This window comes from Nansenia antarctica (genome assembly GCF_963989245.1).
Source record: "Nansenia antarctica genome assembly, chromosome: 4".
Taxonomy (NCBI): domain Eukaryota; kingdom Metazoa; phylum Chordata; class Actinopteri; order Argentiniformes; family Microstomatidae; genus Nansenia; species Nansenia antarctica.
In genome coordinates this window covers 16,435,081-16,490,080 of record NC_137689.1, presented here as the reverse complement: position 1 = coordinate 16,490,080, position 55,000 = coordinate 16,435,081, and the positions used below count along the sequence as shown (strand labels likewise).

Below are 55,000 nucleotides of genomic sequence, written 5' to 3'. Positions count from 1 at the left end.
GAGCAAAGCCCAAAGCACTTACCTTCGAGCCATTGCTCTGGAAAAGTAACGGAATCCACAGTCTAATTACATTCCAAATCATATTATTATTATGATCGTGGATTGAATTAACAGATATAATTTTGTTTGGATTCCTAGATACAATGTGGGCAATTAGGTGTAAAGAAGTCCGATCAGGAGAAGCGAAGCGCAGGTACAAATTCTCGACCGCCACAAATGTGATTGTAATAATGAGCGTATAATCAGTCTTGTGTTTGTCTTCGTGATGGGATGAGATGAATCCTGCAGGCAGGCTACAGTATGTGGGCATTGGCTTACTAGGAAGGGAGTTCTGTGGCCTTATAGGCATATCACAAACACACACACACACACACAAACATACACACACACACATCACACATACACTCTCTTAGGGACATCTGGATGCACAACACCACACTGATTTAGTGCCAACCCTTCTCTCCCCACTCGAGGAACCCCATTCATTACACAAGCCAGTGTCTAAATCCTCACGCTATCCTTCACAGACAGGGCTGTCGGCTGATCGATACAGCTGGAATAAATCAATCGATGCTCCCGCCACTCAACCTGACTCTCTCTGCCCACACCCTGTCCCAATACTTACAACCATCCTTGTTGTTGTTTCAGTCCCAACCTCCACAGCTCTGGCGCTGACCCCTCCTCTACCTCTTTGTCATTTAGCCTTTCGAGTCAATCTTACCTCTCGAGGCTCCACTGCTTTCAATCATATGCTATATATACTATAACACTATCCTTTTAACCTTCCCTCCTCCTCTTTCTGAGATTCATGTGTTTGCCCTATTATCGATTAACACTTCATCACACACCACATCAAATTCCATGTCATTTGCCCATTTCTAGGTGTTTTTTTCCCTGTCTAGGACATGGTACAGGCATATATCACATTTGCTACCGCCATTCTTATCACTTGTTTGGGTGTTGCTCTCCCTTTTTTTTGGGTGTTGCTCTCCCTCTCATTTTTCTCTCATTGCTGTCGCCTCTTCTGCAGGCAATCTAGCTGTGCAGTGAGCTGTGAAAGACTCTCTCTCTTTCCCTCACTCACAAACACTCACACATACATCCATATACCCACACACTCACATTCTACATACATTGCACACCTACACAGATGTACCATATCCATATATATTATCATGCTTACACATGATACATGGCAAACACGACATGGCACCAGAACTGTTACTGCATTGAACTGTGATGTTACCTAAGCACACGCACACATTCACACAGTTCCATTGGTTTTTGATGTCATCATCATCGTCATCCCTCCTTAAACACACATCACACATTATATATAGTTATGGTCATTAGTTAATATGACTTGAGTTAATATTTGTTAATTTTGAACTAATAAATATTGCTGGCAAAACCAGCAGAGCTGGTTGTTGAGCTCCTGCTGCCACCTGCTGCTATAGAGGGGTAACTGCAACTAAGCAAGGAAGGCAACTTGCAGTACCATAAGGATCCAAAGGTGACACGAGACCAGCACTGGTACTGCATTGAACTGTGATGTTAAGTATGTGTGCGCGCACACACACACACACACACACACACACACGCACACGCACACACACACACACACACACACACACACACACACACACACACATTCTGTGAAATTATAAATTCATAATAACTTTCATAATAGGCTCATGAACATGTTGTCCTCGAATCCAATGTTTTGTTTAGACATTTATGTCTATCCAGAGGCATCAGACTCAAACAGAATAGGTTACATATTAGCCACTCTGCCTGTAATATTGATAGGCACTGGGGCAATTCAAGACTTCTGCTGCCAATAAGCAGTTTGAGAGAAAAGCTACCAGTTCAATCAGGGAGCTGTAGGGCTGCAGTGGTCTCTCACATGGCTTGGCAATTATAATCACCTTGTGATTATGGAAGGGGAATGACGCCATAAATAGTACAGGGGAACATTGACCAGTGATGGAAATGGGGGGAACTTACGAGAACCGGGACCCAGGATGAAACAGGTGAGTGGAAATATACTATAATATCAGCACTCACTGTAGATCCCATTCCTCCGCTGGCTCAGTGCCATTGCATGGTTTATCCTTGCAGTCAGTTACGGAAGCTAAGATGCTGGACAAGCTGGACTCTAAAAAGCCAGTGGGGTTGGATGGTCTCTAGACCCATTTTTCTTGCAGCCTCGGTTATTGCAGCCCCTATCTCACACCTTTTTACCTCTCAATACATGCTGCAGAACTTCAGAATGGGGGGGTCAAGCTGATTCTAACTGTTATAAGCCCATCTCTATGGTACCATAACTGACCAACTTTTTAAATACAGTGGTGTTCTTTCAAGTATGCAATCTGTTTTTCGTTCTGGTCATGGATGTATTACAGCAACACTAAAGGTTCTCAAAAACATTACCACAGCTCTTGATAATGAGCAATAATCTGCTGCTGTCTTCATAGACTTAACAAAGCCCTTTGACACCGTGGACAATTCTATTATTGTCGGTAGATTACAAAATATTGGTTCATTGAACAATCTTTTGCCTGCTTTGTTCTGTCTCTGGAAGTTCAGTGTGTGAAGTCTGATGATGTACTGTCTCCACATTTGTCTGTCACTAATTAATAATAATTAATTTAATAATTTTGCCATTTAGCAGACGCTTTTATCCAAAGCGACTTACAATTACGAATTACAGGGACATTCCCCCTGGAGTAACTGAGGGCTAAGTGCCTTACCCAAGGGCACACTAGTAGTGGTGTGGCTTCAGGCGGGATTTGAACTCACAACCTTCCGATCCCAAGTCCAACTCACTATCCACTAGGGGAGTACCTCAAGGTTCCATACTAGGCCTCACACTATTCTCCATCTCAACAACATAGCTAGAGTGGTAGGAAGTGTACATATTCATTTCAGTTGACACAGTTCTGTACACAGTTGGACTGTAATAGAAGACCTTCAGAAAATTGATTGTAAATTGATTGAAAATTGATTGTAAGTCGCTTTGGAATAAGGCGTCTGCTAAATGCCAAAAATTTAAAAATGTAAATGTAGAAAAGCTTCCTTGACATCTAGCAGGTGTTCTCTGTCCTTAACCTGGTTCATAACACCAAGTAAAAACAAGTTCATGCTTTTTGGTAGAAAGAGCCCTGATTTGCACACGTAAGATCCCCACCTAGGATGGGTCAGAGCGGGAGATGGTTACCTGTTACAAGTACTTAGGTAGGTATATGGCTGGAAGGTGCTCTATCCTTTTCAAAGCACATTTATAAGTCACAGCCAGGCCAAGGTCAACAGGACCTTTCACCCCCTCTGCCCGGTTGACACTAGTATAGATGACCACTCTCCCCATGCTTGACTCTGGGGACATCACCTACAGGTCAGCATGTAACAGAGCCATAGAGAAGCTAGATGTGCTTTATCATTCTGCCATCAGGTAAGGTTTGTCACCAGTGTCCCTTATAAGAATAATCACTGCACTATAATCTGTTTACTGGCCTTCATTACAAACTAGGTGCAACATCCATTGGTCCATGTTCACTTACAAAACCCTCCTATGTCCAACTCACCTATACATGACATCCCTGGTACACTGCTACTCACCTCTACATGACATCCCTGGTTTGCCCCTCACATTCAGTTAAAGATTCCTAAAACTCTTACACTGTTGGGTCGCTCCTTTTTTTCAGTTGGCTGCAGCCAGTGATGAGCTGCCTTTAAGAATTAAATCACAATCTCTGATACCTGTACTTGTTAATCTCATGAATTATGTCATCATGGTCATTTTCACTGACACAAACATGTACTCATTTTTCTTATAGGTACTGTACCTGATATCCTACATGTTACTCTACCGAATTAAATCAATGATGGACTTATAGGTACTGTACCTGATATCCAATAAAAGTATTGCTGACTGTCTACTGTCTATGCTGACTGTTTTTTACTAAATGTTGCGTTGTTACCACTGTGTTGAGACATCTGTTTGTCTTGTGGTTTAACTGTTCTGTATTGACTTTTGTGTTTGTCATGTGTCCCTGTGTTGTGATGTCTGTCCATCTTATTGCACTGCACTTTCTAGTTGTAAAATAAAGGCAAAAAATAAATAATTCCAATAATAAAAGGACTCTGTCCCACTCCAGGCTTTTTGGTGGTGTAAGCACTGGTGCTATTTTTGGGGAAATTGTGTTTCCATCAACCTGGGGGATTCTGAGGACTGCGTGCAGGGAAGATCAAACTTCTGAGTCCCAAAAATATCCCCTTGACTCCAAGTCAGGGTAAGTCCATCATGTTATAAGACATTCCTACAGTTTGGAACTGAACATGCAGAATATTCCATGTCACTATAAAGATAATATAGTATAGCCTTCAAAAGCACATATACAATCAACTACTGGATGCCTATTGATGACTGTACATATGAAAACGTACACCGTATAATATATATAAGTACTTAAATTATATTTACCAGCTAAATCATGGATCCACGGAATGAACTAGAAGCAACTGGATGATAACGGTAATTCAACCATTACTTCGACGCTTGTGTTTTACTCAGCGCACTCTACGCGAATATGCTCTTGATTCGCTGAGACGTATTCAATGACGTCAACTAAACCAATGATATATCAATGCGGTGAGAATATACATTGAGGAAGTTCAAGATTTGCGTGATTTCCCAGGTTGCCATTCAAGTAAAGATAGGGCTTTAGCTTTTTTTTCTTCAATGTTACGCATTGCCTGTTAATCTTTATAAATACATACTGCATACAATATATCGGAAGGAACATTTCAGCGAACACAACAACATACTTTAACCTATCTGATCTTCGTTCTTGGTTTACGATTATCGACTTTCTTATACACAATCTGGCAACCTTTCTCAATATTGTTCAAGGGGCGGCGCTCAGCCTGTGTCGTTTCACAGTAGTTTCTGGAACCTCATGGTCATACCATGGAGAAAGTGAGTAGCAACTGTCACCAGTAGTGTGCTAATCAAAATCATTATATCTCTCTTAAATAATTACTTTATTAGCACAATGTCTGTGTTTTGGTGGTGACGATAACATTTTTGACCATTAACAGGAAGCAATAGTTGGCTAGCTTTATGCATTCATATTAGTCAGTGTTTCGGGCTTCATTGTTAGCTAGCTAGCTACTAGCCGGTTAGCGAGTTTCATTTAGCCAGGAAATGGTGTGTTGCGTTTTTATGTATCTACGAGCACTTCTTTTGTGTCAGAACCGGTTATCTATCACACCGCAAGACTAGCTGGCTTAGTTAGCAACACGCCAACTTCAACTAACTTAGATAATCGGTTATAGCTGTGTCAAGCTAGCCTATTAACCTGGCCTGTCCGTTCATACAACCGTGATAACTAGCTAGCTAACTGCACTGCAGACACGGTGGATGGAGCTGGTTGTCAGTTCAGCTCTGACTCAGCTCCATAACTAGTTGTGAACAGCGATCTGAATTCACACCCGTGAGTTAAACGTTACTATCTTTATTAACTGTCCACTGATTGCAAATCACAGTCACGCTTAGCAGGATACATGTTAGTTAACCGCAATACTGCAATCCATGGTCTTCCAATCACCTTGAAAATCAATGATCGATTGGTAACTGTGTTTGACTTGTATCGGAACACATGACAGTAATGTCTTCTAGTGGCTAGCTAATGTCATGTTCCCATGTCCTTAATGTCAGGAACAGCTGATTTTGGTATGGCTCTACACAGACGTTATTGATGTTCCTGCTCTAGTACAGTACTCGGATTTGCAATTCATCCCACAATATATGTATTTATTTCCATTAATTGCATTTAATGTAGAGAGTACACACTATGTAGTTAAACTAGTTCTTATTTAATCATGCCAAGAAGGGTTGGTGTAGGAATGAAGGGGGGGTTTAACTGCTGCGGCTATAGTCAAGGTGTTGCATTTGGCATGTATGATTCCACAGGGCATTATTATTGTCACAGTGAATTTAATCAGGTCCCTCATTTCCCTGCATAGGTGGCACAGTTAAAAGACCAGGGCAACAAGGCACTTAGTGCCGGGAAGATCGAAGAGGCCGTTCGCTGCTACACCGAAGCGTTGGCCCTCGACCCCTCAAACCATGTCCTCTTCAGCAACCGCTCGGCTGCCTACGCCAAGAAGGGCGACTACGAGAATGCCCTGCAGGACGCCTGTCAGACCATCAAGATCAAATCTGACTGGGGCAAGGTGAGATGATGTCACCAACCATACAGTTGTTTGTGTACTTTTGTGGTCAGGAAGTTAGAATGATGAATTTTGCTTGCATAGGGCTACTCACGAAAAGCTGCAGCCCTTGAGTTCCTTGGACGGCTTGATGATGCCAAACTGACATACCAAGAGGGATTAAGAGAAGAGCCCAGCAATCAACAGCTGAAGGAGGGCCTGCAAAACATAGAGGCCCGGCTAGCAGGTAGAGATTGTGGTCACAACTGCACATATCCGATTGCTTTCTTAATGTATCTGTGATGTAATGCGGTTGTGGCGGCCTGTGTGTGGACCACTGATGTAGGCATAGTAACAGATGTCAGGAATGATGGTGTTTAAAAAGCAACGCATAACAACATCGTGCATGCTGTTATACGGTGTCCTGCATAATAATTTGGACACCGAGCAGTTTTTTCTTCTTTTGGAACTACTCCAAAAGTTTGCATTTGAAATCAAAACATTAATGTGAAAAGAACAAGATAAAGAACAGGTTGCCTGCTTTTATTTGAGGATATTTGTGTAAATATTGATTTCACCATATAGTAAACAACATCCTGAGTTGTGATTCTTATCCCACCTTGCCCCACCAGAAAAAAAGATGATGAACCCCTTTTCCATGCCCAACATGTTTGAGAAGCTTGAGAGTGATCCTCGGACTCATGCCCTGATGTCAGATCCGGGGTACAGAGAGCTCCTGGAGCAGCTCAGGGACAAGCCGTCTGAACTGGGCACGTGAGTGTGATTCCATGGATACCGCTTGTCTGCACCTCGTAAAGTGCTCTGTGTATTTTTCTGGGTTCGCAGTTGCTTGACTAACATAAAACACAATCAATATAGACTGTGTGGACACACATCTCTATCATCTGACTGTAGTCATAAGGACAATGCAATTCCTTATGACATTTCTGAGAACATTCTATGGTTTGAGTCCAACACCCCTGTCTCACTGTCTGTAGGAAGCTGCAGGACCCTAGAGTAATGACCACTCTCTCTGTGCTGCTGGGGTTAGACCTGGCTGGGATGGACGAAGAGGAGGAGCCCACTCCACCCCCCAAACCTAAACCGAAACAGCCGCCCCCTCCCAAAGAGGCGGACCTACCTGAGAATAAGAGACAAGTAAACCAAACCAGATTAAGTTACTTCAAAGTCTCATAGTAAGGGTGATGACAGAATTGTGTTGATGTGCATGCTTCTCCCCCTAGCATTCAGAGATGGGTGCTGTGTCTATTGATATCAGCATTTTTTCCTAAACCCATTGAATCTCCATTGTACTTTCTCAGGCTCTGAAGGAGAAGGAGCTTGGCAACGATGCATATAAAAAGAAGGACTTTGCCACAGCACTGAAACATTATGAAGAGGCCGTCAAGCATGACCCCACCAACATGGCTTATATTTCGAATTCAGCAGGTATCAAATTGCTATTGTGCTGCGGGACAAACAAGCAGAGGACAAATTGTGTGCTTAAATGATTTTAAATATATGAACTCTTGAAGTCTTTTGTTTAGTCCAATAACACAGTTTGGGCTTCAGCAACTTTTCCCATATTTATCTGCCCAGTGTCTCATTCATCTGCGCTTTATATGAAGAAATAATCTTGAAATGTAATCTGTAGAATTAATTGGCTGTGGAACTAATTCCCCTGATCTGAGTCTTGTATGGATAAGTGAGCAAACTTGTTTGATCAAGGGCATATTTTAGTATCTCAACAATACTAATTCTCCTTTAGGGGGGACTCATATTTAGGAAAATACTACTCGGCTACAAAGATTTTCTTCAATTCAAGAGAATACATTTATGATCTGTACAGTCAGATGTGTCGGAAATGACTCATAAGCCTGTCTTTCTTTCTCCCCTGTTTCTGTTCCAGCTGTGTACTTTGAGAAGGGGGAGTATGATAAGTGCAGGGAGTTGTGTGAGAAGGCTATTGATGTGGGCAGAGAGAACCGGGAGGACTACAGACAAATTGCCAAGTGAGTTCAGCCTCAATCATGTATCACTCACTGACACAATGCTACATGGAAGCTAAGTGAGTCACCCACTAGGGTTCCAGCTGTGGTGGATCCGGAACAGTGCACACTGGATCCATCAAGGAGGACTGTCTAAACCTTGTTAGATGAGGTCTCCTGAACAAAAAGCCAATTAGACTGTCACAGTCACCATTTTCCATCAGGTCACATTTGGATAGTTCTGTGCTCTGCTTTTAAACGGAAACTGGAGTGATGTCAGAGCACGTCACCCAGATTTCTAATTTAAGTGCATACGCCCGATGCTTACTGTTTCTCCATCACTCTCGTTGTCTCTCAGGGCGTTGGCCAGGATTGGTAACTCGTACTTCAAGCAGGAGAAGTACTCTGAGGCAGTCCAGTTCCTCAACAAGAGTCTGACGGAGCATCGCGTCCCTGATGTTCTGAAGAAGTGCCAGCAGGTACCGTGTGTGTTGTTGGCCCAGACTAACAGAAGCGTGTCAAGATGATGTCAGATTATGCTGGGCTCCATATATTTACTGATACTTGTCTCATGTTACCTTTTTTTCCTTTTCTTTCTGTAGGCAGAGAAGATATTGAAGGAGCAGGACAAACTGGCCTACATTAACCCAGAGGTAGCCCTGCAAGAGAAGAACAAGGGCAATGAGTTCTTCCAGAAAGGTGTGTGTTGGTCAAATGAGGATCAACATTTTATAAGGAGGCCTCATGGCATGGAGATTTGACTAATTCTCTGCATAGAAGTTATGATATTAACAGGCATAAGCAGGCATCTGGATAATCTGACATGCTGTATCTACCCTCTGTTCCTCAGGAGACTACCCTGGAGCCATGAAACATTACTCTGAGGCCATCAAGAGGAACCCCAATGATGCCAAGCTCTTCAGCAACAGAGCTGCCTGCTACACAAAGCTGCTGGAGTTCCAGCTTGCCCTCAAGGTACAGTACACCACGTAGCCATGCATGTACACAAACTTCATCCGTGTCACCATTAACAGATATACACAAACTTGGTTTATAGTCACTGTTATATAAATGACTGACAGATTCCCCCTCCCTTCTTCCTCTATCGTGTAGGATTGCGAGGACTGCATCAAACTTGACCCTGCATTCAGTACGTATCGAACATTGAATAACTGTTGTGTATTTCTCAAAAAAAATTACTGTCAGAGGACCCCTCCCTGACCTCACCTTATTTGATGCGTCTCTCCAAAGTTAAAGGCTACACACGCAAAGCGGCTGCCTTGGAGGCCATGAAGGATTTCACCAAAGCTATGGATGCATACCAGAAGGCGCTGGAGCTTGACTCTACCTCCAAGGTACAGTATAAGTTTTATATATATAAATGATTTACTATTTTTCACTTTCCTTTTAGATTTCATGCTTAGTATTTCAGATGAAACCAATTTTCAGTTGCTTTTCACCTTCTTGTTGGCATCATTGAGAGGCTGTTTGTGTGTGGCAAATGGTTGACGTGACATCTGTCTTGCTGTCCATCCACCGCCCTCCTCCTTACGTTTCCTCTTCCCGGTGCAGGAGGCCACAGAGGGCATTCAGCGCTGCATGATGAGCCAGGCTAGTGTGCGCAACGACAGCCCAGAGGACGTGAAGAGGAGGGCCATGGGTGACCCTGAGGTGCAGCAGATCATGAGTGACCCAGCCATGCGCATGATCCTGGAGCAGATGCAGAAGGACCCACAGGCGCTCAGCGAGTAAGCAGGCCAGATCTCTACACGCACTCATCAACACAGTTACTATGTCATCACACACTGTCATGGATGCAATGATTGTGGTGTTAAATGGTCATATATTTTGTCTCTCTCTTCCTCTCTTTTCCCTGTCTTCTCTCAGTCACTTAAAGAATCCAGTCATTGCTCAGAAGATCCAGAAACTAATAGATGTGGGACTGATAGCCATCCGGTGATGAGAGAGGAGAGGAACGGGCCCAAACCCATGAAGAAACAGCAGGACCACAAAGGATCAAGATGCCATTCCCTCCAAATATAACCGTCCCCCACCTCTTCCACCCTCAGATTTATATTCTACTCCATTTTGCTCAAAATCAGACCTGCAAATAATTTATTCTCAAATAATGGCCTTCATGAGTCTTTACTTAAAATGAAAAGCACCAAGTCTCTTCCTCATCTGCAAATGTAAAAGGCACCCTGGAACTGTCAGAATTTGAATTATATTGGAAAACTCATATAATCCCAGTAATTGTCAAACACCTATTACAGAGTTAGCAGACTACATCAGCGTCTCGCTTAGCCTGACATGGTCGTTTTATTCAGCAGTTAAGGACCTCTAACTGTAATGTTGTTTCAGTGGCGTCTGTTGGATGTTGAATGATGACCTCAAGGTGCAATACGGTTGCTTCATTTTCACCTTCTTGGCGCACTTTAAAACCTGCTAGGGTTTTTGCAAGGGATCACGTTACACGCTCAATATTTATATAAGGAGCCTGACCACGATGATATTTTGTTTCATTCAGGAGTCTGACATCATTCATTACAGGTCAATGCAGTTGTGCTGGTGTAATAGAGATTGAGAGAGACTGCCTTCCAAGCTCAAATGACTATTTTCCAGGTTGTTAGAAATAGATGCTGTCCTGTCATATGATTTTGTTGCAGTATGAATATCGCTGGTCCTGGGATCAGCTGGGCATGCTTTGTGTGGATGTTAAACACTCCTTTCACACTTCACGTCTTTTCATCTCAATACAAACCGTTGCCTGGTATCAATTTAGAGCAGGAAGATAACATCCAGGCTATTTGGTGCTATTGATCATGACCCCAGGGCACAAATGGCCTGCAATATCATATTTTGGAATGTTTGGTCTGGTTTCTTAATGGGGGAAGGGGAGGGGGAGGATTCTGTGAAACATATGTACTGGTTCCTTCAAGCCTAATTTCTGCATTTCACTATAGCCTTGGTCTGCTAGAGTTCTTTATGACACGGTGCCACATCAATTCAGTCAAAAATAAATATGGGAGATATTTGATCACACAAGTCCCAAGATAACACAGCCTGTCCAGTATCAAAAGTGGCACCCTCACACATGATGTTCTGTTAAACAAAAGCCCCAGATGTGTAATGTACAAGTGAAATTAATCCTGTTCTGCAAAATATATCTGAATGTATTTCTAAGTTCATCAGTGTCTTGTGTGCTTGTGTCCTTCCAACTGTTTTTCAGAAAAAAACATTTTAAACACTGTTAAGCATGGATTTTGAGTTGCAATCTACATGATTAAAAAAGCCCACATACATCTATTATTCTTCACATTATATTCTAAAGAAGGGTGCTAATAAATTCAGTGCAATGATTCATTTTAAAGGAGCCATCTAATTGGTATTTCTGTTTATGAACTTTTAATGAGAATGATATATAGGCATTGATTCTTGAAGGATATAATAATGATAATAATAAACTATATTTATATAGTGCTTTTCAGGGGCTCAAAGACGTTGACAATATGGGAAAAACAAACACAGAAACAACAAGCAACAGATAACATGAGCACATAGAACAGAGAGTTAACGAACAGGCACAGGGAACAATTAACACAGCAATGTCTGGGAGGGGGGGGGGGGTGGCAGGGTTAGGGGAGATGGTTAAGGGTAGGGAAGGTTATATGCATGGGACAACAGGAAGCTTCTGAGATGGGATTTCAAAGTGGAGAGTGAGGATGAGTCTCTGAGTGCCTGAGGGGCAGCTTATGAAAAAGCACTTCAATATCTAACTGTCTTACCTCATCAGAAGCCAAAATAGAGGCTTGTTTTACTCCATGCAATTGTAAACAAACACTATAGCTTTTTTTTCCATAGCTTGGTCTATGTAATTGGGAGCGGTTACATTTCTCCAGAACCATCCCTCAGCTGTTTACTAAACTGGAGTTGTTGTTTGAATTACAGACTGCACCTTTACACCTTTAAAACAAGATTTATTTCTATTTTCATTCAACTACTGTATGTTAGACCACTAGAGGTCGTAACTCACCAGTCCCTCAAAAGTGCCCATACTCAACATTCACCCCAATTTACCCGTCACTAAGTTATTTTGCTGTTTGCTAACAGTTTGTGTAGTTCATTTGGAAATAAGAACACACTTTGTGCATATTACAAAATGCATACAACTGACCATTATCTATTCTTATGTGTTGGTATTTGAGTTTTAGTATGGTAGATCAAACTACCACAAAAGTTGCTCTGACATCTGTCTTACCAGTTTTAAGATACTGTGACTCCCGCTTACAAACCACATACTGCCCTAGTTATGAATGTCAAAGCAGAACATTAATTTCATACTTGACATTTGCTCTCACACAGGATGAGACCGCCGTCTCTAAGACAGAAAGAGGAAGACAAAAGGAAGTGGCTGACTCATTTCACAAGCAGCAGAGAGGCAGCCAGACAGTGGTAGAGAGGAGTGCACCTGTTGTTAAACTCTGAAGAAAGAAACTCTGACTTCAGAATAGGTAAGGCAGTTAATTGTTCTCAATGGTAGGGAGTAGAGACGCTTAAGTTGGCATAGTTGCCATGCGTGCAGAACAGTAAAAAAAAAATCTACCTTCTGAATAGCAGTGGCTTAATGATGTCACAGATTTGATCATGCCTATTATATAATACTATACTGTGAAAGTGGTCCATTTACGCTTAGTTTAGGTCCATTTAGGCCATATCTGACTAAAGCAAAAGATTTGTTGCTACTCGTGTAAGGCTTGGACAGGGACCCAGGGGGGCATTGAGCAGATGATTGATGGGTAAAGGGATGTTCATTTAGAGGAAGTCATTTGGTTTTGGTCACTCAGCAAATTCTTTCGTGTGCTTAAGTTCTACAGTGTAGAGTACATTATTGCAACTCTAATAGTTATGTTGGGAACAGCTAAGAGGGCGAAGACATTACTTGTAATTGGCCTCACTACAATACAATACCATATTTCACAGATATTGAAAGAAAGTCAATATTCTTTGTAACTATCTATCTATAATCTAATAACCATAAATAGTCGAGCAGAGTTTCTCATGGGTAAATAAATGAGTAATACTTAAATAACAGTACTGATCAAGTGGTTCTATCTTCTCTTTGTAAGTATGGCTGCTTGGGATCTATCAGTGACAGTGGAGGAGCTTGGCCCAGAGGCCCCACCGCTCAACGTTAGTGTGTCCTCTGACCTGCATATTGGTGGCGTCATTCTCAAAATTGTGGAGAAGACACGTAAGTTCCCTACCAATGTACACCACAACTTCAATCCGTGGAATTAATCTTTAAGATAGAGTACATTTTCAGAACACATCTGTTCTTTTTTGTAGCATGTTGGGGTTTTGAACATGATGTCTTGTCATCACATACAGTTAGGTCCAGACATATTTGGACAGTGCCACAATTTTTATAATTTTGGCTCTGTACGCCACCACAATGGATTTTAAATGAAACAATCGAGATGCAATTGAAGTGCAGACTTTCAGTTTTAATTCAAGGTGTTGAACAAAAATATTGTATTTGAACCTTTAGGAATTTCAACCATTTTTATACACAGTCACATATTTTCAGGGGCTCAAATGTAATTGGACAAATTAACATAATCATAAATAAAATGTTCTTACTTTGTCGAGAATCCTTTGCAGGCAATGACTGCCTGAAGTCTAGAACCCATGGACATCACCACATGCTGGGTTTCCTCCTTTGTGATGCTTTGCCAGGCCTCTACTGCAGCTGTCTTCAGTTGTTGTTTGTTCGTGGGCCTTTCTGCCTTTAGTTTTGTCTTCAACAAGTGAAATGCATGCTCGTTTGGGTTGAGATCAGGTGACTGACTCGGCTATTGCAGAATATTCCACTTCTTTGCCTTAAAAACCTCCTGGGTTGCTTACACAGTATGTTTTGGGTCATTGTCCATCTGTAGTGTGAAGTGCCGTCCAATAACCTTTGCTGAATTTTGCTGAAATTTGAGCAGACAGAATATCCCTAAACACTTCAGAATTCATCCGTCTTCTTCTCTGAGATTCTTTTGAATGAAAAGTGCAATACAAATAAAATGCATTATTATTATTATTATTATTATTATTATTATTATTATTCTGTCTTCTGTCACATCATCAATAAACACTAGTGACCCAGTGCCATTGGAAGCCATGCATGCCCATGCCATCATGCTGCCTCCACCGTGTTTTACAGATGATGTGGTATGCTTCAGATCATGAGCATTGACCGTTCCAAGCCTTCTCCATCCCTTTTTTCTTCTTCCCATCATTATTGTGCAGGTTAATCTTAGTTTCATGGCCAAGTCTAATCTGGCCTTTCTATTCTTGAGGTTTATGAATGGCTTTCACCTTGTGGTGAACCCTCTGTATTTCCTCTCGTGAAGTCTTCTCTTTATGGTAGACTTGGATAATTGTGGTGTAGAGCTTACCAGTGTGTTCTTCTTTTCTCAGAATGTAACAAACTGTTGATTGGGCCACTCCTAATGTTCCCGCTATCTCTCTGATGGATTTATTTAGTTTTTGCAGCCTAAGGATGGCCTGTTTCACTTGCATTGAGAGCTCTGTTGACCACATGTTGTGTGTGAAACAGCTTCCAAATGCAAAAGCCACACTTGGAATCAACTCAGACCTGCTTAATTGATAAAAAACATAAAGAAGGAATACACACAGATCCATGAAACAGCTTTTGAGTCAATTGTCCAATTACTTTTGGTCCCTTGTAAAATAGGGAGCTACATATTAAAGATCTGTAATTCCTAAACCCTTCCTCCAATTTGGATGTGAATACCCTCAAATTAAAGCTGAGAGTCCGCAGTTTAAGCCCATATTCATTATATTGAATAAAAAAAAGAAAAAGAAAAACTGTAACTTGAATAAAATAACATTCTGCCAGAGTCCAAATATATATGGACCTACCTGTATTCTGGGTACTTGACATCATAACATTAATACTAAAATGATATATAAAAAAATAAATAAAAACATGAATGATATTGAAAACAACATATTTGACAGAGAGTCCATCACCAGATACCCCCTCCTTCTGTCTACCAAAGAGATCAAGAAGGACTGGTCGGACCATGCCCTCTGGTGGGAGCAGAAGCAGAAGTGGCTGCTCCAGCCATCCTGGACCCTTGATAAGTGTGGGATCCATGCGGATGCTCGTCTGAGCCTCACACCCCAGCACAAACCCCTGAGACTGGGCCTGCCCAATGGGGAGACCCTTAGGCTTCCCGCCTGCTTCTCTAGTCCAGTCTTCCAAACCGTCATGGGAATTTGTCGCTTGCTGAGTGAGTAAATAGATGGGACATGAGGTACATGGCTGTTATATCATAATCATATCATGAGAGAGTGGAGGTATTCTCATTTCAAGAGGGAGGCATTGATTATCAGAGGAAAAGATCATTGTTATTGTTGCTGATGTGAATCAGTACATGGCTAGCAGGTAGCTAGCTCCTCAGGCTGGAGTGTACGTGACTTTCAGGCAACCCGTAAATGTTGTTTCCTCTGGTCATTCTCAGATGTACGTCACCCAGAGGAGCTTTCCTTGTTGCGGTCAGTGGAAGTGAAGAAAAAGAAAGGAGAGAAAGAGTCAGAAGAGAATGTATATGATATCACAAATCTTCAGTTAACATCAGGTAATTTGACTGAATTTCAGAATCAGCATACTTATTATGGACAGTAGGGTTTCAGTTCTGATGTCATTTATTATAATAAATGTGATTATTCTAAAAACAATCCCATTATTCTGAGGTGTGCAAAATCATCGTCATACCGAAACTCATATAATCATGTTACAAGTATACCTCATGTGTAATGACAGGTCCAGTCCTCGCCCTGTCCAATGGCATGCCTGTGCACTTTGCGGACTCACCCCAGTTTGAGGCTGCGTATAAGATGTTGTCTGTCAGCTTACCTGCACCTGCTCCTGAGACAATCACTAAGATGCACTGCTCTACCAGCCTTATGGACAAAGCACAAGTTCACAACAGGTGGTAGTATGTGTGTATGTGTGTGAGTGAGTGAGTGCGTGTGTGAAAATGAAATCGGTGTGATCTTGTATGGATCTAATGATGTTTTTCGTTTTTTATTATTATTTTTTTTGATGAAATTAGTACATTGTTATGACACGATGTGTAAATGGCTGTTTGTTCTCTTCAGATGGCTGGACTCGTCCCGTTCTCTCCTCCAGCAGGGAGTGCAGGAGAATGACAGACTGCTGCTGCGCTTCAAGTACTACTGCTTCCATGACCTGGTGCCCAAGGTAGATGCCCACACAAACAGTCTCTCTGAAGAGCTTTTGATTCGGTCATGAATTGGGCAGTGTGTCATCTGTCTGCATTGTCCTCTACCGTCTTCACAGTATGATGCAGTCCGTCTGACCCAGCTGTATGAACAGGCTCGCTGGGCCATCTTGCTGGAAGACATTGATTGCACAGAGGAAGAGATGATGCTTTTTGCCGGCCTTCAGGTACATAATAAGGGCATAACTGATTGTTATATCTAGGTCTTGTGTGTGTGTGTGTGTGTGTGTGTGTGTGTGTGTGTGTGTGTGTGTGTGTGTTCAAGTCAGGTTTCAAGTTTACTGTTACGTCACATTACACAAGTGTAAAAGTGTAAAATTATTAGGCTTCGGTTCCTGACATTGCATTGCAGCACAAGACATAAGGGAATAATAATTCAAGCATAATTCATGATAAAAAGTGACAGTAGAACAGGACATAAGTTCCAAAAAATAATAGACTGGGACTGCTGATGCAATTTAGCTACCCAGCTAATTCAGGGAGAGTCAATGACTGTCCATTGTCCCTTTTAAATAAACGAAGACAAAAAAAAGATAAAGGTGATGATAGTACAGATAAGACAGGATACACTAGTGGTGCTGTCATGCCAAAACCTGGCAGCTGCCAAAGCCACTAGTGATAATACAGTGGGGTGCAAAAATGTGGGCACCCCTAGTCAAAATGCCTTTTACAATGAATATCTAAGTGAAAAGAAGCAAACCTAACCTCTAAATGGTACAAAGTTAAACATGACACATTTCATCACATTTGTACAAAAGTTTGGGAACCCTGTCAGCTAGTACTTTGTAACTCCTCTTCAGGCAACTATAACAGCTTGCTTCCTGTAGCCAGCTGAGTCTTTTCAGTTCTTGTTCTTGGAATTTTTCCCCATTCTTTCTGGCAGAACACCTCTAGCTCAGAAATATTCTTCAGCCTTCTTGCATGCACGGCATGTTTGAGATCTCTCCACAGATTTTCAATAATATTCAAGTCTGGGGACTGTGATGGCCATTCCAAAACCTTCATCCGTCTTTTCTGTAGATACTTCATGGTTGATTTTGAGGTATGCTTCGGGTCATTGTCTTGCTGGAATACCCAACTTCTCTTCAACTTCAATTTCTGGACTGACCTTCGAACCTCTGACCTTAGCCTCTAGATTCTAATGTCTTGATATTTGCACAATATTGCCTGTGCCCCCAGCTGCTACACAACCCCAAAGCATAATGGAGTTACTTCAGAATATATAGTTCAACCCTGGAATTATATTCACCTGACTCATTGAAGCCCTAATGAGTAAATCACCTTGGTCTGGGCCTTAGTAATCATCTTCTCAAAAGGTAACAAAGAATAATCCAAAGGGGTTCCCAAACTTGGGGCACAGGGCCCTTTTCCTTTTTTTATCATTTAAAAACTGTACATTTTAAATAAAAAGAAACCTTGCTTTAAAATTTGCAGAAAGGTGCCATGTTTAACTTTGTAGCATTTAGTGTTCAGGTTTGCTTTCAATCACTTTTGGGTGATTAGAGGAGATTTAGAGGAGATTCATTGTAACAGACATTTAAACCAGGGGTGCCCACATTTTTCACCCCACTGTAGATAGTTCAGTAGCAATAGTAGTAAGTGACTGTGTGTGTGTTTATGTGTGCAATATTCTCAGTACCACATTGGTAAGGTGTCTCTGTCGGAGCCCCAGTTGATGACATCATGTCCTATGATGGATGACCTTGACTCTGCCCTGAAGTGTTTAGAGGTGAAGATGGAGGCGGATATCAGCACTGAAGACATGCTGGTATGTTCATGGCAGATTTTTAAGGCAGAAGAGAGAAACTGAGTTGAAATTTGGGCATGGCATACATGATTTTATATCTTCACAGGAAACAATGGCAATAGCACCAGAGCTCCATGATTACCTGAAAATGTTCAGGTAAGCAGGGGTTGACAACATAAATCAATTCAGGCTGACTGAGGCACACATCCATCTCTCTACCGGTAGCAGCTTTTCCCTCCTGGGACTTTAAATTGGATATCGACCACACAAGATAGATGCCATTTTTTTGTAGTTTGGATGAGTTTTTAGGACATAGATACTCACACACATGCACAAACACACACACACACACACACACACACACACACACACACACACTCTCTCTCACCTGCTGTGAACTTGTGCTTTGTCATTGACATTTCTGTGCACTTTATCTCACTCTCTCCTAGACCAAAGAGACTGACTCTAAAAGGCTATAAGCAGTTCTGGTTCTCATTCAAGGACACATCTATCTCCTACTACAAGAGCAAAGAGGAGAGTTTCAAGGAGCCCATACAGCAGATGAACCTCAAAGGTTAACTATACTAAAACACACTGTAAACATGCACACACACATACACATACTGTCACACAATGAGACACATGTATTGTTTACATTCACAGATCCAAAGATACTACAACATCTAAGATAATATCTATACAGTAGCTTAATATAGTGCATATGTGAATAATATAGCAGTAGCTGTATAAATATATAAATAAAGACAATGTTGTGCCTTTACATATTACTCAGATTAGCTAAATGAGTCAATACTGGTCCTGTAACATATACATTTTCTCCTCAGGCTGTGAGGTGTCACCAGACGTGAGTGTGGCTGGTCAGAAGTTCTGCATCAGGCTCCTCATCCCTGGGCCGGAGGGAATGAATGAGGTCTACCTGCGTTGTGACAATGTAAAAAAAAAATATCGATCTCAGCCTATTCTCTTCAGAGAACACTCCCCCAACCTAACAGTTACAGTATTAGTTAACCATTTCAATGTCATTCTATGTTTCAGTGTACTGTTATGGAATGGCTGATTTGACATGCCTACTGGGTGAGCTCATTCTCACAGATAGCCATGCTTCTCCTCTCAGGAACTGCAGTACAGCAGGTGGATGGCAGCTTGCCGTTTAGCCTCCATGGGGAAGACACTAGCAGACAGTTCCTTCTCCAGTGAGGTGCAGAATATCCAGTCCTTTCTTGCCATGCAGCGAACCACTGCAGGGGCTAATACTGCTCAGACGGATGAGAGCATCAACACACACAGCCTTGTATCCACACGCTACCAGAAAAAGTATAAAGCCAAACAGGTAACAACCACAGTGACTTTTGAAATAGAGAAACCTAGGAATATTGGACAATGTAGGAAGCAAATATAACATTTACGCTCCAGTGATTCCAACAATTTCTCTGCCCTGTCAGCTGACACCTCGCATCCTGGAAGCCTATCAGAATGTGGCCCACCTCTGTCTAACAGATGCCCTCCTCAAGTTTCTTCAGATCTGGCAGGCGCTACCTGATTTTGGGGTCTCTTATTTTGTGGTGAAGTAAGAGAATTTTGAATGTTGTATGCTTTTGTTCACATCGCAGCACAGTGCTTTTGTTGCACAAAATCTAACTTCAAATGACCCACCAATGTTATGTATTCACTGCATTAACACACACAGGTTTAAGGGATGCCGTAGAGACGAGGTCCTTGGCGTTGCCAACAATCGTCTTATCCGCATTGACCTCAGCATAGGAGATGTGGTAAAGACCTGGAGGTATAACACCATGAAGCAGTGGAATGTCAACTGGGATATTCAACAGGTAGGCTGTCTCACCGCCCTCCTATCACTGCATTAGTTTATCTGTCTACTGTACAGGTACCTGAGGTACGTAATGCTGTTAAATCTTATTTTCTTTAATCCAGGTGGCCATCGAGTTCAATGGCAATGTGAACATTGCCTTTAGCTGTGTGAGTGCTACCTGCAAGATCGTGCATGAGTACATCGGGGGCTACATCTTCATGTACACGCGCAGCAAAGAGCAAACTGAGACGTTAAACCAGGAGCTGTTTTACAAACTGACGGGTGGTCATGAGGCCCTTTAAACATCCATGCGAGAGACGTTGGAAACTCAGATTGCACAACAATACTGTCTTTATGTTTTGGTATGCTACTGACTGACATATCTGAACCAATCAAATAGCTTGTACGAGCTACATCTTCTTTTTTTTTTTTTCAATCAATGTCTGAGCACTATCAATGGTCAGTTCAACCGTGTGAACCAAGTCCACAGATCTGAAAGTAAGACATTTACTAAATACTTTACAATGCAGTAATAAAGTTCAAACAAAAGAAAACCTCAATGTAGTTGTTCATGTCTGTGTAATAATGTATAGTTCATTGTAGGCTATTAAAGAATAAGTACTATTCAACGTGAGAGCATTATTGTGTGTGTGTGTGTGTGTGTGTGTGTGTGTGTGTGTGTGTGTGTGTGTGTGTGCGTGTGTGTGTGTGTGTGTGTGTGTGTGTGTGTGTGTGTGTGTGTGTGTGCGTGCGTGTGTGTGTGTGTGTGTTTTTTATTTATATTTAAGCCTGATTCAATATTCTATATTCATTATGCAAGTCTATTGTACAAAAAACTGCTGTGGTATGTAGGGCCTATACACTATAGCTACTTAGGCCTACTGCCTAATATGGCGCATGATGTTGCAACGTTTGTGTACGCAATATCGTGAGCTTAGAATTATAAGGTTCTATCTCCGTTTAGGGTAGTTCAGAGATATTGAGCGTCAAAGTGTTTACATTCCATTATGTTATGTGAGATGGAACCTTTGTATTTTATGAATTACTAACTCAAAAATGTCAACATTTTAAAAATAACACCACACAAGCATTAATAAACACCTAATGGATCAGATTATGTAAAAAACTCAATTTTGACAAAAATTGAGATAGAACCTTATAATTCTAACGTCACGATATGGTGGCTAGTGTAGATGTTTATATGGTTTAGACAGGGGAATAAATCAGTCACAGGTGTGTGATGTGATTCTATACGGTTGCCACTGTAGCGCACAGGATCAATAGCGACGCTGCGACGAATTGGACTCCCTCGAACACGTCCACAAACGTAGAGCGCAGCGCAGACTTTCCCATAACTCCCTACTCCTCCGCCTTCACAGAGATGACCAAAATGGCGGATTCGTCGGTGGGTACTCAATATCCCCCCATTCTTGTTCTATCATTGACACGATTGCATGCGTATTCGTGCCCTCGGTTCTCAATAAAATATATGATCAATGTCTTGTCTTTCGGCAGGTTGATGTTGTCGAGGGCTGTCGGCTCCCTGTTCTCCGGAAAAATCAGGAAAACGAAGACGAGTGGCGTGAGTATCTCCCATCGGCGCTAGGCTAGCTAGCATAGGCGAGCTGCATAATAACACAACTGTCATGGCTGAATGTTTTGACACACTAGCGGCCCCTGAGTGTGACATCTTGTAAACAAAGACCTTAGTGGTGTTTACCATATTTATTTTGCTAGCCCTGTTATATCACTGTTCATTACAGTACTTGAGCAACCAAGGAAATGATGTGTTATATGGCCAATGATTTTTTTAACACCATTATAAGTTACTTGTCACAGCTTAAGTTATTATGTTATGACTGAGTAAATGTTGAGCGAAATGCACTTGCAAGGTTATTGCCTATAACGGCAAGTGTACACTGTTACATTAACTAGCTCGTAATACAGTTCCCCAAGACCTGTCATGTAAATATGTATCTGTTACACAGTCTAAAAAGGTAGTTGTATCACTGGCAGACTTAGCTGGCTAGTATTATAGCTACACTGTTAGATCGAATTACATTGTCTCTCCGTGGCTTTCATGAGACGTTTTCCCTCACAGCTTTGGCAGAAATTCTCAGTGTAAAAGAGATCGTTGGGAGAAAGCTCTACTATGTCCACTACATTGACTGTGAGTATGCACCACATAATGGGCCGGTTTCAAAGACACAGCTTAAGCCTAGTCCTGGACTAAATCACACTTTATATGTAAAATCTCCATTGAAGATGCTTTTTTAGTCTGAGTTTAGGCTTAAGCCTTGTCTGTGAAACTGGCCCTATGTTATTCAGTGTTATTTAGAATATAATATTTTAATACATAACATGTATGATGTAACTAAATGGATATTCACTAAGATGGCATGTGTTATGTGCAAAAAAAGAAAGGAAAAAAAAGTGATGTTTGACCAGTTGAGAAAGGCGTGTGTACAAATGTTTGTCTGCTTTTATTTTAAGTCAACAAGCGTCTTGATGAGTGGGTTACGCCGGACAGGCTTGACATAAAAAAGCTCCAGCTCCCTAAGAAGGAAGCGAAAACACCCACTAAGAATGGTCTTCCGGGGTCCCGGCCCAGCTCCCCAGAGAGAGAAGTGGTTAGAGCGGCCGGAGCTGGCCCACAACATCCCGGCAGCAGGCCTTCCCAGCCGGGGACCCAGCAGAAGTCCTTACCGACCAAGACCTCCCTCCCAGACTTCCAAGTGCTGCAACAACAAGCTCAGGTTCGGCAGTAATGTCTTAAGCCTAGTTCTGGGAATGTTGTTTTTATGTTAACCAAATTGCTTCCTTTGATCTGCAGTTGTGCTTGATTCTGAAGCTTAGTGTCCTTGTTAAACCACCCTACGACAGAACATCTCCATTGTAAACACGACCAATGGGTAGAACCAGGGGTTTTTATTATAGTAGGCCTAGTAAAATTACTCCCATAAACAGTATTGTGGAATTCTTTCTAGGCCTTGCATTTGTCTATAAAATGAGATTCATTAATTCCAATGGCTTACAGAAAGAAAGTCTCTGGTCTTGTCTTTGTGATGAGACAGGAATACTAAATAAGAGGGACGTTTATCTTCTTTCATCCATCTGGAATTTAGGATTGTTTGCAGCTCAGATTAATTGCAGAAGTAAAAACATGTTTGCATACAGAGAATAGCCGTAAGACCTTTTTTATTTTTAGTAGTGGTGGTCTAGTGGATAGTGAGTTGGACTTGGGATCGGAAGGTTGTGAGTTCAAATCCCGCCTGAAACCACACCACTACTAGTGTGCCCTTGGGTAAGGCACTTAGCCCTCAGTTACTCCAGGGGGAATGTCCCTGTAATTCGTAATTGTAAGTCGCTTTGGATAAAAGCGTCTGCTAAATGGCAAAATTAATTAATTAAAATTAATTAATTTTTTATTTTTATTTTAAGATATGCCGCACAATATGCCGCCCCTGAGTGTGCAAAAAGAAATATACATTTAAATATGTACTGAAATTGATTTGACCCCAACCATGGTTAAAACGGCATGGTTTTGATCTGGAACTTTTCTCATGATCAGTTCACAAATCTAAATCAAATACATTTAGTTTTGTAGCTCAATGGTATGAGAATAACAGTTTGTTAAACTTCAGCCTGCATTTTTGAAAGACTGAAAACTCACAGAGGTAGTTCTGAGTTAGTCCTCTGTTTGAATCAAGGTTGGGTAGTTTTGACTGGTTTTATATATGGAACACAATTATAATTATTCTAGAAATCACTCTTACAAACTTTGTTAGATTTTGTTCAGTCGAGTTGCATGATTATGGCAGTTGAATGGTGAATGGATTGTGTCAAAATAACTCAGCACAAATGAATCATGCTTTTGGATGTTTTAGTGTGAATGTCAGTTAAACTCCTCTTCCTATCTTTTCAAATTCAGAGGAAAGGTCTAGATCTCAACCTTCAAACTGCAACAGCTCCTTCCAGAGGCAAAACCCTACCGACAACGGTACAGCGTCAACTTAATAATTCTTTTTTTTTTTTACTTTAAATTGTTATTATCATTTTCTTTGCAGTCAAACAATATTTCACAACATATTGATGTCACATAAAGGTGTCACGGGTAAGTCGCAAAAGAATAACTGTCCATGAATATCTTTCTTAAAAATAAATAATAACAATAAAGTAAAAGAAGAAAAAACAAACAACAACAACAAAAATAATCCCTAATGTCCTCGCTGGCATTAACAACCACAACAGCCAATAAACATAATCATTATCACCATTATCAACAACAACAGCAGTGTGACAACAGTAACAATAACAACAACCAACCATGGTAAGAGAAAAGAAAGGGAAAAAATAAATAAAAAAAATAAATAAATAAAAACATCTGCATATCAGTCAGATCAAATGAAAATGTAGTGCAATGGATGACCATCTATTAAGGAATGTGTCTAATTTTAATTTCAATAGTGCTGTTGTACGTTCCATGTTGTAGACTTGTTGGATTCTTTACCTCCATTGTATAACTGTTGGGCGGTGTGGCTTCAGCCAGGAGGTTGTGATTGCCTTGTTAGCTATTAAGAGAAGGATTCTCAGTTGGTATGTTTGGCTGTTTTCTTCAAGATCAGCTGGGAGTATCCCTAATATGAAATGTGATGGTTTCAACTTACCAATTCTACACAGAGAGCATTGACTTACAGTTGTTTGGCCACAAGTCATGACAGATGTGGATTTAAAGCAAAGTCTGAATAGCGATGACAAACAAACACTCACGCTTGTAATGAAAACTTTAAATCCTGATTTGTCCATTTGTTTAATGGTTCAAATGGCAGGGAGAAACCTCTTGCATATGGATTTCTTAAAATGACATGGATTAAGCAGTGTTTCCTCCAGGAATTTTTACCATGGTGGCGGGTAGTGCTGACCGCGCACGCGCTCGCGCGCGATTTTTTCGCGTGCACGCGCATGAAACGCGCACGCGCGCTCAAAACAACGACGTCATTTCAGCCAAAACTCGAAAATAAAATGTTTTCCTGTAAATTAAAAACAAGGGTAGTCCGTCCGTCCGTCCCTCTCTGGAATGGAATGGAATGGACTTTATTTGTCATTGCTACAGTACAGGTACCAGACAACGAAATGGTCCATTAAATAAAATGACACGGTTCAAATGTTCACGCCGGCAGTCCGGCTCTCACACATACTGGCAGCGTCCCGGTCTGACTTAGCTCTCGTTTGTGCACGGCTTTCTTTCTTTCCTTCCTTCCTTCCTTCCTTTATGTGAAGTGGCCGGTCCCGGGCACAGCTGCCTCGCATCCGCTCAACGAGCCCGGCGGTTCGGTGCTGCGCTGATTAGCGGATGCGGGACAGCTGTGTGAGCGGATCGCTCCATCTCTCATCTTGATGAAGATGAATGATCTTTATTGTCATTGTAACAGGTACAACGTAATTTAAATGAGGAATCACAAAACAGTTTTGCAAGCGCGTCGCTTCGCGCTTGTGGGTGTGTCTAGCGCTGTGAAGGTCTGAAAAGCGGCCTAAATCTTTTTTTTTTTTTTTGGGTTGAGAAATCTGCATGGTGGCGGAGGAAATTCCATCGTGGCGGTGCGCCACGATGAAATGCATGTAGAGGAAACACTGATTAAGGATAGGGGGGTTCCTTGAAGTACACCTGAGAAATAATTTTTCATCTAATTTGAGACTTTATTGAGAACATTGTTGAATGTGACATCGTTTGTTTATAACCATGCATGTCGAATACATTTCTTAATTTCTGTTGACTGACCTGTCTCACAGAAGAGAAAAGCAGAATCTGTCTCTTTGGCGACACAAGTTTCCCCAGCCACCCCTGTGCCATCACTGCCAGGCTCAGCTGAGGCCTCCCAGGCGTCTGTTTACCCTGCCTCCAATACCTTCAACCCAAAATCAAACCCCCGCGATGACCATGAGCAGCTTACCTCTCTCACAACGGTAAACCAGCACTGACACATTTTCAGTTTGAACAGTTTCCTGTCTACCTCAAATTATTCAGCGTTTGTTTTCCCATCGCCTCCCTAAAAACCACAGAATGGTACGGCCCGGCGCCTCATCCCCTCTCAGCCAGGCAGGAAGAGGAAGGCCAACTGCGGGGGAACGGATGAGGTATGTAACACGGTTAAGAGCCTTGGGGAATGGCCTCTTCTCTCTAGAGACATTCGTTCCCCTTGTTACAACTGTAGACCATCATGTCTTTCATCTTTCACATTTTGTAGGGTAATACATTTGCTGTTCTTAGACACATCCCAACAAATCAACCAGTCACAATTTTTATTTTGTTGTTTTAGTAATCGCATCAACATCCTTTTAGCTTGAACGCATTAACAATTTTAACTCAGAATTTAAACTCAGGAGAGTCCATGCGGTACTAGGCCTCCAATCCTTCTACATTAGACTAATGATGGAGTCCAACTAAATGTGACACTCAGCAGGGAAACCAGGATTTTACTTAGTATAACAGCATGCCTAAGGAAAGTAAATTAAATTGTTGGAGAAACTTTAATATGGACATGAGGACCATGTGTTACAACATTATACATTATATAACAACATTATATTGGATGGAATTATACAATAGCGAATGGGGAAGTGTGTCCAAACGTTTGACTGGTACTGTATGTCAAAGTAGTTTCAGGTTTTAAAATGAAAATGAACCTTTCCCTTCCCTATTTAAGGTTTAAAGCCCCCCAAATTAACAAGGAATGAAAGGAAAGCTCAATATCTTGTTAATGCTTAAACCTGCCCCTTGATCTTAAACCACTCAATGATGTCTTATCCCCCCGCCCCATTGATAAAAGTACAATGTAAACAAGTGACGATAATAATTTTCTTCCCCTCTTAAATCAGTATCCAAAAGCCTGCATCCGCTTGTGTTTTTCTGCTAGATAATAAAGGTTTTCCAGTATAACAGCCCTCGAGTCGCCAGTGTCTATCTACAGCCAGGAGAGGTCCGTCTCATTTCCTTTTCATTGCCTGTTTGCTGTGTCTCTGTCATGAGTGAGCTGTTAGAGAGTGTATGTTGGAACCAGTGGGTCCAGTAAAATAGAGTGGATCTGTTCACTTCAGACCTTTGCATAATTTTAATGGGAGGGGAAGGGTGTTCTAAATCTGCCTTGAATATTAGTGGCATTATCGTAAACTCACTACTTTTGTTCAGTCCGTTTTTTTAATTGATGTATCTGCTTTCTTTTTGACCAGTGTGCATCAGAGATGTACTGAATGTTATCACTCTCTATTTTAATGCGCTTTCCCTTTCCCCCATTCTGCCTCTCAGGACTCCCAGGACAGCTCTGACGGCATCCCCTCCGCCCCTCGCATGACTGGCAGTCTGGTGTCAGACCGCAGCCATGACGACATCGTCACCCGCATGAAGAACATTGACTGTATCGAGCTGGGCCGTCACAGGCTGAAGCCCTGGTACTTCTCACCTTACCCACAGGAGCTCACCACGCTGCCCGTCCTCTACCTCTGCGAGTTCTGCCTCAAGTACCTCAAGAGCCTCAAGTGTCTGCAGAGGCATCTGGTTAGACACTCACCTGAACACCTCGATCAAATCCAGTTGTGTACCTCTGTACAGCTAATCACTTATTGCTCATGTTCTCTCTTCCAGACAAAGTGTAATCTTCGACATCCCCCAGGCAATGAAATCTACCGCAAGGGCACCATCTCATTTTTCGAGATTGACGGCAGGAAAAACAAAGTGAATAATTAGCAATACAATATCCCCCATCCTCCTGGTTGCATTGTTATTTTGAGCATTTCATTGAGAGCCTCTCTCCTCGTAACTGTTCTTCCTCTCTTGTTTGTCAGACATACTCTCAGAACCTGTGTTTACTGGCCAAGTGCTTCCTGGACCACAAGACCTTGTACTATGACACAGACCCCTTTCTCTTCTACGTTATGACAGAGTATGACGCCAAGGGCTTCCACATAGTGGGCTACTTCTCCAAGGTACACCAACACTCCTTTTCACCTGGGTTTAATACAGATATTTGTGGTGTCAGCAAAGCTACTATAGAAAACAACTTTGGGTCAAAACTGTACTGAATTCTTTGAAATCATAACTTGACTCACTAGAATGTATTTTTACTCTTACATATCCAAACATTTGTGTGCAGGAGAAAGAGTCGACAGAAGATTACAATGTGGCCTGTATCCTCACCTTGCCCCCTTACCAGCGGAGAGGCTACGGCAAATTACTCATTGAGTTCAGTAAGTCATCCATTTGGAAATCATTAGCACCAAAACATGAAGAGGAACTTTTTCTATATTTCATCTCTGTATTACAACCCTGCTACATCATGCGTATGATGGAGTTGAAGATATAGACCTATTGTAGTCAATATTACCAGCTACACCAGCATGGGTGTGAAATTAAGTTTCAAGTCTATTTTTACACATGAGTAAACACCATATAAAGTGCCTAAAATTATCGGTTTCAATGCATTAAAAAAAGAAGGAAAAAAAAGATTTTTTTTATTTTTTTACTTAGCTTCCTAGTATAGTCATGTAATAGAAACATTGATAATAGTAGTACATGCATACAATAGTGGTACCTTGTGAAAAACTAGCTGATAAACTGAAATAGAGTCTTTGTTTGTATTTGGAGGTAGAGGACAAACCCTAAACATATTCAGATTGGACAAGCCTCTCAACATAAAACTTCTACAAGTTCCTTGCAGAAACAGATTGGGAGTGGGAGGGCTATTTATTCTGCATCCCTGTGCACGCCTGTCCATGTTTCTGGTGTAGCAGGTGAAATGACTGTACTGACAGGTACATGCACGTTTGAGCATGCTGCATCCTGGTGTAGCACCGGTGTTAGCATCCTTATTTCCTCATTATTATTCATATAGAAAAAAAAAAAGAAAGAAAAAAAAACATTGGCCCTCTCGATGCTTAATTTATAGCTTTGAGCTTTTTTGCAACCAGTGCAAATTGTTCATTTGCATGTGCTTGTATGGTGTATCTTCACCTGCCATAATTAAGTCTTGTTTAACTTCCGTGTGTGTTGCTTTTGTCAGGTTATGAGCTGTCTAAGGTGGAAGGGAAGACGGGCACGCCTGAGAAGCCTCTGTCTGATCTGGGACTGCTATCCTACCGTTCCTACTGGTCCCAGACCATCCTGGAGATCCTAATGGACCTGAAGCCTGACAATGGGGAGAGGCCGCAGATCACCATCAAGTAAGTCTCTTGTCTCAGACAGCAGACTAACCTTGCCCTCAATCAGTGGGGATTAACCTCCAGAGGCCTTGCGCCAACTCAGACTGGTTTTTAGGCGCTCTATCCTATGTTATAGCTCATTGTCATGTGTCTCTCCAGTGAGATCAGCGAGATTACCAGCGTGAAGAAAGAGGATGTCATATCTACTCTTCAGTACCTCAACCTCATCAACTACTACAAGGTGAGAGATTTTGTCCAGACCTGGTTGGGGACGGGTTCACTGTAACCGCTTGCATTGTGTACAAACAAAATGTACACAATAAAATGTATTCTGATTAGGTATGGGAATCGAATGCCAAACACCAAAGGTTGTTCAACCTCTTAACATTTTCCGCAAGGAAAAACATTCTGCTATACTGGATAAAGGAAGCTCCCCCCTCCCAAAAATCTTGGCATAATATCATAATGGACTGCATTCCCAATGAATATATCACTTGCATGTTACACTCCAAGACGGACAGTTTCTACCAAACTTGGGATCCCTACTTAAAATATATTGGACCTGCCCTGTCATCTTCCTTACTGCAAGGTTTCCCCTAAGGATTCTTGCTTGGCAAATGTATGCATTATCTGACTCCAGGGTACTTGTTTGGTGGGGTTTTGGGTGGGTCGCTTTGGATGAAGGCCTATGCTAGACGACAATAATGTAATGTAATGTAATGTAATGATATCTACGTCCATACCTTAATTCTATTATAAATATATCTGAGCGACATTTTTATTTTTATTTTTATTTTTTATGTATTTTTTTATTTTATCCAAACCCCTAGTATATGTACTGTGACTATTTACTGTATGTGCGGTGGGGGGGAGTTGGTTGGGCTTCCACGGAGTCTTCACAGTTCCAGTGGTCCTGTCTGGGTTCTGTGGGGGTTTCAATCAGCTCTGGGGTTTTTGCTGTGTATGTTTAATATTGTCCTTGTCGTTGTATTGTTTTGTTTGTGCCCTCTATATAAAATTGAAAACCCCAAAGTAAAAAAAAAAAAAAAAAAGTATGGGAATCGAGAACCGGTTCGAGTTGAGGTGCATCGGTATCAATAATATCTGAGGTTATCTATTCTCTTACCGATGCCGACATGTTTTGCGCATGCGCTGACAGTTGCGCGTTGCTTGCTACTTGTAACATCTGTAAAATTATAATTTCAAGTAAGGGTGGAAACACCAGCAATATGCTAAAACATCTTTCGCAACATGGGATACAATAACAGGAATGCCATGTTTTTCACACGTTACGCACAAGTGCCACTGCCACTCCACACAGAAAATGTATCAGGTTTGATCAATAAGGGAATCGATAAAGAATCGAATCCATAATGGAATCGGTATCAATAACATCTTATCAATTCCCATCCCTAATTCTGAAACTAATGTGCATGCAGAAAGAATATGTAAAAATAATTGATTTTGTGAGCCCCGCGGTGGTGTAGCGGTCTAAGCACTGGCCACTAGTGCAAGCTGCCCACCGGGGACTGGGATCGAATCCCAGCTCGCCAGATCCGGATATGGCTGGGGCACACACGGGGAGCAGCATATTGGGCGGCCGCTCCCGAGGGCGGTATAGGAGTATTTCCGGACAAGGATCCGTCGCGCAACAGCGCCCCCGGGGTGCCGGAATAACGGTGCTGGGCTCGAGGAGCCAGTCAGCTAGTCTGCCTGGCGGCCTCCTCTGGGACTGCCGGCCACGGGGTCGTGCGGCGCAATAGGCAGGGGATAATTGGATGCTAGGTTGGGTTCAATTGGCTACCAAATTGGGTGAAAAAGGGATAAAATCTGAAAAACAAATTTAAAAATAAAAAAAATAATTGATTTTCACATTACCCCCAAGCAGTGCTTTTGGGTTAATAGGTAATGTTCATCAATGTTCTTCAACATATTCTAACTGATTTGTCCTTTCTTCTTCTTGTATATTCAGGGCCAGTACATCCTGACTCTGTCAGAGGACATTGTGGAGGGGCATGAGAGAGCAATGCAGAAGCGTCACCTGCGCATAGACCCCAAATGCCTTCACTTTACCCCCAAGGACTGGAGCAAGAGGGGCAAGTGGTAGTGGCCAGCCTGGTACACATGCCCCCTCACCCCTCTCTTACCAATGACTTTCCTGAAGAACTCAGGAAGAAGAGGACCAGACCTTTTAGAGAGGAGCTTCAATACAGAGACACTTCTTCTGTCATAATCACACTCTTTTTGTTGGAGATTTGAGAGATGTATAAGATCTGTGTTTATTGTCAGCCAGCATACAGCATACACAAACCCAACCTCCTGTTGCCCATGTTTGTCAACACCATTTGGACTTTGTCATTTGCACCTCTAGAACCATTTGCTTAGTCTAAACCATGGGAATGCTGGTGATCTACTAATGGTTGATCGAAGATGGGGTTTGCTCCGACCCCTAGCTTCTTCCCTCTACCAGCATTTGTCGTTCTCAGCATTCTGCACACTGACTAGTCAGTAATGTGTTGGTAGCTTGTGTTCATGTTAGTAAATATCACTCCTTTTGTTTTGGATGTAATCCTCGAGTATGACTGCACGTGTCCACAGCCTCACTGGTTTCTACGCACAATGGCCAAATTCCTAACTTGAGATCCTGCGCGCAAGTAAATCACAAATTGGTCTTGGAGGGATTTCCGCCGAACGTTGTTATGCAGATACAGATCTCAAACTAGGATTCCAGCCAATGAGAATTACAGATGTAACCCCTAAATAACTGTGCTTGTGACCAGTAATTGTACATACTTATATACTGTTTTTTAAATGATTTTTTAAAAGTGGTGTTGGCATTTCTGTATGTCAATTGAGATGTGCGGTGATGCTCAGTACATAAAATAAGCCATGATGAACTGTTACAAGAATGTAAATATGGATACCTGTACAGTTGTCTGTTGTTTTTTTAAAAACTTGAATGTAAACTAACACATGCTTGTCATTTAATTTAATGAGACTATTTACTGTAAATTTGTGTGTATTGGTAGGGATCTGTAACAAAAGAGTGATTCATACATACATGGTTTTCTTTGTGTTGTCATTCATTTTTACAACCAGTAGAGTTACCCTATTTCTATTCTATTTATCTTCTCTTTGTATTTTTCTGAAATCAGTGATTTAGATTAGGTGAAAGTTGTGAAAAGGGTGGTTTAATAAAAGAGTAAGATTTTTAGACAACATGAAAGACAGCTATATATAATGGAGATTTTATATGAAATGAGAGCCTAAAAAGTAGACTCTGGGATATCACGTCACAGTTGTGTAAACAGCAACTTTCATCGAAGATATTGTAGTGAACAAAAGCAAATGAGACTCCATTGGTTACACTGCCCTCTGACATAAGACTGAAGAGTGTATGCAACCAACTCAACCTCAGCATCCATCTCTACAGTGTATCTTCTCCCTTTTCCGAAATGTCTGGTTTGGTTCATTCAGGTTTTTAAAGATCTCTTTGATTTTCACTCTGTTGCAACACGCTGTATTCTCTCGTCTACGTTTCTGGCAGTGTCGCCCTGCTCATTTTGCTATGATGTCATATCCCAGAGTCCACCTTTAAAAGATGTTATGTAAGAAACCAGGATGGGGATCATGGCTTTAATATGAGTAATTAAAGGATAAAATATAAGAGACAGAGACTGACATAACTGTTTTGCCTAATCATGTTCATTCCCATGGATGTCCTCTGTTGCCTGAAAGAGAGAACAAGACAACAGTAGTTAATATACTAAAGCAGAAATCTCAATTCCATTTGTAGTTCAGCTCATGAGGTTTCTGAGATTTGTTTGAGAACACAGAAAAATAGTCTCACCTCAAAGAAGTTGTCAATGAGGCGGTCCAGAGTACCACCCTGTGAGCAGAACCTCTGCTGGTTCTGGTCTATGGCAGCCAGTAGTCGGAGGTAGCTGGTAATCAGCTCTATTTCCCTAAGGGCCAATGAATTTAAGCTTCTGTTGGATTGAGCCTGCAGTAGTACACACAACTGTTTTTGTGTTAGATGGTGTGTCTTACCTCTTGCTGTATTTGATGTCACTGTAAGTCAATCTGAGAACCTCTTTATAGAGATCCTCATCGGTTTGTGGTGCACTGGACTGGAGCTCTGTAGGTAGAGAAGGGGACACATTTTAGTCTTTAGTGTTCTGCCTACTGGTTGTATGTTGCCTCTTACATCTGCTACTGCATAGCCCTCTGACATCACATGAGAAACCAACCTATCTTCTTGATTGACTGCATCTCGCCCTCATATACGTCCTGAAACTAAAGTTGGACAAAGTTCAGGAAAACTTGAATTCTCATGAATTCTCATTCTCATTCAGCAGGCTGTTTCATGCTTAGCAAAATTCTCTCCAATATATATGTATTGCCTTATTGTTTGTCACAGAATACCTTTTGAATCTTTGTCGCCATGCGTTTCTTGATTGTCAGTTGGAAGTTGTCGACAAGAACAGCAATGAATAGACTTGAGAGAAAAGCAGACAACACAGTACAAAATAAACAGGGTGCTCTTGCAGCGGCATGCATAGTATCAAACAGTGGGGTGTCTTTATTACAACATTTTCAAGCATACTCACTTTAGAAAAGTGAAGTACTCCACAACAATGTACAGAACGAGGAAGATGATTATGTGGGGTGAACCTGTCATTTTCAAGACAATTAAGAGATGTCATTAGTGATGATGTTGACTGCTCATACAAACAGATGTTCTCCTGGATGTTCTTCTTAACAGAAATGGATCAAATACAGGGACAAGGGACATTTCTTATTTCCATTTCTTATTTCATGATGCTGCTATGAACATTTAGGTTTGGTTCTCATAACTCAATGTAGAGTAGTCCCCAATAATGACTCCTATGTCCCATGTATTATGTCCCATGTATTACTGTTTGTGCTTTCATGAGATGTTTTATATTTGGCAATATTCACTGTACATTACGTATGTGTAAATTAACTAACCTAACAACCTCCATCCTGACCGACTCCTTTCAAATCATTACCAACATTCACAATGCCCCCTGTATAGAAGTTCCACTGGAGTTGAACTGGACTGGAGGCTAGCAGTACTAAGATCCAAACCTCTGAGTTCAACATGACTGCAGGGGAGTCTGGTGGAGGTAGAATGGGATGATAGGCTCACACTTTTGATTCTATTTCTCGTTCTGTTCCATGCAAGACAATGAGCCAGTCCTCCAATTTCTATCTCCACCAGCCAGCCTCCCCGCATGACTAGGAGAGCAGTGATTCATATGAGTGTAACATGACCAGGAGAGCAGTGATTCATATGAGTGTAACATGACTAGGAGAGCAGTGATTCATATGAGTGTAACATGACCAGGAGAGCAGTGATTCATATGAGTGTAACATGACCAGGAGAGCAGTGATTCATATGAGTGTAACATGACCAGGAGAGCAGTGATTCATATGAGTGTAACATGACCAGGGGAGCAGTGATTCATATGAGTGTAACATGACCAGGAGAGCAGTGATTCATATGAGTGTAACATGACCAGGAGAGCAGTGTTTCATATGAGTGTAACATGACCAGGAGAGCAGTGTTTCCTCACCACGGTCTCTGCTGGTAGAGTAGATGAAGGCCCAGTCATCCAGTGTGAGCAGCTGGAAGAGGGTGAACACTGTCCGAAACATGGTGCCGAAGCGCTCTGGGTCAGACTCATTAAACATCTCACGGAAAATAACAGCAAACATGAAGAGGAAGGTAAACATGAGGATGATGATGGCACCCATGGATTGTAAAGACTGGAGGCAGGTGTTCACAATGGACTGGAGGTTTTCGAGACAGCTGTTGGGGAGGGAGGGGGGGGGGTTAAGTGGTGCAGACAGTTAGTTACGGTAAGAGTTTAGGATGTATCCATGTTGGGTTGTGTCACTAGTGGTATAATTAGATAAGATTAGCGTCAACTTTATTGTCATTGCAGAGTACAAGTACCAGACAACGAAATGCAATAACAAGCTCAGAAAAATAAGTGTGACTGAATAAGATTAAGACAAAAAATACACATGCATCCTACCGGATGGTACGCAAGACCCGGAACGCTCGGATGGCTCGGATCCCTTTGAAGATCTTCAGAGTGCGGAATATTGTGGATGCCTGGCCTCCACTGAAGCTCCCTGAAGACTCCATGAGTGGCAGCAGGAAGTCAATGAGACTAACAACAATGATGAAAAAGTCTGAGCGAACAAGGGGGTGGGAGAAAGAAAGGAAGACACAAAAGAAAAACAGGGAGGGGAGAGACACACAGTTACAGAGGGGAACATAGAAAACAGCTAGCATACTAAAATCGAGACAAAGTGTTCGATAGAGGTTATATCTCCTATAGTGATGGACGCTATTTGAAAGGGTCGTGAGACTGTCAGTGCCTCCAAGCCAGTGAAAGGTGATACTGACCCAGGTCATTCCAGGGGCTTTTAAAGTAGAGTCGACCCCAGACCAAAAGTTTCAGCACACACTCCATTAGGTAGATTGCCAAGAAAGCAGAATCTAGTGCTGAAAAGAACCACCCTTGAATTGGGACAGAAGAGATGGCATTTTACACACTAGCTCTTTATGCAGTAGGCTACATCTTGATTTTCAGTTGCATTTTCTCCACACCTCCTCTCACAGTCACACTTTCGAAGGTCTGTGCGACCAGAGTCCCTGTGTTGAGCACTACAATGAAGAGGATGAACCGGTCAAACAGGGGGTCCTCTGTGAAGGACACAATGATCCTGAACAGCTGCCCCACCCAGGCCTGCAGGGCACCCCACACCCTCAGCCAGCCTGTACTAGACCGACGCTGCTCCCGGATCTTCCGCTGCTCAGCTGAGAGAGACAGAGAGAGAGAAAGAGAGAGTTCAAGCACACATAGCGTGTGGAAAATGGAACATCAGATGTCTTGAATGAATGAATGGTCTTTATTGTCATTGATATAGTACAGGTACCAAACAACGAAATTTGGGAGGGGGGGCTCCCCTGGTGCTTCAGTTTGCCCCTAGCATCAGTATGCCATAGGTCTAGGGACATTAATTCACCTTTTGCGATGAGCATCTTCAACAAATCACCATCTAGGGCCTCACATGTTGAAAACATCCGTCTCTTGGGTGCCTGCATAGGTTGCTTCAAAGTTGACCTGCGGCGCGGGCCTGTGTAGTACATGATCATCATAAACTCAAACACAGGAGCGGAGACAAAGATTCACTGACAAAGCTGAGACAGAATGGATTATACATTCTTAAACTATTCTACTATGTCAAAGTAAATGTTAAATTGTTGGTGACGGTGTAAATCTGTGTGCATAAGGGGGTATGGGGAGTCTTACCTTTTCTGGCCACTGTCTGCCTGAATGCCATTTGTGATGGTTGCTGATCCATCTTGCACACCTGGCTGAACAGAGACAGCCACACAGCCTGAGCATAAATAACACGTGTGTATTCGCATGTAAACACTGTATTCTAATCACTATTCTGAACGAGATTTTCAATAGCCATGTTTTAATGTAGCTAAGTTAATTACTACCTTGCACTGTTACCATGTACAGCTGTGCAATTATAATTTGCAACGTAGATACACAGCAACTACATAGATTATAGGCAATTTAATAGCCTACTAACATATTTTATTATATATATATATATATATATATATTATATTCAGTAGAAAAACAAGAAGTAGGCCTAGTCTGAATTTACTGAATTTTAAAAGTAAACCCCTCGGCTATGTGCGAATGCTTCTAGAACGCAAAGGTCCGTGCGTCATAATCACGTATTCGCCTGTGCTTCTTTGGACATTAGTCTACACACAGAATAATACAATTATATGTCTATGCCTATACGATTCTATATCACTTTCTAAGCCTTTGGTGTCTGGCCACCGCAGTTCGTCTTTGTGCCACAGGGGCGCGTAATAATACCACCAATGCAACGAAAAAATAGGACTTTTGAACAAAAGAAATGGTACTACTGCTACGTGCATTTTAAATTGTTTTGCGCTATTATAGAAGGGCCTTCATTTTCAGGTTTCAAACACGTTGAGATTTTGAAACGTTAGTGTAGAGTTGAGGGGATAGGAATGTTGTGCATATGAGCCTAAACCTCGGAATTTAAAATGAAAATCGAAGGCTACAAGTCCTGCTAGCTACACCTGTATACCCCTGAACTTGAACCTAAATCATCAACCGATCTGGTGATGTCGCTATTATCAATAGGAGGCAAAGGCAGTGCTTTTCGATTAGGCTTTCAACAAGGGCCTATTTGAATTGGCGACTCACTGTATGTAGAAAGTAGCCTCATCTCATGAAAAGGAGATATTTATAATAAAAACACACAGAGCAGAGTATATAATAATAACACTCCTTTTATTGGTAGAAAGAAGTTAGAATGATAATAATGTGTTTCCAGGAACATATGACACATCAATTTGGTCCTTTGGGAACATGCGTAATTGCTTTTTTTGGTCATTACGCACGTCATCACAGTCAAAAGCAATAATGATTGATACAAAAGTGGGATGAATAAATAAATACATACATTATTAAATAAACAAATAAATAAATATCGAATAAATAATTGATTAGATAGATAAATATACCTTTGTAGAAAACAAAACTCATTTACGAAACACCCTACTACACAGGAACATTTCACTTCAAAGACAAATTTGTCCTCTGCCAGATAAACCCAGTTACATGATAGCTCTCTCTCTCTCAATCTCTCCAAACAAAGAAATGGCATGGTATAGCTAAAAGTCTGTGGTCATTACATTGTTTGGGACAAAACGATCACCTGCCTGCTCTCCGTTGGGTGATATTTGTTGATGTGTCTAGTAAGGCCAGGGGAGGAGAAAAAGTTATCCCCACAAAACCGACAGGGGAACACCTCTCCTATTTTTGAGACTCGATCGGTCGCCGGGCATTTGGCCTCGGGGGATTCCCTTGGGGGAGGCCCGGGTCCGGGGAGCGGGCCAGCCTCGGGCGGGCTGTTCTCCTGCTGGCTCAGCGGCTCGGAGACTCTGGCCAAACTAGTGGACGGAATCTGATTCGGGGAATTACCAGCTTTTCTGTTGTGCAAGGCCAGGTGTTTTCTCAGATACGCTTGTCGTCGGAATTTCTTTGAGCACTGTGGACAGTTGAACATCATATCTTCATCAGAGCCTGAGTCAGAGGGCTGTGGGGAGGGTGGGAGCGCATCTCTCGCTGTCGGTGTGGCAGGTCGGCTTTCCTCTTTCGGCAATGACACCCTGTCCACCTGGACACCCTTCGGTTTGTGCCAACGTCGGTGGGAGGCCAGGTTCGCGGGGCAGCTGAACACTTTGTCACACTCGTCGCAGCGATATTCAACTCGAACGATGCGGGAGCACTTGTGGTGGGCCAAAGTAAGGGGGTCCGCGTACCGCTCTTTACAAAGCTGACAGATGAACTCTCCAAGCGGGCTGCTCGTGTTGGAGCGCTGCTTCCCTTCGTCCTCTGCCTCCTCCGTGATGCGCAAACCGAGGACCGGAGATGTGGTCACCTCATCCCGGACACTGGGCTTTTTCTCTTGTGTAGGGGAGCTTGACTTGCGCTTTTTGGAACTCGTATGGAGAGATTTTGAGGACGCGGGTCTCTTCACTGCTGCAGATTTGGCATCCCCACAAAGGGTGTCCAGTCTGGTAGTCATCTCCGTAAGAGAAGGCATTACTGGGGAGCCGTTGATTGCGAAGCTTCCCAAATTCGCTTCTGGAAAGGTCTCTGCTGGAGAAGGAGAAGTAGAGTTGAGCATCTGATGAGCCGCGTCCACTGGTGGGTATTGATATCCATGACTGTCCGGACGCGTCGGGCTCAGAGATTGAGCGCATTGAGAGTCTGGAATTCCGCCGAAAATACCTCGGCTCGGAAATCTGATCTGAGAGAAGTTGTGGCACACCGAGGGCAATGCAAAGGCCGAGGCCTTCTCCATGAGCGAGGAAATGTCATCGTTGACCAGCCTCAAGCCCTCCTCCTCCTCGCGCATCCTGTATGAAACAGGACCAGACTTTTTAGAACGTTTTATGAGGAAACCCTTTGGCATGGTGACTGTCTGTGAGAGTTATCGTCAATCTCAAAAGTTTTTTGTTGTTAATGTCTAGGCCAGAGATTGGAAAGAATCGTGCGTAAAATGCCTCCTGTTCGCTTAGCGGTACTTCTCCACACTGGCCCTCTGTCGCTTGTCTCGGTCTTTATAAAGGCAGAGAGCGGTCATTGTGCGTCAGTTAGGACGCAGATGGCAGCAGTCCAGCCGTCAATAGAAAGGCCCGGCAACATGATCCACCGGGAGTCTCTGAGGAGCACAGCGGCAGATGTCAGCCTCCTCCCCCATTGCCGAATCCCCCTGTCTCTCCCCCCCCCCCCCCGCCCACTCCCACCCGGACCACTTGCCCCGTCCTTGACGGTCCCTCGCCATTATGCAGATTACTCCGAGCCACACCACACTTATCCAGCCTTTATCCTCCCATGTCCTCTGAGACTCTATTCAACACACACGTGCCGCAGCCGTCCGCCCATTCATCAAAACGCACGAATGAAAAGTAGGGGGGAAAGTGCCAGTGTGCCTAGAGGGGGAGGGGTGTGAGTCAGTTTTGGTGTAAAGTGGCAGAGCAGTAGAGGCACGGCATGCAGTCAGACATGTGTACATGCTGTATTCTGTATCTATGTTCAGTATTCTGCTCAAAATGCACCACACACTTGTAGGACTAACGTTGACACTCCAGAAATCACATATGCCAATATGCCATGCAGGCTATTTTTCCACATTAGGTTAAGTTATACGTGATTACACATAAAGAGAGGAAAAAACTAAACAACAGTTAGGCTATTATTTGAATTATTCAAATAATTTAAAATCATGAGAATCTAGTCCCATAGGTGGGGGACGGGTGACTATCAATCGTTTCATTTAAGAATGGCCTACAACGTTGAAAGAAATCCTTCGTCCTAGTGGCAAACCGCCCAGAATCCTTCTTGCACCCCCACTGTCAAACGTCTGAGCCCAACAATAGAAACAGTCTGTCATGTCATTGTCAGAGAAATTAACAATTTTCATCACACGTCCACAATCTGGCGAAAAAGCACATCACATATACAGCCCCCAGCCCCCACCCCTCTTCAGTCCAAAATAAATATTCGAACGGCATCAGGAAAGTCTAGGCCACAAACAAAAACGTTTGAAATCAATAAACGGTCAGACCAAACATCCCCATAGGCCTACGATGACCTGTATTGTTGGAGATAATGTTGCATATCTAAGCAGTCGGAGCTTAATTGATGGATGTGTTAATAGCCTCTCTTTAACGGAACTTAAACATTTTATGGGCCTTGGCTATGCCTATTAATGTCATAGGCTAGGTCTATTTGTGCTGCCAAATATTGCTATGCTGCATGTGTCACCACTTCCTATACTTTCTTGCAATAGCACCAAGTCTACAATCAATTGTTAGGGATATTTCCCCTGTTTCTTATGCCATTCTTTATCAATTATCACATGTGCATATAGCATTTTACAATTAGACTACTAGACCATTCACTTAAAACATATTTTCATAATCAGCAAAAGCTTGACATCTGATAATGCTGTTATCAACAATAACAAAAGATGTGCCAACACAGCAAACTGACATAGGCCTATAACAGACGTTGTCTTCGACAGTGGAGTTTAGATTATGTTGAAAAATATACACACACACACACACACACACACACACACACACACACACACACACAGCCGTTGTGCGGTGTCCCCCAACCGGTCTGTTGTCTCGGGGGAACGTTGATTGTTATTGGATTTTTTTTTTTCTTCCTTTGGGGATAAGAGACAAAAAAAGTTAGCGCGAGGAGGATTGCGGTGAGGGGCGTGTATTTGTATATGTTGGGGGTGGAGGGGGGATCTTCCCCATTCTTTTACGTTCCGCCTTTGTTGGAATTGGAAGTTTGAAGCGTGTGCCTTTGGAGGCACAAGCCACGCGCCCGCCCTGACCTCTGTGACACCCTATTTGCATAAAGCTGGAGAACTGAATTCGGTCCTATTCTTTAACGTGACCTGCCTGACTTACCCCATTACGAGCGGCTCAGACGCACAATTCAGCGGCGGCATAATTAAACGGAATCACAAATGTGGCGCTTTAAACTAACGGAATACATATCTGAGGCTTATGGAGAATAACAAGTTTGAGGAAGGCGTGGCACACAAGAAATAGGCTACGTTTTGGTCGACCCGTTAAAACTAATCACGTTAACCTATGTTAAAATAAATGCTTATGCTACAACATAACATGGATAGACTAGACCGCGTTATACATTATGGAAAAGCGAACACTTCATGACCAACCTCTCCACATGAACATCTTCTCCTTTAGTTTAGTTGCCAAAGAGACAAAGCCTAACTACATTACATTGACCTCTGAAATATGACATTTGGATACACTGTTAAAAGGTAACTCCATCCATTCAATAATGTGAAATCACAATTTAGAGGGTAGACAGCAAGCTCCGTTAGAATAGTATATAGGTTATAACCATAATCATCATCATCATCATCATAGATGATTTGTGTTGTCAACATGGATGACATATAGGCTATTTCATAAGAAAATGACTGGTTAAGGTAGCCTATAGGTCTATAGGCTTTGGCTATGGGCAATAGTCCCCTTTGTTCGATGCCTGCAGCCTGGAGCAGGGAGGAATTTGGAATGTGTAGGGTAATCTTGTTGCTACGGGGGAAGGATGCAGGAACGCCAGGGATTGGACAGTGCCGCTCGTTTGCCATGTGCAGTCTTATTTACATACAGCTGTCGGCCTACAGTACTTTCGGCGGACATGAATGCACAGCTTCCAAATAACAAAAGAAGACACAAAGTTGCAGATAGCACCATGACTCTCCAATCCCCTTTCAACCATTCACGGCCAGATTCAATCGGTTTAAGGCATGGGGGTGCAGCAGTTCTAAAGCTGCAAATTGCGATCAATTAAGGAAGAGGTGACAGCGATAACAGGCAAGCCTTCTCTTTTCGACCCGTTGTGGAATTCTTCATTTGAATTCCTCCAATCACTGAAAAATCTGTGGGCCTATATGACATGCACACGTTTCAGTGTTCATTTAGGCCTATTCATTATAAAACATAGGTATCTATAGGTAGGCTATAGGCCTGCTTTTCATTCTCATTGTCTAAATAGGCCTACACACCCATACACATTACAGCATGTAGCCCATGCATAGAGAGTTGACATTTTGTTATTGTGGTTTTGATGCTGCCAAGACAGTAGTGAAATTCTATGCCACTGTTATTATTATGCAATGCTTTGTAAATCCTCTTAGAAAAGCTTATAGGCTAAGTTGCAACCTACAGTAATATTCACACTTTAGGCCAGCTGTACATTTGATAACTCATTAACAACTGATGTTGTTGTTGTGGAGATTATTCCTTTGACAATCCACAAAAAAACATGAAAAACATCTTGCTATTAGAGACACAGTCTGTATGATTTTCAGCCATTTAAAAAAAATGAAATAGACATATGCCTCGATTTGGATGAATAATCAAATAATGATATGACAGTAATGTAACTGTCTTACCTCATCATAATACTTTATTGTTTATGTGTTTGTAGTTGTAGGACACTTGTAAACAATGTATCTTTGAATCAGATCAATCAAGTAATGTTGATGATGCTAAAGGCTAGTCATTCCCTGTTGTGTAATTTATTGTAAACAAAAATTGTAAACAAAACAGCTCAGAGTAGCCTAGTTGGAACTGGGGATGTAAGCCTTTAAACCATTTAGTACATTTCTCAGAGATTGTTTGAACTGCTATATTCAAAATGTGATAGAAACAACTTATATCTGTCTGCTACAAATTGGTATAGCTATTACAGACAAGGTGTGAAGTTGTCTAAAATACAATGAGTGAACTGTTACAATCTACCACACCTCCTGTATTAGTTGTAACACTGCTTGGGGTAAAATGTAACATTTCAGAAAAAACATAAAGCAATCTGCAATTTAGCAATACATAGCTACATTATCTTAACTGATCTTTTCAACAAATATGTGACAGCCAGGGTCTGGTGAAAGTCCGCTTTCAAATGATGTGTCATACATTGAAATGCTTATTTGAATGTTGGTACACCTCAAACCAAATAGGCCCACGGAGAAAATCGCTCTGAATCAAAACAGACGTGTTTGCTACTGTTGGTAGCTATACTATCAGTCAAAAGAAAAAAAACATCGCTATGAACATCTAACTGCATGTTTAGCACATCACAACATGCTGGTAGAACATCAACATGCATCAACAATCCTTACTTTTCAACACATCTTAAAACGTAAGTTTGTTTACAAGCCATGTATCACTAACCCAGTAGCCACGAAGCAGGACAGCAGACGATAGGCTACAGTGAATCCAATAAACAAATTATAAGTATTTTAGTGATCGTAAAATTGTTGTTTGTTATAATTGAGTCGGCTCTTCAACACTTTTTCGTCTCTTCAACACTTTGAAGTTTCAGTAAATTGGGTTGCTATGACACTGTTAAAATGAGCTAAAAACGCTAAAATGTCATCAACCAATCACAACCAAGTAGGCCTACACACAGCCAGGGCCATCAGAAACCCTCAAACCCACAAACATTTCCTATAAAAAGAAAAGTGCTGCACTTTTAAGCCCAGGTATAGTCCTCATACCACAAGTATGTCATCTTACTATTATAATATATAATAAATATATGTAAGTATAGTATAGTAGGCCTATAGCCTAAAGCAGGGCTTCCCAAAGTCTGGATCACGGTCCAGATGCGAACCGAACGGCAAGTTGATCCAGACCCAGCCAGCCCATACGTACCATAGGTATCATGAGTAGGGTTGATTTGCATCATTTATAAAAGCAAGCTTTTCTTGCAAATGTTTTCTTGTAACATTAAATGTGTGTTTTGATACATAACATAATACATAACATTACATATCAAAATTGCCCACAAATAGTCCCACTAGCTTGAATTTATTATTTTGACTATCTTGACTGTCTTGATCTAGGATGTATGTTGCTTAAAAGTTATAAGTGAGCTGATTAAATATTATTGTGTTATCACCAATCGTTGCGGACCTCGGACCTTGAATAAAAATCAGATGCGGACCTTTGAGTAATACGTTTGAGAACCCGGTTTTTGTCTGTGGCCTCCCTGCGAGAGGCCAGTTACAACCTACCTCTTTCCATAAATGGGGGAGGAGAAGAGGATATGGAGGTGTACTGTATACAGTAAACAAATACACTGGTACTGAAGCTGCACAGCTATCACATGTTTAACTAACATTTTGTGAAGTTTTATCAGTGAATTTCAACTTTGTTATACTTACACATTAATGTTGCAGGTCTAAATCTCTGTTGCGCCTTTACTTAGCATGTGGCAGGGCTGAACTTAAAACTTAATTCCATGCCAATTTATGATATGTGTGTATTAGGGTGACCAGATGTCTCGCTTTGTGCGGGACTGCACAGCATTTTCACGACTTTTAGTGCGTCCCGCAAATTTATTTATTAATTTAATTATTATTGGCAAAAAAACAACAACAAAAAACCGGATTTATCCCATGGCTGTGGAGAAAGCAGGGAAGGCTATCATCACGGGGCTGTGTTTGCTGTCAATCAAACTGTAGCACACGTCAGGTGCTGGGGTCAAGTGCAGCCAGGTTAACCAATGAGAGTCCCCCCCAAACAACAACAACGAAACGACGAACGCGAGTCAAATGCAGCAGGTTATAGAAAATGGAGGAAACTCAAACCACAGTCAGCAAGAAAAGAAGATGCACCTACAACAAAGACTGGGAAAACACTTATACGTGGGTGAAGCCAGTGCAGGGCGACTCTCAGAGAGTTTTTTGCAATCTTTGCAAGAGTTCTTTTTCAATTTCACATGGCGGTGAATACGACATCAAAAGACACCGAGTTTTTGATTGATTGATTGAAAACTTTATTAGAAGATTTGCAGAAGTAGGTACATGAAAGTACATATTACATACAAGGTCAACTAACAGGATAAAAACCCAAGAAAGCCACTGGCTTATTTCAATTGGGGTCCTTGATTCTCAATTCATCGTTACATGTAAGACAGACAAAAAAGCTAGTACTTTCTACAAGATAATACAGACAAATAACTATTACTATCTACAAGATAAACACACATCCATCATGGGAAGAACAATACAACAAAACATAAGGTATGTACAGCGGGTAGGACAGGTGGGGACATACACCACAGGTGGGGGCGGGGGACAAGACACAAAGTATGTACAGTGGGTAGTTCGGGTCTTTTAATCTGATTTTTGATTTAGAGGGTCCAGTTACGGATTGCAGCCTCCTGTAAATGTTTTTTGAGAGTGGTTTTGAAGGTGGGCAGTGTTTTGCACTCCTTTAAGATTATAGGAAGGGCGTTCCACATTTTTACTGCATAGTTTGCAAACGAGTTTAACCCCTTGTTTGTGGTGCAACGCGGTTGAACGTGGTTCGTGGAGCTTCCTCTGGTGTTGTATGTGTGGACGTTGTTCACTTTTTGGAAGTATGTTGACAGGTACTTGGGTGTCTTTGTGGTGTAGCGTATCTTGAAGACCAGGCCCAGTGCAAGCTGCTGCACTCTGTCAACTACTCGTAGCCAATCAAGGCTCAAAAAATGAGCAGCGGTTAGATGTGTCCTAGGGTTGAGACCTAGCAGAAGCCTAACCAGTTTATTTTGGGCTGTCTGGAGTCTTGTTTTATGGGCCTTTGTGGTTCTATAGTACCATGATGTTACGGCATAGTCGAAGTGACATTGAATGAGAGCTCCTGATAGGGTCCTCAGTGTGTTTTTACTGACAAGTGAGGATATCCTGTACAAGAATCTAGTTCTATGGTTAACTTTTTTGATTACTTTAGCTGCCATTTTATCTCCGGAAAGAGAATGCGATTCTCACAAGAAACGTGTCGCTCAAAAAGAGACATCCAACTCTATGGAGACATTCCTACTCAAACCGAAAAATGATGGCCACTCTGATAAGGTAACAGCAGCAGAAATAACACATGTTTACCATACAGTGCAACACTCCCAATCATACCGGTCAATTGACTGTTAACAAGCTAGCTCCGACCATTTTTCCAGACTCTGAGATAGCAAAGAAAATGTCATGTGGTCGTACTAAAGCAGCGTCCATAGTAACAGATGTGCTTGCCCCTGCCTCTGTGGAGAGTTGTTTGACAGAATTAAAGACAACAACACCATTATTTTCGGTGGCTTCAGATGCTTCAAATCATGGCACGACAAAACTCTTCCCACTGTCTCTGAGATATTGGACCCCAGAGTTGGGTTTGAAAAGTAAGATCCTTGACTTCTATGAGGATAGTGATGAGTCAGCTGCTGCCATACACCGCCAGATTACAAGCAAGCTACAAGAAAAGGGCCTGCAATCTGACGTGATTTCAGCATACACTGCCGACAATGCAAGTGTAAATTATGGGAAAAACAATTCTGTTTTCCAGAAGCTAAAAGCAGTTGCATCATAAAGGCTAACTGTATGGCCCACATAGTGCACAACAGTGCAAAGCATGCTGGAGACAGGTTGAACATTGACATTGAGTCTGTAGTGAACAAAACATTCAGTCACTTTTCATCATCTGCAAAACGTACAGCAGAATTGAAAGTAAAAATTAATTCATTCATTCCGGCCGGGGGGGGGGGGGGGGGGGGTGTACCAGGGGCACCTAAAGTTCGGTTGGGGCCTGTTGAGAGGGTGTCCCACATTGTCCCACACGAACATACTCCTTGTCCCACATTTGGGTTGTTGGGACCTGGTCACCCTAGTGTACATTAATTTAATTGTAATCAATCCACAATGTAAATAACCTTCTGAATAGCATCCTGCAGCTTTTGGAACTTTCGCGCAATCAAAAATCAACCCTTAAAGGCCTTCCTGCAACTTTCCTGCAAATTCCGTGCAACAGAGCATTCTTTAGACAGTAAAATATCAAATATCGAGATACTGACCTTTTCTTGCACATAGAAATGTATACGCATCATAATATAAATACCTTTATATGTGCCTAAATAATGGCTATGGTCACATATTAAAACATATTATTATTAGTGATCTTTCATAATTCTAACATTACAGAGGCTATCATAATTGGGTCCTCAGATAACCAAAGTTAACTCATAAAAAACAACTGAATGCCCAATACTCATAACATCAAATGTGTATGGTATGTGCCAATCTTCATCAGAAGTAAACCTGTGATATAAAGTGCCCTGTCTCTACATCCAACGCAAACAAAAACATTGTTACACTCACTGAAAACCAATTGAAAAACAACAGCAGTTTTTCTCACTTCTATTCCATCTTTTATGTTTATTATACATTTATTTTTGTATTTAGTTATTGTTTCTGAGTGGGGCAATCCCACTCATATTTTTCATTTTTATTGGACAGATATAGTGAAGACAGACAAGAAAGTAAGGAGAGACGGCATGTCAGCAGGGCTTTCCATCTTGAAAAAACAAATGCAAATTATGTACCTGTGCAAATGCTGAATATACAGATCTGCTTCTCTCTGTGAACAATGGCAGCGCCGTCTAAGAGGTTAATGTCCACTAGGTGTCACTGCAGTACTGACAATTGCACTAATTCACACAGGATGTGAGAGATAACAGGGCAGAGGATGGGAAAACAAACCAGTCACCATGTATTCATAGTACAGTATGTGATAAGTAACTAATCATGCCATTTGGTACAGTAGGCGCCACAGGTTGTTTATTAGAGAACATCTCTGTCTTTTATTTCTCTTTAGATAGCTAGTGGAATATTGTGGAGTGGAATTAAGAGTAAACAACATAAAAAAGGATAAAATAATGTATTTCTCTTATGCCCCTATCAGCGCTTACACAACACTTCCACTTTTTCCTGTTCATAAAAGGACATCAATGCTACAGCCAACAAAACACATAACATACAGACAATTACACATCAGAAGGAACGGCATAGGCTTTAGGAAGAGGGGGTTGGAGAAACAGATTCAATTGTGTGACAGCAGTTCATGGACTCCATTCAGACATTTTTCCAATAGAGATAAAAAGGGCAGCATAACATTTAATTGGGCAAAACAGTTAATCTCTGAAAACAATAGGAGATAGGCTGTACACCTATCGTGCATAAAACTAATACGATGGTATATTGGGATACTATGGCTATGACAATGGAAACTGCCTATACTATGATGACAATGACAATACTTGTTGGCTGCTCATCCCTGGTTAATGTGATCACTCTATAACCTTTGCACTACTGATGTTTACATTACATACCTTTGTACTACTGTATATTGCACATTGCACATGTCTCCTGACATAGCTTCTTTTATACTTCTACACATTAGATACTGTACATAAACTACCTCACTGTACACAGCTCATAACTGCATATTGCCCATAACTGTATATACTTCTAAACTATACTGATGTGTACAATACTACCTCTGCACATACTGTATATTACATAGTTACCTACCTCTTGTTCTATTTATATCATGCCCTAAAGTTGAATATAATCTAATATTAGACCAAAAGATTGATAAGAAAGAGAAAATTATTGTTTGTATATGAGCCACAAACAATTATTACACTCTAATGAAATTCTACTCATAGAGTTTACATGACCATTTGGGAATGACATATTGAATACTAGCCTTATGCTAATCTTAATAAAAGTTGGGGATTTTTTTTTTATTGGAGTCATCTAATGCACACACCAATGCTAATAGCAAGGCTAACTCAATTCTCATTCTACTTTATCCCATGATGATTGGCTATTATTGTGACAAAATCGCTCTTGTTTATCTGCAGCTATCATCATTGTTCCCCTGTTTTTAATCTGTTAAAGACACTCACTAACCCCCAACACGATCTCCTACCCCCACCCCCACCCCCAGCTCTGTTATGAGCTTGACCAGAGCTGGTGACCTTGTAACAGGGCCATATGGCCAGGCGAGGGAGGAGACCTCATACAGTAATTAGGGGATGGTGCTGGGGCCCTGCTTCTGTGCCCCATAAGCCAAGGACCGTTAAAAGCTTGACTGGTGAGGCACTTATTCAAACTAGGCAAATGCAGAACTAGGCACATACAGAGGCACAGAGGCACACAACTGAGTAGCCTAGACCCCATACAGGCCTGCGATTACAATATGCAGCCTTGAGTAATGTCATTATGGACGTACCTGTACATGTATGAGGAATCAACTGTGCTGCAAACATGAGAATGCATTCGACCATGATCACAGGAGGAGCGGCTGGGATTAGGGGCCCTCTCTTGTGTTCCTAGAGTGAGGTTGTCTGTGACTATGTGTACCCCCCAATGAGAAAATCCATTAAAAAGGAAAAAATGAGAAATGTTGCTGGAACTGGAGCAATGAAGATAAATTGAAAGCAACATAATCCTCCGTGATAATGCTTTAATTTGCCACAGTAAAAGGCTCACAAAGAGCCACATCATTCTGCTCTCATAAACATAACCAGTGTTCAGTCATGGAGTCTGGGCCTGACGCCTGTGTTTTAGTAAAGTGACAAAATGAGGGACGGTAAGGTAAGATAATATGTATAATATCTATCTGTGGACAGGCCGGGCAAGGTATGGTGACAAAGGAGCAACCTGATGGGAAGGGGAGGTGGGAGGTGGGAGGTAAATAGTGATGGTCTTCACTGGAATGGCTGACCTCGAGTAAACAATGCATGCTCCTTGTTGTTGAACAGTTGAATTGTTTAGTGTGGCCTCCACCCATTGGTCTATGTTTGGGGAGTACACAAGCTATTCCACTACCACCCACACACACCCACACACACACCCACACACCCACGCACACACGCACACACACACGCACGCACACACACACACACACACACACACACACACACGCACACACACACACACACACACACACACACACACACAAGCACTCGCTCATCAACCCCTCAACCTTTTGTATACCCAATACACAAACATAGAAATGCTTAGAATGGCACACTACCGACTGACAGGCTAGATGCACTTAGTCATTGGTAGCTTAATCTAGTCCCCCTAATCATCCAACCATTAGTCTAGAAAACAGATTAGCCTCAGAAGGAGTGAGAGAGAGAGAGAGAACACATCCTGCCTATCGCTGTCTATTGCTGCCTCAGCCTCTCTCTGACAGGGCGAGAGAGAAGAGGGGGAGGAGAGAGATCGGGGATGTGGTGTGTGTGAGGGGAGGAGAAGGAGGGGGTTGGCTTTAGTGTGATGTGAATGGAATAGAATCAGCTAGCGAGAGAGAGAGAGAGAGAGAGAGAGAGAGAGCATGAGGGAGAGGGATAGAGAGAGAGACAGAACAAATCAACCTGCCTCTTTTGACTGAACAACGGGATGGAAGAGTTGAGCTCCTAGACACACGGAGCCAGAGAAGGGTTTTATTTCTGGAGAGGGGAAGAGAGGAACAGACAAGGGGAACTGAAGAGGGAGGAGGAGAAAAATCTTCACTGTGAGGATAGATAGCAGAAAAATGCTGTCATGGGGAGAAGGGGGGAGGGAGTCGACAGAAAGGAACAGGATGAAACAAGGCAGGGTCGAGCGGAGCTGAAATGCAGAGGTAAGCCCCATCTTTCTGTCCTTAGATTCCCTATGTCCTCTGTCTATCTGGTAACAATGAATAACAATGATCAGGACACCCGGTAAAGCAGATGCCTCTGTACGAGCATGCATATGCTCTTATCGTCAGCTGTTTCCACCGGCGATTCAGAGCGAATCTGCCGTAGAGAAGTCAGAGAGGAGAGGATGTGTCAACATAATGGGCAACCGCTTTGTCAGGGAGAGGAAATGATGTCTTAGCGACATTCTGTGATCTTCACGCTTCTTCTCCCCCTCGCTCTCTCTCTCTCTTTCTCTTTCTCTGGCACCGTGGACTCGTTTAAAAAGCGTTGTTATGACATTGACATGAAGCCACTGCAGACCTTGTTGTAGGGCGCTCGGGGCTGCAGGACTCAGAGATGTGGGCCAGGTGGAGGGAGGGAGGGAGGGAGGGAGGGTGGAAGGAAGAGACAGAGAGAGCGAGGGAGGCAGGGAGAATGAAAGAGAGAGAGAGAGATAGAAGAGCTAGTGATACAGAAACCAAAAGGTAAGAGAAATGTGATTCGTTCCTCAGACAAATCTGTTTCTACAGACACAAAGGCTGTTTGTGTGTGTGTGTGTGTGTGTGTGTGTGTGTGTGTGTGTGTGTAGGGATTTAGATGGATAAAGAGGATTGTAGGGGTACTGCATGTAATGTGCACAGACAATGATGGAATGGAGAACCACCGGGATCAGGGTGTTGTTTTCAAGGTGGCAAAGAAAGAAGGGATGCGGGAGAATTTTTTTCTCTCTCACTCATTTTGGATGTGAGGGGGGTTGTGCTTTTGGGGGGTTGGGGATGCAAGGGAGGGAGAGGGCTGGTGGAGAAAGAGAAAGGGTGAATAATCAGGGAGATGAAGAAGGGAGAGATGAGGGACAGCTTACATAAGCCAGTGCACTCAAAGGACGGGCCATTTAATTTATTTTGCGCCGCATGGCTCCTCATCCTATGAGGTGCTCATTGTGGTTGTCATGGACAATGGCATTCCAGATGCATTCCACATGATGGCATTCCATATGATGATGAATGCTCTGGTACTTGACACGGTGGAGCCCTGTGTGTGTGTGTGTGTGTGTGTGTGTGTGTGTGTGTGTGGAAGCCCCAGTGCTTGTCTACATGTGATGACAGAGGCTTGGTCGCGGCCTGTGTGTGTTCCTGGTCAGATTGGCAGAGGGTGTGACGTTATCCATTCCAGGCTATTAACCTGGATGGCTGACCAGATGTGGCCATGGATACAGTGTGTGTGTGTGTGTGTGTGTGTGTACTGTATGTTTGGTAGTGGAATAGCTTGTGTACTCCCCAAACATAGACCAATGGGTGTGCAGTTATTTATGAGTAAAATTTAAGGTACAGTATTTGTATTTCTAAGGTAATTTAGGCTGTGAGCTCTGGAATGTGGGGCAATAACAGGTTCATAATTATTATTTGATATTATCAGATTATCAAATAAGAGTTCCCTACTAACTTTACAATATGTATACAGTAGGAGATATTTCTGTATCCACAGTGATATATCAGATTTATATCTGTGACACAAATACTGTACGTCAGTTGTATTTACTGTCAAGTATTAAGGTTCTTGAAAGTTCTCTATTTTTAGAACATGTTAAGAAGCTTGAAATGCAGTTTTGACCCAAATGATGGCAACTGGCCATTGGCGTCAGCACACGTCTATATTTGTTCATCTTGTGAGGATCTTGTGAGGAGCTATAGAAACTTGTGGGTGTCTAGGAGTCTTTTTTAAATATGAGACTCTGTCAGTCACCAGGGATATGTGGCACACATTCTTCAACTCGAGTCAAAGGAGAGGAGAGGAGAGGAGAGGAGAGGCAGTGATCGATCAGGCCAATTCTATTTCCTGCAGGATCAAACCGATCGATATCACTGGCTGTGCCAACATCAGTCCAATCACAGGTGACAGACATATCAAATACTAATGACTTATGGAGCATGAGGCATCTGATAGAATATATCAAGGATATACTACCAATGGGAACCCCTTGATGTCTTTTTGAAAATCTAGAAAATATATACATTTGTTAAAGACAAATGTGACAGGGTCTGGTTAGAAAGTAGATTATGAAAAGTGCATATTGTAAGCTTTTAAATGATGTGTCATACATTGAAATCAGAAAATAGTTGAAGAAGATATTCTTATTTCAATGTTGGTACACATCAAACCAAATAATATACTCTGAATCAAAACACAAACAAAACAGCTGCTAATAGCTAGCGCTAAAAAGGAACGCTATGAACACCTAACTGCATGTTTAGCACATCGCAATATGCTGATAGAACATCAACATGCTAAAAAGACATAACTACACATAATTAGATGATCACACAGTCCTTGCTTTTGAACACGTACGTTTGTTTACAAGCCATGTATCACTTACCCAGTAGCCTCGGGCAGATGAGACAGTGAATCCAATTCACAAATTATAAGTATTTTGTGATCCTAAAACAGTTTGTTATATCGAGTGGGCTCTTCAACACTTCAACTTTCGTAACACACAAATAAACAGAAAACACACATAAAAAAAAAGGTTTTCGCTCATTTGTGCGACTTGAAAATTGCCAACATGCGGCACTTTTCACCAGACCGTGTCACAAATCCAGTGTAATGTTTGAGGCCTTAGAGGCCTGCTAGTTTGGGTAGCGACCATAAATCCTTTGAGAACTGTTGGGTGATGATGATGAGGCATGGTGAGCAGTGTTACACATCTGTGCCGCAGGACTCAGCTACAGTCATCCAGGATTTCAACTTCAGCTTTCACTGCTGCCCTCTTTGCATACCAAATGATATGTCCATGCCAAAAGCAACTTCTCTCTATAGACCAATTGCTGCAGCAAGTAGCCTCTCAATGGTCAACCATGTTTACGTAACAAAATGTGGGTAGGCACCTACCTGCCACTCACCTCAGGCTGAAAGACAAGTCACTTTGTGTAAAAAAAAAAAAGAAGAAAAAAAGAAGCTATTTGCTCTGTGTTTACTGTGATGACGAGAGAGGACATTCACCTATTGCTCCAACTTAACAAGTTAGCTACAACTTAGCGTTTTTTTTAGCTGTCCTCTTTGCGTCAGTAAATGAAAGATGGGTAAAAATGACAATATCAGCGTGGCATAGCCAATAGTAAATGGATTCCAGTGGTGTCTCCAGAGAAATAATCGATATGTCCAATCCATGGCACTTCATCAACATGGATCAATGTTTCCTGAGGTTACGAGGCAGATTCTCTTCTCCTCTGAAACATGAGTCAGCAGCCTCACACCATTTCCCACATTTGGAGCCATTTTGCCTAGGCCCATGCCGCAGTAGTACGGTACTTTATGTGGACTGACTGAGGGAGGAGACCCAGCAGAATCACCTTCTCAGAGGATGGAGGGATGGAGAGAGGCAGTGTAAGCCACCGGGTGGATCGGGTCCTCTAATCGGCTTGTGCTCTCCTTTGTCACCTGTCCTCTGTGGCCGTGCTCTTGACAGGAGCTCAGCCCCTCTGTAGAGTGAAGTCACTCTCGAGATTTATGTCCCTGGCCGGCCCAGCTCTGCACTGGGGCTGACTGGCAATGAGGAGAGGATGGAGAGATGAGAGGAGAGGGCTCGAAGAAAGAGGGATGTGGGGGGAGGAAAGAGGAGAGCGGCAGAGGGAAATATTCGGGGAGAGAATGAAAGAGGCAAGGAGTAGAGAGTGAGAGGTAGAGAATGAGTCAAAGAGAGAAAAAAAATAAAAAATAAATAAAGGTAGAAAGAGTTTCCCGAATGGAAGTAAATATCATGTCATAAGTCATAAATGTGTCATACTCTATTTTGAGATGGCAAAGAAATGAAAATGAGATACTCGCAATATTTCTGGAATCATCTGCTATACCTTTGAATACATACCCACAAGGAGGTTGCCATCCCACATGTATGAAAATGTATGAAAATCCCTCGATACAGATTTGCATTCAGTAAATAAACCAGCATTCAGAAACACGGTAGGAAGTTTGCAGTGTGCAGTTGTCAGTGTTGGTTAATGAAA

At 42.1% G+C, this 55,000-nt stretch overlaps 4 protein-coding genes across 4 annotated transcripts; 3 read left to right on the top strand and 1 right to left on the bottom strand.

Annotated features, from left to right (window-relative positions):
* Window positions 1-4,880: 4,880 nt before the first annotated feature.
* On the top strand, window positions 4,881-11,450 carry stip1 (stress-induced phosphoprotein 1). Its single transcript, XM_080529794.1, has 14 exons — window positions 4,881-4,978; window positions 6,028-6,237; window positions 6,319-6,460; window positions 6,846-6,987; window positions 7,212-7,371; window positions 7,536-7,662; window positions 8,123-8,225; window positions 8,560-8,680; window positions 8,804-8,900; window positions 9,052-9,176; window positions 9,315-9,351; window positions 9,453-9,556; window positions 9,774-9,949; window positions 10,089-11,450. Exons 1-14 carry the CDS (start codon window positions 4,970-4,972, stop codon window positions 10,159-10,161), a joined length of 1,626 nt encoding a protein of 541 aa, XP_080385920.1. The 5' UTR covers window positions 4,881-4,969; the 3' UTR covers window positions 10,162-11,450.
* Window positions 11,451-13,328: 1,878 nt separating this feature from the next.
* On the top strand, window positions 13,329-20,399 carry fermt3a (FERM domain containing kindlin 3a; the record flags this gene model as incomplete). The annotated part of the gene is made up of 14 exons (XM_080529793.1): window positions 13,329-13,452; window positions 15,272-15,505; window positions 15,737-15,853; window positions 16,039-16,207; window positions 16,377-16,479; window positions 16,579-16,686; window positions 18,156-18,287; window positions 18,373-18,422; window positions 18,716-18,840; window positions 19,112-19,218; window positions 19,402-19,617; window positions 19,730-19,854; window positions 19,975-20,116; window positions 20,220-20,399. 14 exons carry the CDS (start codon window positions 13,329-13,331, stop codon window positions 20,397-20,399), a joined length of 1,932 nt encoding a protein of 643 aa, XP_080385919.1.
* Window positions 20,400-21,487: 1,088 nt separating this feature from the next.
* kat5b (K(lysine) acetyltransferase 5b) lies at window positions 21,488-32,315 on the top strand (the record flags this gene model as incomplete). The annotated part of the gene is made up of 15 exons (XM_080529118.1): window positions 21,488-21,502; window positions 21,613-21,679; window positions 22,199-22,267; window positions 22,591-22,853; window positions 24,029-24,097; window positions 25,888-26,061; window positions 26,158-26,232; window positions 27,012-27,074; window positions 27,401-27,649; window positions 27,737-27,826; window positions 27,937-28,077; window positions 28,245-28,338; window positions 29,151-29,310; window positions 29,449-29,530; window positions 31,262-32,315. The coding sequence occupies 15 exons, from the start codon at window positions 21,488-21,490 to the stop codon at window positions 31,394-31,396; spliced, it is 1,746 nt and encodes a 581-aa protein (XP_080385244.1). The 3' UTR covers window positions 31,397-32,315.
* Window positions 32,316-32,984: 669 nt separating this feature from the next.
* On the bottom strand, window positions 32,985-39,366 carry LOC308155743 (insulinoma-associated protein 1b-like; the record flags this gene model as incomplete). The annotated part of the gene is made up of 8 exons (XM_080529117.1): window positions 32,985-33,020; window positions 33,140-33,254; window positions 33,340-33,427; window positions 34,890-35,125; window positions 35,355-35,514; window positions 35,954-36,145; window positions 36,642-36,706; window positions 38,081-39,366. The coding sequence occupies 8 exons, from the start codon at window positions 39,364-39,366 to the stop codon at window positions 32,985-32,987; spliced, it is 2,178 nt and encodes a 725-aa protein (XP_080385243.1).
* Between the last annotated feature and the right edge of the window lie 15,634 nt (window positions 39,367-55,000).

Bases quoted from the DNA above. Each gene is read 5' to 3' on its own strand.
- stip1 (XM_080529794.1), top strand. The intron at 7,372-7,535 runs GTAAACCAAACC...GTACTTTCTCAG, and splicing joins TACCTGAGAATAAGAGACAA to GCTCTGAAGGAGAAGGAGCT. The intron at 9,352-9,452 runs GTACGTATCGAA...GTCTCTCCAAAG, and splicing joins CAAACTTGACCCTGCATTCA to TTAAAGGCTACACACGCAAA.